Source organism: the organism of the source record quoted next, unplaced genomic scaffold, assembly GCF_019419815.1.
Source record: "Pyrus x bretschneideri cultivar Hongxiangsu unplaced genomic scaffold, Pyrus_bretschneideri_v1 Contig15, whole genome shotgun sequence".
Taxonomy (NCBI): Eukaryota; Viridiplantae; Streptophyta; class Magnoliopsida; order Rosales; family Rosaceae; genus Pyrus; species Pyrus x bretschneideri.
The window spans coordinates 6796920-6862780 of record NW_025999446.1 but is presented as its reverse complement, the minus strand read 5'-3'; the positions used below and the strand labels follow the sequence as shown (position 1 = coordinate 6862780).

Genomic DNA, 65861 nt, shown 5'->3' with positions numbered 1-65861 from the left:
ACACCTCCGCCCCCTTCATGGAAAATTGGGTGACGCCCTTTGACCTCCAACTACTCGATGAATTTCCTCTATAGGTATTGAGTAGAGTAGCTGCTAGCCTTATGCCTCCGTATATACTGTTATGGGCATCTTTTGATAGGCTCACTTGACATATGTTGGCAGCTGTCGGCATGCTCGTTCGAAATTTATTGACATTAGTCAACATGCTCACTCGTAAGCTATTGGCACATGTCGACAGATGTGCAGTATGACTTAGCAAATTACCTTATGTCTACCAAGGCTCGATGAAATACTAATTTGGATGTTTTCTGTCCAAAAAATTTTGCACGCTACTCTTATTCACCCCCTAATAATATTTTCTGGATCCGCCACTGCTTTTAAAGAAACAAATATTAAGTTCGCTGATAAAGTTATGGAAACACACTTCAGATCGTGAACAAGTAGGCATGCCAATTCAAGTCAGTAGTTAGTTATTGGGCTGATATGGGTATTAAAATTTTCTATGTTTGAGGTGGGCTAATGTAAATTTATATTTAAAAAAATAAACATCAGTTAAATCATTGGTACTTTATGTAACCTTCATTGGGCCGGTACTGGACGTAGCTTCCATTGGTCCGGTACAAGATGTAGCTTTTCAACTGGGCAAGATTTGTAATTAGTTATGTGGGCGCACTATACCTTAAGTTAGTCTACTGTTAGGCCTGTAACGATAAAAAATTGGCTCTGTTCTTGACACGGCTGGTTAGTTTTTCCATCTCTTTTGACGAGTATTTTTTTTTTATTGCAAGCAATATTCTACATTAGGAGAGGAGAGAATTTGAATTAAAATGTAGTGGATTGAAGAGAAAGGTCCTAACCACCAGGATAATCCACCACTTACATATGACGACTATTCTTTATTTTAGCTAAACTTAACATAATTGCATTGCTAAAACTTAGCAAATTTGTAATCTATTCTATATTTACTTTCCCTTGACAATTGAATTTTTTACTAAATGATGCTATTAGAGTAGCTCCACTATGGTATTTAGCCATGGGGATTGGTAACAAATCCAATCCAATTGTCCCCCAAACTAGCTACCTCAAGCCCATTTAGGCTATTGGGCTAAGGAGGGAGCCTATGGGAGAGGGTAGGCGAGAGTCCAAGGCTCGAGTGCCTAAGGGAAAGTGACATCAGGTTGACATCATCACGACGTCAGCCACGTTCTAAAAAAAATTGTGTCAGGTGTGTGGGCAACATGTAGGGGTGCATCCCGGGCATATTTTCAGACGATGGGGTCCGTGTCTAACCCCCACCTAGTCACTTTGAATATGGACCGTTTGATTTCCAGATTAATAGTCCAGTTTTTTCAACTTTAAAAAAAATTTAGAAAAAGAAAAAAAATCATAAATGTTTGTGTCGCATCCTGGTCCGAGCCCCCACTGCATCCCGAGCTGGATTTCGCCGTAACACGATATTATCCGCTTTGGGCCCTGATCATGCCTTCTAGGTTTAAATTCACTCACATTTTCCACATCACTACACTTTATGGCTTCGTCACCTTCCAGGTGTCAGCCAGCATAGATGAATTCGAAGTCCTAGTGGATATTTCGGGTCGGGGTGTGCCGGTTATTGTAACATCCCACTTCGCTCAGGGGTGAGGATCATGTAAGCCTTATATGTATATTCCCATCTTTACCTAGCACGAGGCCTTTTGGGAGCTCACTGGCTTCGGGTTTCATAGGAACTCCGAAGTTAAGCAAGAATGGGCCAAAGTATTCCCAGGATGGGTGACCTATTAGGAAGTTCTGCTCGCATGAGTTCCCAAAAACAAAACCGTGAGGGTGTGGTCAGGGCCCAAAGCTGACAATATCGTGCTATGGCGGAGTTGAGCCTGGGATGTGGTGAGGACCCAGGCTGGGATGTGACAATTTGGTATCAGAGCCAATCCCTGGCCGAAAGTGAGCCGATGAGGACGTTGGGCCCCTAAGGGGGGTGGATTGTACGCCCAAGGGTGAGGATCCTGTAAACCTTATATGTATATTCTCATCTCTACCTAGCATGAGGCTTTTTGGGAGCTCACTAACTTCGGGTTCCGTAGGAACTCCGAAGTTAAGCGAGATTGGGCTAGAGTATTCCCAGGATGGGTGACCCATTGGGAAGTTCTGCTCGCGTGAGTTCCCAACAACAAAATCATGAGGGCTTGGTCGGGGGCCAAAACGGACAATATTGTGCTATGGCGGAGTTGAGCCTAGGATGTGGTGGGGGCTCGAGCGGGGATATGACAGTTTGGGTGGGCCACATGTCTCATTCTGGACTGTTGGATTTCAATTTTTTTTTGTAATATGACAGTCTAGATTAATTAGTTAAAGTTTTGTTTTAAAACTAATTAAAAATCCGAAAAACTTAAAAAATAAATTATTATTATTATTATTTTATATAAATACCTTGCCATTTTCTCCCACCTCATACCACATGTCAATATTTTTAATGATTCTAAATAGACAAGGACATGTCATGCGATAGAATTGGTTAAAAATCTTATCGAAATCTATTCACAAATACTTTTGGATAATGACACATGACGTGACAAGATCGGTTAAAGATCTTATTCGAAATTTAAATTTAAATTATTTTTTATTACTTATTGTCATGACTATTCAGTTTAGGAGTGGAGATGTAAAAGACAATTACAGTTCATTAAGGGTAGTTACTATTTACTGAAGAGGATTCAATTGCCAATTGCCATGAGAAGCCCATACACACTGGAATTGCTCTCATAGTAGCTCAATTTCAAACCATTTGTATTTTTCAGGGCTAAAACCACCTATATATGTACATACTAAAAAAATAACACATGAACTTCTTTATTGGAATCAAATTCAACATTAGTTTAAGTAATTTGACACATATTACATAAGTTACAAATTAACAAATAATTAACCAACTAAGCTACTTGTATGTGTAAAAAAAAATCTTTTATTCTTGTATCCGTAATATACACTTGATGTTGCTTTAATAAAAAAATAAATGATGAAACAAAAAAAATAAGGAAAAAGAAACTAATAGAGTTCAAAACTGGCTTTTTGTGAGTCCAACCACAGTTTAACATTCACTAATATTTTATCTTCTTTTGAGGTAAAAATTTGACTCTTTCAACGTGTAAGTGCTAACACCTTTTACTTGTTTTGCCAATAAAAGGCTAAAAAGCTGCTCATACTTGGCCTGCATGTCAAGAATATGTCAATCTAAAAAAAGTTCATATTAGTGTGAATGCAACACAGTTGTGGCCCACGTGGACACTGTAACGGAAGGAAAAATTAAACTGGCTTGGCGCGTGAAGGCCCTCAATGTGGCTTTGTGTTTCGCCTACCACAAGGGTTTCCATGTCACTAATTAGGTTCAAATTAGTTGCAAATTGCAAATTATGCCACTAATTAAGAACTCCAGATCGTATTCATAAAACGCACGGCCAATTGTGTTACATGCATTACTCTCATTTATGTGAAAAGTTGTGTGGGAAAAAAGGACCAATCTTCTACATCTTGGCTGCATTTGACTTGTAGAAAAGGAGGAATGGAAACAAAAACCTTAAATGGAAAGGTAAATACTCTTTCTGAAAAAACAAAAAAAAAAAGAAAGGTAATTATTTCTTTTTAACAAACACAGAAAAAAAAAAAAAAAAAAAAAAAAAGGTAAATACTTTTCGATTATACACTTTTCTTTTGGATCTTTGTGTTTAATGCCACTTATCTATTTGGACACGATTTTTAATTACAATATCTAGCGTAATTAAATGCATCCCTGATGAACATTTCGAGAGCCTTTTCAATCATGTTCTCTATTCATAAGTTTAGAAGTACATGTTGAGTTGTTTGTGTTGTTTAGTCTCGCTTCAGGCGAATTTTGTGTTCTTGTTATAGGCGAGTTTAATTTACCAAGTGATTTGTCAGGTTATGTTGACTTGTGGCCGATCTTATTGATGGCCCTTGTCGTATTGGTTGTGTGTGTATCCCATAATAGGAAACTAAAAAAATGTTGCTGATACCTAAAAAAAAGTTAGGCCGCTTCCCAGTTACTAATCAGTTTTAAGCGAAACGTCAAAGACTTGTCAAATTAAACCCATTTGGTTTAAATGGGTAACAATGAGTTTAGTGTGATGATGGGTAGTGATAAATAGTGGTGATCTGAGTAGTGATGATAACAATGTAATACAACTATTATTTAATTTTTTTTAAGAAAAGATCGATAATGTATTATTGATCAAATTTAGAAATTTAGTACAAAGATAGAACAAGATGTAATTGAAAGAGACGAGGATTAGATGAGTGTAACACTAGAAGATCGGTCGATGTGTATTGCCTTTTAGAAATAATCATATAAGTGTCAAGAAAGATTTGCCTGAGTCCGAAGAAGAAGGTGATCGATCTCGAAGTGATTTGTTTGAACTAGTCTCGGACTACTCTTCTCAAGGTGGTTAGAAGAGATGACACTTGGTGGTGTCGTTGTTCCCCCTGCCCTCCACGACATAGATGAAGTTGTCGAGGTGGTCGTACAGGTCGGTAAGTCTTTCATAAATCTACATTTTAAGACCCGGGTGTCACCGCTCATTGATTCGTCGAGTAGGGCTTTAGAGAAAGTGAGAGGAACTTGCAACTCTGAGTAGTCGAGATTCTTGGGCTTAGAGGCATTCTCTATATCCCCTAATCTATCTCAAACGCTCTTCATATCCGTACCCATTACTTCCTTCAAAATAACCCGTAGCTCAGGTCGATTGTGAGGGTTCTCGTTTGGACCTTGGATTGCTGGCTCGACAGTTTATGTTTCTTTCTCTTGAGTGTTATCCTCTGATAGGATCTTTCATTGGTTTATGACTTTGAGGGCGCACCTCTGCTCAATGGGAGGTGGGGAGGATTCGCAAGTGTATGGCCATTCGGGTGGTCTGCCTCTTATCAAAAGGTGCTCTCTATCCTCTCGTTGGTCTGGCTGATCTACTCCAAGAGGTCAGTGTGCTTCTCCTAGAGGAGAGTGTTATGGGCATGGAGGAGGTTTCCCACCTCATTTGTTTCTCCAACTCTGCCAAAATGGCTTCCATCTTTTCCTCTAGATTGGCTAGCCTGGCCTTCTCTTATCTTCTCCTCCTCCCTCAAGGCCACAAGAGGAAGACCTTTTTCTCGTTCTCCTGCTCATCGTGATACTTAGGGGAGTGTGTATGATTGCCTGGCACGGGTCGTTTTTATGCTTGCTTGGTAGAAAAAACAACTAAATTGTATGTAGTTCCCACATACGGTGCAAAATTGTTATCCTAAAATATGGGAGGTTCACAAAGACCAAAATGATCAACCATTGGTGAGCTAGGGACAAAACTTTAATGACTGAACAATAAGGATTAAGTGGTTCCCTCTTAAAAATTGAGCTACATCCAATGAGGTGCTTAGATATACTGAATGAAGGTTAGAATGAAGGCATCTCTTTTTTTTCCTTGCGTCCAACCTTACATAAGAGATACTCACCCTTTACATACTATATAGGCCCTCAGTCAACCCCAAAATTCCTGGCCTCTAATACTCCACCGTATTCACATTTAAAGAACCAACTATGTAGACATGACTAGCTAGCTACTCCTTCATTCTATAGTCTACACATGGTAACAAATTAACATTCATTTAGGTCTAATTGCATGTTTTTCTGGGCCAACAAGTATCGAGTGCCTTGCTCGGTCTTGGGGATCAAGGAAAACCACGCCCGAGCGTGTGATCTGACAACCTTTATGTCCCCTTATAGGATTATGTTCTCTGATGGCGAACACGTGGCTTAGGTTGGTGTTGGTGTAGGCCTGCCCCTGGGACTTCGTGTTATAAAGTTGTCAATATGTTAACTTGCCACTAGTGGTCGGAATGTACTTTACTGGAAAGTGATTGACTTCTTTATTGGTGCTCGGAGTTGCCTTTTCTAGTTCTATTGGGGGCTTTGGTCTTCCCTTCCTTCTTTGGCCCTTGGTTTTCTTTCCCTTCTTGCCTTGATTTTCCTTTCATTCTTTGGGCCTTGGTCTTTCTTTCCTTCTTTGGATTGTTTTTTAGCCTTTACTGTGCCTTTCTTAGCATATACTATTTGAGGAGTAAAAAATGATGATGCATTAACATTTTATATATTTTTGAATGTCATAACACCAAGCGGTGATTTTTTTTTTTTTTTTTTTTTTTTTTACTTATTATGCCTACTCACCCTTTTCCCAATAAAATTCTATAAAAGAGAATTACCCCTTTTTTGTATTTAGTTACTATACATATTTGTGGTGAATATTTTACTTAATTATGTATTCAAAGAGTACCACATTTTTCATATTTCATTTGTATCATCTTTCTAATAGAGGTAGGGTCCACCAATATCCGTGAGTCCCTTTTTATTAGGGATGATACAAATATGATATGAAAAATACGGTAAAGGCAACAATTTTTATTTTGAATACCAGAAATACTACTCTTACCACATTTTTCATACTCGTACAACTTTTTAAAAATATATGAGACACACATGACACACCCCGACCGAGATCGGAGCGTGCTGGCCGTCACACGAAGGTGACGTAGCCATGTGCACGTGCGGAAGCTAATAAGGTAGTAATATAACAGTACGAATAAATTAAAACTAGCATACAAAGCAATAAAACAAGTGCTAGTAAGTGCGAGACAATTTCAGAGCAGGTCTACAGCAGTCCAAAAGAAGATGCGACAAAAGTACACCCGAAGGTGACCCTACGCTGGTGAGTATCTGTCAGGGATAGCCGGGCGAATCCTCCGGGAAACCACCGAAACTGCTAATCAACTAGAACCTGGAGGGGCGCAAAACAAAAGCGTGAGTGGGCAAAAACAAAGCTCTTTGAAAACCATTTACGAAATACATTCTAACCCCTCGCTGTAAAACCTGTATACTTCCCAGAAAATAGACATATATGCGTATATAAAGATATGCCATTCATGCTCAAGAATATACCATGTCAAAGCCTCATAATGAATGCAAGTGCTCAGGTATAAATCACATCAATAATATAATATCTGGCAGCCGGAGTCACCTAACGTGACCTGTACGGCTGTATATAGAGCTCCAATCTCAACTCAATAACTGAACCTGCCCACGAGTCGGAACCACCTAAAGTGGTCTGTACGACAAGCCTGGGTGTAATACATATGTACGCTCTAGTGCTACGATCACGTGAAGGCTGTGCGAATAATCGCGGGTCACCTACGAGTCGGAACCACCTATTGTGGTCTGTACGACAAGCCTATGCACCTAACTTGGATTCCAAGTTGAGCGTGTGGTGCGAGAGGTGAACGACACGTGAAGGACTGTGCCCTACTCTGGGCGGGAGCACTAACACCGGGGATCAGGTTATGAGCTCTCTAAGCATCTCAAACCACTACTGAAATATATAAACGTGAATACCACTTACCTGGCACTTACCTGTGCGTCCACAGCACCAAATATGCATATGTATATGTATGCCACAAGTAATGCATGCAATGATGCATAAACGATAATAATAAAGTGCATGGCATAACACAATTAACCCTTTTTAAACAATTTCTGGGAAAATACTGTATATAGGTATAAACGGAAATCAAAAGCCCACTCACTGGTATGTAGAAGGGTCGTAGCCCCCCTGCCTCGAATGTGCACGCTCGTCCTCGGGGTATGTGTCACCTATATGCGAGTTAACTATAAAAACGTCAACTTTAAAGCACATAACCAACTTCTCGTAATAACTTCTCATACATTGCTCAAAATGGACAAATGAATATACCAACGCGATCTACACAACCTCACGATCACAACCATAATTTTAAAATAATTTTTGGACTTGCCACGCGCCCCCACGCGCCTGCACAGACACGGACCTACGCGCCCCCCACGCGCGGCCATGTGCCCTGCACGCTGACGGCGTCAAGTGACGCCGTCAGGAATATTCCCTGGAAATGACGGAATATTCCGTTAACCCTGACTGACGCCGTCAACGTCCGTTAGGAATATTCCGTTAAACTCAACGGAATATTCCCCTTCTTCCCCGGCCAGTCCCCCTCACCGGCGCCGTCGCCGGAAACCTGCAACTCGCCCTAACTCTCTCGTTTTTCCACCTTTTTTCACGTTTCTTGCACCAAAATCAACCCTAAAGCTAATAGAACACAACCCTACAAGTTTTAAGGCCTAAAACTACGAGGAAATACCTGTCCACGAAAACAAAAACCGGCCAACTTCGTACAGGACGATCCCGACGTCCAAATTTGTCCAACGAAGTACTCCGAGGCTCCTCGTGACACCACCAAGCTACCTACGAGCTTAGAAATCCCAAAAACTCAATGAATAACCTTTGCATGAATAGTGCTCAATTCGGCCATTTTCAAAACGACGTGAAAACGAAGGATTTCTCACCTGAAAAGGGTATGGCTGTGCTCGCCTCGACCTCACGAGTTCAATGGTGTAGCTGGTTTCTACGATCTGTGAAGATTTGGTGGGTTGTGTGGTTTGTCCGTACGTTTACAGAAGGAGAAAGAGGAATGGAGCTCGGGGGAGGAGGAGACAGAGAAGAGACAGTGACAGAGGGTGAGTGATAGAGATAGGGTGTGTGTGTGTGTGGTCCAGCTTTGGTCAACACCACACAAAACAATCCACAACGTGACAAACACGAACTAGGGGCAAAGTAGTAAATTCACACGTGCGTTTCGGTATTTTCGGGACGGGATGTCACACACATGCGTTGTGAGTTGTAATTCATTAAAAAATAATATAAATATGGTATGAAGAATGTAAACCGTGTACCATTCCTCATCTAAAATAGGTTTCTAAAATAAAAAAAGGTAATATCTTATATAGAATTTTATCTGGAAATCTTAGCTTTTAAGACCATCTCCAATAGTTGGGCTAAAAGCCAAATATTTTAGCCCAAAAAATTTAGCTTTTAGCCTAGAAACAACTTTTCTACTTCAACCGTTCTGGCCTAAAATTTTAGCCCGAGATTATTAAAGAATGAACTTAGGCTATTTTTTTCTTAAATTAATTTTTTTAAAAAAAAATAAATATGTAGACTATCGTAAATTAATTTTATGAACATTTGAATCATAAAAAATTTAAATTCCGATAAATATTGAAAAATTACTAAATTTCCCATAAAGCAAGCCTTCAACTTTTACCAATCTTTCAACCCTGTGATAACTTTTAATTCACCAACCTTTCAACACCAAATTTTCAATTCACCAACTGTTCAACACCAAACTTTCAACTTCCACCAACCATTCAACACCAAACTTTCAGAAATCATCCTCTATATAAACATATGTCCAATATTTGTTGATCACACAACCTTTCAACCTTCAATCATCCTCTATATTCACCAATATTTCAACTTTCAAAGAGTTTTTGTTTCCTAAAAATCCTCAATATCTTATCAATGGGTGATAGAAGAAGGCGTAGTATGGACAATGCAGATGGCACAATACCAAGCAAGGATGGAGATTGAGGATGCAGAATTGTTCAACGCCGAAGTTGAACTTATCAACTCGTTTATGCAATCTGAGCACCATGGCGAATCTAGCCATCGTGGTTCTATCACGGGGCGTTCATATGTGCAGTGTGATAGAGAAGAGTGCCATGATCGAATGATGAAAGATTATTTCATCGAGCGTCCGAGATTTCCTACTCATGATTTTCGGAGGCGGTTTCGGATGAGGAGAGAGCTTTTTGAAAGCATCTTGAATGCAGTTATCAATCATGACCACTACTTTGAACGGAGGGTAGATGCCACAGGCCAACAAGGTCTATCACCTCATCAGAAGCTCACATCTAATTTTCCTATGCTAGCTAATGGATGCTCTGCAGACTCAACTGACAAGTATTGCCGACTTGCAGAAAGTACTGCTATTGAGAACCTGAAGCGCTTCTGTAAGGCAATTGAAGGCATATATGGAGCCACATACCTCCGCAACCCAAATCGTGCAGACTTAAAGAGGCTTCTACGCAAGGCAGAAAAAAGAGGCTTCCCTGGTATGATAGGAAGTCTAGATTGTATGCATTGGGAGTGGAAGAATTGTCCTACTGCTTGGGCTGGCCAATTCAAGGGCCGTCATGACAAGCCAACCATCGTGCTCGAGGCTGTGGCATCTTACGACTCATGGATTTGGACATGCTTTCTTCGGCGCTGCTGGATCAAACAACGATATCAACGTTCTTTGGTCTTCTCCTTTATTCGATAATGTTGTCAATGGATGGGCACCAGAATTTCGATACAAGGTAAATGGTAATAGGTATGAGCTAGGTTACTACCTAACTGATGGTATTTATCCTAGTTGGTCTACTTTTGTCAAAAGTTTTTCTTATCCCGATAGTGCAAAGAAGAATTCAAGCTCCTCAATGTCATGACACACTCCGTAAAGATTTGGTTGAGCATGTATGGCGCCGAGAAGGTGAACGTTGATGATGTTGGTTATGCATTTATGTATGCGCTCTGCGTGGGGCGCGTTGGCGAGTGAAAGGGCCGAGACTGGCCCAAAGGCCAGCGAGTGTCGCGCGGGGGTTGGGGGGGGGGGAATTCTGGGGGGTATTTGGCCTAACTTTAACATTTGGCATTTAGCCCAATGTTTTAGCATGGGTTGGAGATGGTTTTGGGGGAAAATTTAGTGGGTAATTTAACATTTAGCCCACCATTGGAGGTGGACTAAGTAAGAGAGAGAGAGTTTGAGAGAGAGAGTGTGTTTGACAGAGTGACAAACACTCTCAAAACTGGCGCAGAGGGGATATATGATAAGTACAGTAACGTATACCTCGGTCCGCCCAATTATATATAATATCTCTCTGCCCCTCCGCTTATTCCCATTACCATTTATCAGCAGCGTGAGGAACGAGCTCTCTTAGAGAGAGAGAGAGAGAGAGAGAGAGAGAGAGTTTTCAGTCCTCTGTTTCCATCACTGGCTCTGTTTCTTCTCTGTTTTGCAGGTAAATCTTTGTGTGTTTTTTGTTACCTTTACCTCTGAAAAGGGTTAATCTTTTGCTTCATTTATGCCTGCTTTTCATCCCCTTCACCTTCTTCTTTCTACCCTCTTGAATTTTACTGGGTTATGGCTACTTTACTGTTTTTGTTCTGTGAGAACCCTAATTTTGCCATATTTTGCATGTTCTTAAATCTGGATGAAAAATGATTTCCGAGCTGTCATAAAAAAACCCATATCTTTTAACCCGATTTTACTAGAGAAACGAGTCTTTTTTTTTTTTTTTTTTACCCGAAATATTGATGCTTTTATGTGATTTTGCTGCACCTAGAGTATATTTTTGTTGATGTAGAGCCTTGTATTTTTCAGAGAAATATCAAATTTTTGCAAGGATTGAACCATTTTTTTTTATAATCTAGCATGGACCATGACTGTTTTTCTAAATTGTTATATGTATAATTTTTGTTTCCTTGGCCTATTCGAAGGTTGAAGAGAAGAAGAAGCCGTTGCGATGACGTTTTCTCTCAGTAAGGACCTTATCTTATTGATCATGCAGTTACTTGATGAGGAAAATTTCCAAGAAGCTCGTCATAAGTAATTTACTGATCTGAATTACCGTGTCTTCATATTTGTAAATGTTTTTGCAGCTCATGCTTTTCTCTAAAATTAATTAATTTTTTTAATTTTAATTATAGGCTTGAGCAAGAATCTGGACTGTACTTCAATATGAAGTATTTTGAGGAATTGGTGCTCGATGGGAAGTGGGATGAGGTCGAGCGGTATCTCTTGGGGTTCACGAAAATAGATGACAACCGATACTCAATGAAGGTCTTCTTTGAAATTCGTAAGCAGAAGTACCTTGAGGCATTGGATAAGTAAGCATTTGAATCGTTAAGATTTACGCTTTGTTTATAAACAGCTGCACTGCCTTGTTTTTTTTCCTTCTTTTTCTTGAATTTGTTATGACATTGTATCTGGTTTAATCATTTGGAATTCATCAGGCAAGATAGAGCCACAGCAGTGGATATCCTAGTTAAGGATCTGAAGATGTTCGCGGGTTTTAATGAAGAATTGTTCAAGGAAATCACTCAACTCCTCACATTAAATAATTTTAGGTATGTGTTCTGCACAAATTTTGTGAGCCTCGAGTTGCTTGTAGTGTGATTCTCTCAACTGGCATTATGGAATTGATTGGGGTTATGCAGGGAAAACGCTCAACTCGCTAGTTACAGAGATGCAAAAACTGCGAGAACAATTATGGTCATGGAACTTAAGAAGCTCATTGAGGCCAATCCTCTTTTCCGTGATAAAACACAGTTTCCTCACTTAAGACATTCAAGGTTGTAGATTCTCATTAACCAAAGGTACAATAGTAGTACGCCATAAGAAAAATGAGAGAATTTGTGTTTCCTTCAAGTGGGCGGATTTTTTTTCCTGTGATTTGTTTTATGGAATTTGGTTTGTGTACGGCCAGAAAAAGAAAAAGGTTCTCATATATCCAGCTTCCAGTTTGATGTTTTCGATCATTTACCAGTTCTTTTTTTTTTATTTTTATATTTTTAAATTGTAATTGAACTGAATTCAGAATGAATATGGCAGCTTGAATTGGCAGCATTCCCTTTGTCCAAATCCTAGACAGAATCCTGATATAAGCACCCTATTTGTGGATCACTCCTGCAAGAATTCCAATGATTCACTCGCTCAATTAACCGCAAACAGTCAGCTGATGGGTTCTGTACCGAAAGTTGTTGGTATTCTTCCTGTGGATGCAAATGGGGTACTGCCCTTAGACTACTTCATTCATGATTTTGCTTCAGAGTACTGAATTTTTGAACTGAAAAATAGTTTTTATTTATCATTTGAATTTCTCCTGTCAGCCCTTCCAACAACAACCAGCACTGGTTCACCCACCTTTATCCACATGGATATCTATTCCCCCAAACTATCCAGCTGCTTCGAGAGGAGGTAATGGTTTTGGTGGCCTAACAAATCCAGGTAGTTTTTCTTTTTTATTTATAAGTTTTTTCTCTAAGGCTCGGAGTAATGGCCACTATTATATATGCTTTTTGGAGAAGGAAAAAGCTTGTACTGTCATTTCTGATGATATTCTATTTTCTGGTCTAGCTTCATCGGTGAGGGGTCCTGGGGATTCTGATGATTTGTTCAAAACGCGATTAAACAAGGTTCCAGAAACGGTAAGCTTAAAGTCCGTCTACATGATGAGCACAGAATTTGAATTTGGGCCATACTTGTTTATACACTCTGTAGGGTATGTTGCAAGGGATCAATCTAGGACAAAGTAGCACCTCATTCAGTGCAGCAGATTTCCCAAAGACTGTTGCTCGGACCTTGAATCTGGGGTCAGTTCCCACAAGCATGGACTTCCATCCTGTTCAGCATACACTATTTCTAGGTTGGTTTCTTTGAGCTTTCCTTTAATTGATGTTGTTGGAACACAAGACGATCAATTTTTCAATCCAAAGAGAAAAAAATATTACTTTTTAGATTTAAGCAGTAAGTTGACAAGTGTGTTTTTGTACCAGTCGGAACTAACGTGGGGGATATAAGTTTGTGGGAAGTTAGTTCTAGGGAGAAATTGCTGTCAAGAAGTTTTCAGGTATGGGATATCGGAGCGAGTTCAATGATGCTAAAGGTATGTTCCCTTATCAACCGAGTCATAATACAGACGACATTTGCATTTTGTCACTGGAATCATCTTAACCTATTTGTTTCTAATGAAACTCAGGCAACTCTGATCAAGGATCCATGTGTCTCAGTTAAGCGTATAATATGGAGTCCTGAGGGTGCTGTGTTTGGTAAGTTCACGATTGGTTAGTTTGAATACGAAAGATGGTAGCTTTTTCTAGAAAATTTAAATGCAATTGTTCTTTCAAACAGGAGTTGCATATTCTAAACACATTATCCAATTATACGATTATTTTGGCGGGAATGAGATTCACCAGCATTTGGAGGTAGGTTATGCATCTTCTACCTTTCAGTATATTTCATTTTGCGGTTCTCTTTTCTAATACTTCTATCGATTTCTAGATTGATGCTCATGCTGGCAGTGTTAATGATTTGGCGTTCAGCAACCCAGCTAAGCAACTTTGTGTCATAACTTGCGGTGATGATAAGGCCATTAAGGTTGGCTTTGAAGAAGTGGTGATGTAATAGGTCGTAGAAAACACGATAAACTTATACACCGATTTGTGATTTATAGGTGTGGAATGCAATTACTGGGTCAAAGTTGTACACTTTCGAAGGTCATGATGCTCCCGTGCATTCTGTGTGTCCTCATAACAAGCAAAATGTCCATGTAAGGCTTCGCTTTATCGTATTTTCTTTTCCTTGATTTGTCCCACTTCATTTGAATTCTATGAATGATTTACCTGTTTGTTTTGAAATTCAGCTTTTGCTTTCGTGTTTTAGTTTATCTTTTCAACATCAGTAAATGGAAAAATAAAAGCGTGGTTATACGACAATCTGGGATACCGGGTGGATTACGATGATCCTGGTCACTCATGCACAACAATGGCCTATAGTGCAGATGGTAAAAGGTTGGTATACCAGTCCATTCTAATAGTATTGCAGCCTTCACCTATATTTTGGGCAACAGGAAAATTCAATCTTTACTTTGAACTCAATGCAGGCTATTTTCTTGTGGGACAAGCAAAGATGGAGAGTCTAATGTTGTGGAATGGAATGAAAATGATGGTGTAATAAAGAGGAATTACATAGGATTTCAGAAACAATCTTCGGGTGTTGTTCAGTTTGATACAAGCAAGAATAAGTATTTGGCTGTTGGAGATGACTATGCAATCAAAGTTTGGGATATGGATAAGGCCAATATTTTGACTACTATTGATGCTGAAGGCGGTCTACCAGTAAGTTTCCTTTAAAATTTTCATCAATAATGCGTACTTATCTTCTAACGGACTTGTGGCTGTACTAAAACATTAATGTTTTCCTTTTGAAGGCTAGTCCTTGCATTCGCTTCAACAAGGAGGGCTCTTTATTGGCTGTTTCTGCAAACGACTGCAGAGTCAAAATTTTAGCTACGATGGATGGTCTTCGGCTGATGCTCACTATTGAAAGTCACTCGATTATTGCTTCAAGAAATGGACCTGAGACTGAAAAAAAGGTCAGCTTATCAAAATTTCTAAGCTGTGTATAAGGTGCAAACTTTCAAGGATTGCAACTGTATTTAATATGATGCTGGTTGCATCATGTTTTCCTTGTGCAATTTCGTACCACACAATCATGAACAATGTTTTGGCTTCATCCTTCTCAATTCTAAATTTTCAATTACAGTAATCTTAATATTTAGTTATAGTCTACAATAAATTGAGCATGTTTTGACAGAGTGGTAGCATCAGAAACCTCGAGGAGGTGAAACCAACCAGATTACCGGAAGAAGTGAACACAACAAGGATCTGGAATCTCACTCAGATCAGTGAAACTTCTCAGCTTCGGACATTGAGGCTCACGGCTTTAATGAAAACAGACAAGGTTGGATGTCTTTTCTGTATATATCTTTTGGCATTAGGGACACTCAATTATTACTCATCCATTTTGAAGATAAGTAGGCAGTAGTTCACTATGACATTCCGGTATCTCATTCACTATGCACTTGCAATTTGGCAACTATATTTTGTTTTTGTTTTCTTATTTAACCACTGATTTTGGAGTAAAGAAAAAGAAAGTTCCTCATTGGCTTCTTTGTTACCAACAGATCTCAAGGTTAACATACACATATTCAGGCAATGCCATTCTAGCATTGGGATCCAGTGCCATCCATCAACTGTGGAGGTGGTCGCAGGATGACCATAGTTCGAGGGCAAAGGTATTAACTCTATATTTTCTCTGATTCTGTTACATATAGTTCAAATTTGATGATTGTACCATTCTGAATTCTAAAGTGAGGATTGTGGCTATATGCAATTTAATATTGTCTAGGCAACAACCAACGTTACCCCGCAGTTAGTGCAACAAACTTCAGGCATTCTTATGACGAATGATCTTACTGGTGCTAAACCTGATTATACACTACCCTGCTTGGCTTTGTCTAAGAATGATTCATATGTCATGTCAACCTCCGGAGGGAAGATATCTTTGTTCAACATGATGACATTCAAGGCAAGTTTTCATATCCCAACGTAACTTGGTCGTGGTTGGTTCAGCTGCTTTTATACATGTTATCTCATGAAAACGAAATTTTTATTTCCAAAATTGGATGGGGCTCTTGATCGGTGACAAGTTATTTGTTTAACTACAGACGATGACAACTTTCATGTCTCCACCCCCTGTAGCAACAAGTCTTGCTTTCCACCCTGAAGACAATAATGTTATTGCTGTTGGCATGGATGATTCCACCATTCAAATCTACAATGTCCGCATAAATGAGGTATGTGGTTTCGTGAAGCACAGTGCACAGATAATTGCATTTGTGTTTACTATCTATATGTAAATATTTTCTGTGCTCACCTTTTTCCTGGTGTTAGGTTAAGATCAAGCTTAAGGGTCACTCAAAAAGAGTCACGGGTCTTGCCTTCTCCTATCTTCTTCACACACTTGTTTCTGTTGGAGCAGATGCTCAGGTTAGTATTTCATGAAAAGAGAGAATTGGAGCAGTTGTTTCTCAGTGGAAAAGAGAAAATTGGAAAATGTACACTTACCTACCGAGGCTTAGATATTGAAAGTGTCAAAATAAATATGGTCCTTATGAATAATTGTTTCGTGTTTTGGGTAAGTATACTTTTTGTATTTTCTTTCCCAGCTTATTGTGTGGAACTCTGAAAAGTGGGAAAGGGAGAATAGCTGTTTCTTGCGAATTCCTGCTGGGAGGATGCCTACAGCAATGGTTGAAACTCAGCTTCAGTATCACAAGGATCTGATGCACATCCTTGTAATACACGAGAGTCAACTTGCCATATATGAAACATCGAAACTTGAATGTGAAAAGCAGGTACTTCTATTTTGGCATGCACATTATCCAGTGGACCACTTAGCTCTAACTAATCGCAACAATGTAGAGACAGTCATGTACACCAGATTACATTTTTTATACCTCGATTATTACATGTTTTCTGTTTATGTTTCAGTGGATTGTAGAAGAATCTGCAGCACCAATCTCGCACGCGACATTTTCTTGTGACAGCCAGTTAGTGTATGCGAGCTTTATGGATGGAACTGTGCGCATATTTACATCAAATCTTCAACTGCAATGCCAGATTAACCCCAATGCTTATTTTCCAGCTGATGTCAGGTGATTATTAAATCTCCTGTGCTATATCTCAGATGATAAATGCTGCATTTTTCCATTCCCATATCTATTTAAACAAACTATTACCCCCGCGATTGAGTATAACTTCTTTCTCCATTTTTCCAGCAGCTGTTCTGCCTCACACCCGCTGGTTGTAGCTGCACATCCCCAAGAGCCAAACCAGTTTGCCATAGGACTAACAGATGGAGCAGTTATTATCTTTGAACCGCTCAAATCAGAAGACAAATGGGGTGTGCCACCACCTGTTGACAATGGCCTCCATACTACAAATGAAGGAAGCTTGGGTGTTGGAAGCAAACGTTGGGTACAGGAAGCAAACGTCTCCTTCTAAAAAGGCGTAGTTAGGAATTGGGAACTCTACAATTCAACAAGGCCTTGGTTTTTTTTTTTTTTCCTATGTTTTTATTTGTTTTTCCTTTTATGAATTTCTTTGGTATGCTGCAATGAATGATATTTTATAACTTTTTTCTTTCAGCATTTCTTCGAAAGGAGTTTTTCAGTCCCTTCCCTCGGAACAAATCTTCTTGATTCTGGAAAAACAAAATTCACAACACAATACCGGCGATATTAGTATGTCACGCGTTGGGATTAATAGGGTGATGTTATCTATACACATATTTTTACTAATTACGCACCCTTCTTAATTTTCGATCGTAGGATCGAATGAAGAAGATCAATAAACAAGAATTAACAAGGATGAGTAAAAGTTTAAAAGGGTGTGGGAATAGCACTACCCTTAGAAGTTTTAATTCGCAAGTTTCGAACTTGGTGAAATGGAGCTTCATGGGAGTTGGAATATGATCCAAAGGAAACAACATCAGTACACACACAAAAAAAAAAAAAAAAAAAAAAAAATTACTGTACGTTCAGTTCTTTTCTATCTACTCCTGGTTTAGATTACTTCAAATTATTATACTAGGAAAAATTTATTTGAACTCATATAGCTTATCTCTATGCCGAGCTTAAACTTTAAATATAAATTGAAATTTATCAAGTACAAGATAAAATTAGCAATAAAACTGAAATTTATCAATGAACTCAAAGTCTATAATCAGACTACTGCCACGTAATTTTTATCCTACATTCATTCTAGTTAGAACCCGAAAATGCTCTCATAGAGACAAACAAATTCTTTTTAATTGATGGATGGTGATTTTGTCTTAACCTTTGCCTCCATAAAGCACTCCCACCTCAAATATTTCTGCTTTACTAATTGTACCCACCAACTTTGATGATGTGTAAGCACCTTCCAACCAACTTAGCAAGACAGGCATTATTGAACAGTTCACTCTTTCTAATACCCAGCACCTCATTACTCTTAGGCTGACAAACCTTATCTCAGGCAATAGGATTCATTCTGCTATCCCTACCCCAGAGGAACTTCCTATGTTCTTTATCGAGCATCTTTGTAAACTTGTTTGGGTACTTAAAGCAAGTCATCATGTGATTCGGCATACCACTAAGGTTGATTTAAGAAGAGTTACTCTACCAGCTCTAGAGAGGGTATTGGCTTTCCAGCCCACTAGTTTATTTTCTATTCTCAACATGATATCCTTTGTATTCATAGGATATCTCCAACTTGTAATGTTATTCATTCCTAAGTATTTCTCAATTGTAGTTTGAGTTGGATTTGAATAATATTAACAATATCATTTCAAATCTGATTAGTAGTAGTCTCCAGAAAATAAAGGGACGATTTATTAAAGTTTATCTTCTGCCCAGAAGCCAAAGCAAAGCAATTTAGAACATTCAAAATATTTCTAGCTGCAACTTTCGTCACTTTAGCAAAGATGAGACAGTCATCCGCAAACATTAAGTTCGAGACTTTAAGGCCTCTAGGAGAAGTCAGAAGACCAATGTTAGTTCTTGAAGAAAGGAAGTGGACGTTAAAGTGTCTAATTAAACATTCCATGCACAAAATGAAAATATACGGGGATAATGGGCCGCCTTGCCTAATTCCTCTAGATGGGTAGAAATACCCATGGGCTTTACCATTAATAAGAATGGATAAGGAAGTGGACGTAATACACTCCATGATGAGGTTGATCCAATGATTGTTAAACCCGAATTGAGTAAGCACAATCCTAATATAATTCCAGCTAAGCATATCATAGACATTTTCCAGGTCTAACTTTATAGCCATTGCAACAGTTTTGCCTTTTTTACGTTTAAAAGTAGAGAGAATTTCATGGGCAATAACTATGTTGTCACATATAGATCTATTAGGGCAAATGCCCCTTGATTAGTGGATGTACAAGTATTCAAGATCGCTTATGTCTATTAGCCAACACTTTTGTAATGATTTTGTAAACAACATTGCACAAACTAATAAGTCTAAAGTTAGACACTGGCCGTTTCCGGATTTTCCACCTTAGGAATAAGAGCTATATTAGTATGATTAATTAATCTTAAACTCGAGCAATTCATAGAGATATCTTTAACCAAGCTTTTGACAGAAGGACCAACAACATCCCAACACTTTTGGGGAAAAAAAAAAAAAAAAAAAACATGAATACCATCAGGCCATGGGCCCTTCAGAGCACCAATGCCATGACTAGCATTCCAAAACTCATCATCACTAACTGGACGGGCCAGGTAGCAGAGTTGATTAGCAGTGATACATGGTTCAATTATGTCAGTGAAACTTGAAATTATGGTATCGTTAGAGCCCGGATGGCCAGTAAAGCGCAGTTTAAAGTCCCACACAGAAACCTATTTGCTGACAATTACACATAGTCTGCCTAGTAAGTTTGAAAGTTTAATAAATTTCCGTGGTTTTTTTATTTTTAAAGAAAAAATTATATATAGAGTATACTTTTAATACTAAATTATATATCAAGATAAAACTTTTTAAACATTTCATCAAGAGACAAACATTAATTCATGAGAAAGATGACATCATTAACTTTTTTTTCTCTAAGTGTAAGTTATGAAAATATCCTTTAGATAAGAGTTGAAAATGTGAGTTTTTAACTTGGCTTCCACCACTCTCCTCAAACCAGATCGAAAATGGCAGACCAAGATTCAAGAACCTCGAGAGGCTAACGAAGGTATATAATTGGCAATCAAATCTCCAAAGAAAAAGAGATGGATATTCTTAAATATAGTCCAAACTTGTCACTTGGTGGCTGACTTTATGAAGCAAATATAAACACAAAGTGAATAGGAAGCCACATTCACATTGTCGACTGCAACTTCTTTGCGTTGGTGGCTAAAATTGGTTAGAATCGAATCAGCCACCAAATTGTACTATCTCTCTTTCTACGATTCCAACATTTCAATCTCACTGCAACTCAATCCACGCCATCAATCTTCACTCACAAATTCACAGCCTAATTCTCGAAGGTACCTTCTCAAATTCCAATTCATTTATAGGGTTTTGATTCCAATTAATTTGAGGATCAAGATTCCCCATCCAATTTTTAAATTTTCTTTTAGACTTTGTGATTGGAGTTAAAATAAGAAGCTTATGGTGCGGATAAAGCCCCTGGCACTGTTAATTCAGAGCAAGAGGAAGAAGTGCCCGACTCAAATCAATACCACTACCATTCTTATGTGCAATTTAATCATTGCTCTAGTAGCCTTGTCGTTATTCGCTACTTATTGCTATAAAAAAACGGGTTGAATTGATTCTGCAAAAATAGTTGAAGATGGATTGAATTGATTCTGAAAAATGGTTGAGGATGGTTGAACTGATTCTGCAAAAATGGTCGATAACTGATTGAACTGATGTTGCAAAATTGGTCGAAGACAACTTGGACTAATTGTGCAAAAATAGTCAAAGACGAGTTGAACTGATTATGCAAAAATGATCGAGGACTAGTTGAACTGACTATGCAAAAATGGTCGAGGACAAATTGAACTCATTTTACAAATATGGTCGAGGACTAGTTGAACTAATTCTTCAAAAATGGTCAAAGACAGGTTAAACTGATTCTGCAAATATAGTCAAAGACGAGTTGGACTGATTTTGCAAAAATGGTCGAAGACGGGTTGAACTGATTTTGCAAAAATGGTCAAAGATGGTTTGAACTGATTCTGCAAAAAATGGTCGAAGACAAGTTGGATTGATTCTGCAAAAATGGTTAAAGACGGGTTGAACTAATTCTGCAAAAATGGTCGAGGACAGGTTAAACTAATTTTGCAAAAATAATCGAAGATGGGTTGAGTTTATAACACATATTAATTTTGTTGGAGTTGTGAGGGCTAGCTTCGATTAACAGCCTTATAGCCTTAGGGGTATGAGTGGTATTTTAAAACGTTTTCATGTTTTTGGGTTGCGTTTTAGTTGTTTTTATGTTTTTGTGTTTTCTTGATATGTTTAAAAATTAGTAGAGTTTCTTGAAATAGAATGAAAGTTTTTGTCTTTATATATAAAGATCCATTTTTTAAGGGAAGTGTTATTTGCACTCCAAAAATCTCATTCTACACTCCTCACAAGTGTATTTTTCTTTCCTAATATAGAAAGTTTGGTGTGTAGAATGAGATTTTTGGAGTGCTAATAACAATTCCCTTTTTAAATGGGTGTAAGAATAAATTTACATATTGAATTATGTTTGTGGGGATAGGTTTTTTTTTTTGGACAAACAAAGGACAAAGTTTGTGAGGATAGTTTAGGTAGTACATTTGGATTTAAAGAGATACTGATAGTTTAATTAAAAATAACTAGCATTTGCTTACACATTTTGTGTGTATGAACACATTTTTTTTAGAAAATGAGGAGAGAGAGAGAGAGAACGTGGGGGGGGGGAGGGAAGTGAGGGGTTTATTTTATTTTATTTTATTTTCAATTTTAAATATTAAAGATATTTTAACATCATCTGTAGGTGAGATTTCAATAAAAAACAGTAAAATTTGGACCTGTGAAATTACATTATTGCCCATCATTTTTTTTGTGTGATAGAAGACTAAGTTGTCTTTTCACCCTCTTTGGGTTGCTAAAGAGGGTTTTATTAATTAATAGAGATATGAGTATAAAAAGTAAACTGATGTAGAAAGAAGTTACGTGAGTTCAAATAAATTTCCCTTATTAATATATAACTTCTTTCAGTTTCTCAAGAACACGACCCGGTACACCAAGAATTATATAATACAAGAGGTTGAATGAAAATAAAAATTTCTTAACTACATAATAGTATAACACTTAATGTACCGTGTTTCTAGTAGACTTCTACCTGCGTGGACTAACGTGCATTTTTTTTCTTTTTCGAACATTGAGGGCCTAAGTGCCAAAATGCAACTATATCCTCACACTCTTCAGTTTTGAACTATCAATTGGATGGCATAAATCAACGAAAAATAAAGCGGCAGAAACGACATCAGAATCTTCCTAAAATTAAAGGTAAATTGCGGTTTAATCCTTAGAAGTATTACTCTAGTTGAAATTGACTCCTTAAACTATTTTTTTTTGGTAAATTAACCCCCTGACATATAAAATCAGTCAATTAACTCATTGCCATTAGATTGTGGAATCAATTCCATCAAATTCAATAGCAAATTAGTCATTTCATCATTAATTGTTACTTGTCAACCATAACCACCAATAAAATTTTAACATATGAACACAAAATAATTTAAAAATATAAAGCATAATGAGAAAACATAAACAATCAAATGTTTACATAACGGACCATTTCACATTGTCATTACACATTATTTTTTTTTCTCATGTCATAATTATATTGTTGGTTATAGTTGACAGTAATAATTGATGAAGGAAAGACTAATTTTCTTTTTAATTTGACGAAATAGTGGATGAAATCTACCGACAAGGGATCAACTGATTTATTTCAAATAGTTCAGGGTGTCAATTCAACTGGAGTAATAGTGTAAGGGGTCAAATTGCAGTTTACCCTAAAAGTAAGGGACTAAAACAGTACTTAATCCCAAATACATGCCCAAGTTAAAACCAGCAAGTTCATGAAGGTAATACTTAAACCGACAGCACCTTCATATCAACGAAACACTGCTAAACCACAGCCTTCAGATCCCATCTAACATCCTAGATCTTATCTTTGCTACATATCCTACGGCCAATAACTCTTCGTCGTTTTTATTGCTGTCAACCTATCTTTTGTGCCACTCTTTCCGGAACCAGGTCCTAGTGGCTACGGTAGCATCAAAAGTCTCTCCCCAGTTTACAATATCCTCAAAACCCTGGCTTAAGTCCGCAATTTCCCAAAACCCTAAATTCCCCTCTCCTCAAATTCTTTCTCAATTAGGGTTTTTCTCTCTCTAGAAACTCGTTGGTGGGCGTGGAGATGGACAACCTCTGCTCAAACGGCATCGTTTTGGACGGTTTTCTCTGCTCTGTGGTGCAGGCTGTGGTGGCTGAGGCAACCATTGCTGCCGCTGCCAAGTCTCTTGCTTTGTCCTGCTTGATGGTATATTTTCTCTTACTTCACAACTAATTTTGCCTCAATTTTGTGGTCTGAATTGTTTTTAATTAACAATTTTATGTTTTTTGCTTAGTTTAGTTGTGTTTGGTTTAGTGCATTAGGGTTTCTCTAAGTAATTTGGGGTTTTATTTTTTGTTGTGTTTTAGCTTCAAGAACTATGATGTTCTTCCATATTTTAGATTTTTTTTTGTTTTTTTTTTTTTCTTTGCTAATATGTTTGTGATGATTTTTTTTTGCCCCGTGGTTTTCATAGTTTTTACTCTACTTAGGACTATGTGAATTTGTTGAGATGCTTGTCGGTTTCCCCTTTTTTATTTTTTATTTATTATTGTTCGGAATCTTGTACTATACTTTTTTCTCATACATTTTTACAATTGTAAGATTTCTGATGTGCTGTTTTTTGAACTAGTGTTTTTGTCGTTTGTTGAGTATTTTCGTACGGATTCAAACTTGATGTGTGCGGCTATAAAGTATATACTTGAAAGATGAAAACAAAGAGAATGGAAGAGAGGATTTTTTGTTTAGTTATGTCTGATGTATAGAATTTGAATGCGTTTCCCTAGATCCTGACTTGGTCAGGGTTTAAATTGTTATTACCTGGAAGTAGTCTGAATATAATTAACTTGGGGTTCAATTATTTGATGGCCTGACCCATGTTTCGTTTGTCACTTTTACTTTACGACGTATACTTCCTGTGCCATAATGATGATGCGCGATGCTAGCCTTTTGTTCGAAATTATATTGAAAATTGCCTTGCGTTTCATGGTTTTTTGGTTGGCGCATGGTTCTTCTTGAACTAGAGTATATTTCTGCTTTAATATTGTTCTTATAAGGTGGAATATGTCGCAGGGACATAGAAAAATGTAGTCTACAACTCAATTTGTCCTCACTCTAGGGGAGGAAAAGGATTGTCATTTTTGCCTGTATGTTGGCTTACAATTATAGGACTAGTTTTTTTTTTTTTTCGAATTTTAACCAGATTGTTCTAGTGGAGGGGAACACTCAAATTTACCTTTCTAGGCCGTAGGTCATCGTCTTGAACAGATAGAGTTGTTGGGGTAGGTTTTAGTTTCCTTCGCTTTTCACGCTGGTGTAAATTGAAATATGAAAGCCTGTGTTATTGGCTTGAGGCATCGTTTATTTCTTCTCTTATCTGAAAATGAAAGTATCAATGATATTTCCATTAATGTATAAAAGTCGAACTCTTCAGACCGGGTAAAATAAGCTATCTTAGTGACCATTTAAGCTAAGTTGATTAGCATGACTTATCATGAAGCTGCACTGTCGTAATCTAATTTTGACTTATTGGCTTATTGCTCTTTTTGCCGCTGAGTTGAACCTGTTCAACTTGGTAAGGAAAAACTACTTATTTTAACTTGTATCTCCATTCACACTCTGGTATTTTCAGATGGGATCTATGCCAAACACAATCGATGTTTTTCCCAAAAAACCTGAGGCTGTCACAGAGTTAGTTTTCTGACTTAAAATGTCCACCATTTTATCTTTTATTCATTTGAAGGGGATTTCTGAGGCCAAAATTTCTCTATGCAGGTTTCCTATTACTGAGCTTTATGTAGTGGGAAAACCTGGTCCTGAGAACACAGATGCAAGTGAAACTGAGGACGAGGATGGTGATGATGATGATGATGCTGGTGATGACCAGGATGAAGATGGTGGCGATGAGGATGATGCCTCTGGGGAAGAGAAGGAGGGTAAAGAAAATCCAGAAGACGAGCCTGAGGCCAATGGTGATGGTGTAAGCGAAGAGGATGATGATGATGATAAAGAAGATGAGGAGGACGATGATGATGACGACGACAACGATGATGGTGGTGATGGGGAGGAAGAAACTGAAGACGAAGAAGAAGAGGACGAGGAAGACGAGGAGGAAGACTTTCCTCAGCCACCTGCTAAGAGGAGGAAATGAATTTTTTCTCACTTTTCTTTAAACTTGCCGCCTTTTTCTGGTTATCGGGAATATTTGGGGTTGTAGGAGTTGAGTAAAATTTAGGTGGCATGTCCACATATGGTAGAAATGTTCACAGTACTTGTTAAGCTATCAGATTTCTTAGTTCTACACCTTTAATAATTCTCTCTCTACCTCTCTCTCTCTCTCTCTCTCTCTCTCTCTCTCTCTCTCTATGGATAAGAATTACGACGGTGTTTTGTGAAGTGATTTGTGCGCACTCTTATCTCTTATGCTTGTTTGTTTATGACTTTGGGATTGAACTAATCGAAGGGCGAATTAGAGGACAATAGTAGAGAGATGGGCAGGAACCATTTTCCGACGTCCGTTTCATAGATGGATTATTTATTTTTACATGTATTTTATTTGAAACGAAAAGCATCTAAACCTCTAGGCCTCTCCCTCAATTAGTGCTCAACAACCACGACAAACAGTAAAAGATTAGGCAGCAGAAGCACGGGATCCCAAGATTATGCGGCTTCGAGCACATTTGCAGTTGTTCGTTACAACAATGTTCCATTCCGGCTTGCCATCTGCCTCTCGCCCGCTTCGGTAAGTGCCGATGTTGGGGTTGTCCAAAGAGCAATCACATAACCGTACAAATTGAATCAACCAAATAATTGAAAAAAAAAAAAAAAAAAAGAAAAGGAAAAACTAATGAAAAATCCTTAAAAACTTCCATTTAACCATTAGGACAAAAGTTTTCAAAAATACATATACTGTCCTTCAAGTATTCATACAGTTTGGTCCCTTATAAAGAAAGATATCTGGCATAAATAAATACAGAAGTGATTGCAGCAAGGAGACCAACATGTAGAACATTTCATGTGGTCTTCATTAAAGCAAATACAAAAGAAGAGAATAAGACAAAACAATGGCAGCCACAAAAGAAAGAAAACGGCAGATTCAGAAACAGTGACAAAAAGTTGAAGATATTTACACCATCCATCTGTAAAGTTTTTCTTTTGTAATCTAGCACTCCCATACATGTATAAAGAGGGAGTTTCATTCATTGTAATTAGCACACCACACCTACACACGACTGCCACACCAATAGATGAAGCCTATAGCTCTCTTAGCCTTCTTGCTCCCTTTGCTTACTTCTTTGTAAACATTTTACATATCAATAAAAGTTCAAGTGTACATATTCAAGCAATCTCAAGTCTTAAGTAAGTTTTCTTTCTTTCTTTTTGTGTGTTTGTTTAATTAGACTTTCAGTCTAAAACAGGAAAACACTATTATAGTTATATTATTAACCTACTAACCTAATGGTCATACTTTGTTCGAGCACTCTGTTCTAGTTGAATGCTTGCCATACAAATAATTGGACATTAACCAAGGTACCTTTGAGTTCTTCATACCTTTGAGTTTAGCCTTCAAGGCCTTATACCTGTATTGTGAGTGGTCGTCGTGCGGAAACATGTCAAGTTCTATGTGCAAGGTTTTATGTCTAGTTGTTATAATGGCCACTTGACTATTTAACTAGGCCTTTGCTTGGAATTTGGTATCAAATCCAAGTTTAGCATTTTAATAGTAATAGTAAAGTACCTTGAGGACGAAAGTCATTAGCACAACTGATATCACACACTTGTTCATTTTATATGAACACTAGATATTGTTGCCCTTGTAGATCCTATCAACCACAAACACCAAGTATATATTGTCCTAGACACCCAACTGTAACTAGCATAAAGATAAGATTAGCATATATATTTCCAAAAGAATTAGCAAAACTTTGAAAAAGCAGAAGTTTTATATTGATTATCTTAAACGCCCTTTATTTATTGGTAAATATAAAAACATTGAAGAACAACATAATGTATTAGAAGCAAAAAGTGCAACAGATCATACTTTAGAGACCTTGAGAGAAGAAAGAGAGTTTTTAAGAAATCAATTAGCCATAACCTTAGAAAAATATAGACGGTAGTTTATGATAGATTATCTTAATTTAGAAATTAGTGAACAAAAAAAAAAAAAAAATCACCCTAGACCAAAATAGCTTAGTTTGTTATTTTTCATTAAGAAAGCATAATCATATTTTATATAGCGAAGAAAATCCACAAAAAAATAGTATTGTAGATCTTATTATTAGTCAAGCAGAAAATATAAAACTAGAAAATAATAAGCATAATTATTTATTAGACTAGCTGTTAGAATATTTTAGAAAAATTCCATAAAAACTATTAAGCACAATTTAGATTATAGTACATCTCAGTTTAGAAGATAATAATAAAAATATTTCAAAGGTTTCTTAACAAAAGAGAAATAAAAGAACTTATTGATATTATAGATAGTAAGCCTAATCAAGTAGAACTTAGATCACTAAAAATTGTTGAACAATTAAAATTAGAAGTACAAAAAATTCAATTAGCGCAAAAAGATTTGAGTGAACAAGTAAATAAGTTACATAATAAAATAGATAGATTATTGGTTTAATGACCAATTCTAGAACTAATCGGAAATATATTCAAGCTTTGAAAGAAATTAATTAGTTAGATAAAGAACTAGTATGTTGAATAGACGTTTCAATGCAAGTAGCCAGTAGTAATATCCCTATCAGACAAAATAATTTAATTATCCAATTAGTTTTAAATTTAGTTGAAAAATTAAATCAAATTGAAGAACAAATAACAGAAGTTAATCATAACACATCTTTATCACTTCCACCATCTTTGTTACAAACGCTAGAAAATTTAATTTTAAGTACAAATAATCACATTAGAAGATCTAAGATAAACCCTTTTGATGATAGAAAATAAAACTCTTTAGAAGAAAAAGAAAAGAAATAGTTAGAACTAAAGATATTTATCTAAATGTAGAAGAAGCACATGAGTTTATTAGAAGAGGATTTGAGAGAACACAATAAAATAAATATAATTTGTATCAACTAGGTTTATTTGAAAATAAAAGTAGTATTGTAAGTAGCATCAGTCAACATGAAGTTAGTTGTATTGATAAAGAAGTTACACTAAATTTACTTAGTAAAGAAGCAATTCATCATTTTAGAAAATCAGACTTTAGCCAAATTCATATATGAACAATTTGAATAGGAATAGTAAGATTAACTAGAGCACAAGTAAGCACAAAAATTTTAGTAAACATACTATGATGATAGATGAGATAATCACCAGTAAGTTGCAATAACAATAGTTGAAGTAGACTTAAGTTCAAATTTAGAAGTAACAGATTGTATTCCTAATTATGTTATGACAATTAATGAATTTAGTAAATTTATTAAAGTAAGCATAGAACAAAAATTTATAATATGAACGGAGAATATAAGTATTTATGTATTAGTTTAATGTATATAGGAAAAATGTCTACTAAATATACTCATAAGTTTAATTTAGAATTTCAAAATTTAGTTTAAACATTTGGTAGTAAGCATGTAAATATGATAGAAGCAAAGCCTGTAGATAATAGTTTTTTAGAAGGAATTTAGTCGACATTACCTAATTTACAAGTAGCAAGAAATAGACAATCAGATAGTTTACAAATATATGAAACTAGTACAGGTGAATCAACAATTAAATTAGTAATTATAAGCAATTAGAAAATATAGAAAATGATGAGAGTGAAATTGAAAATGACAGTATTCATACGACTTTTGATAATTTAGATATTAATTTTGTTGAGCAAAATTTTGATCATATTATATAGATAAGCTCATAGACTGATAATTTAATGAAGAACAGTACTTAGAAAAATGTAAGACATATGATATGATTTAGAACTAAATAGAATTTCAAATGAAGAGATGAAAAAATTAAGGTTTTTATTATTAGCATCCCACATAATGTTGAATACACCTCACATTAAAATTTAATACCAAATAACTTGTATTAGGGGTGAAGTATGAGCCCCTGGCCCGGCCTGTTTCTAAAAGGGAATGAGTGGAATTTGTAATATGGATGGGATTTGTTTCTTTTCTCCAAGTGACCTAGCCGTCCTCTTTCTATTCCCACTCCTATCTCTCCTCCCAAACCACCACCGATTCACCACCATTGTCACCCATTATGACCGTCCCGACCATCACCACCCCATCACCGTCGCAGATGCTATTAATCTTTATTTTCACCCTTGGTTTCCTCTCTATCTGTCACTTGAGTCCTCGATCGATTCTCTTTCGCGTGCGTTGTCCCCTCCACAGTTCTTCGACCAACACTCCGCCACTCTCCGTCAGTCACCTTCTCCACCACCTCAACATCATAGCCGTCGCGAGTTTGAGCCTTGGCGACTACCACGATGGCCCAGCAACCTCGATTGTCCTCCTCGAATCCTCGAAGACATCCCAGATGATTGAGATCCCGAATGTCCTGCAAGAAATTAAACCTGAGAAGCTCCGGGATTTCACCCCGCAAAACGGAGCCGTCTGCTTTGGCGGGATTGGAGTTGGGGTCTTCGCCTCCAAAGGCAAGTAGAAATTTATGGAAGATACCCATAAGATTGTTTCTTGCTTATAAGGCCAGAAATCAAAGAGAAGTAAAAAAATTTGCTCTAATCATTTATAGGTTTTGCTGTGATTTTTTTTTTTTTGTATTACTTTATTTTTATGTTTTAATTGATTTTGTTTTTGGTGCAAATTTGTAGGCATTTTTTGGGGTGTATGATGGACATGGTGGGAAGAGGGATGCACATTTGATCGTAATCTACTTGGTTCTGCTGTGGACAGTGTGTCGGAAGAGTTGCGACGGTGGCGAGGAGGGGAGGAGGAGCAAAGGCGGGTTGTTAAGGGTACTGAGTTGACAACAGAGAGATGAGGAGGATAGGCCCACTAGCAAGGGAGGTAATAATGGTGGGAAACAGGGTGGGTTTTCGTGGGAAGGTGAAGGGTTGAGGAGTTTGGTGTTCTGTAGAGCAGGGGATCAACAGATGGGTTACAGTCTGGAGGATTTGCTCAAGACGTCGGCGGAGACACTAGGGAGGGGAACGAAGAGGATGACGAAGACCAGATAGGTGTGAGTGAAGATTTGGACCCATAGGAACCGGCCCGTTTCAACGGTCTGGGTAAATCCCGGTGTTCGGTTCCTTCAATTTTGGGCCAGGCACAATGTATACCCTAATATGCAATGACAATTTCGACCTCATGAGATTTAAAAAAAAAAAAAAAAAAAACATTCTAGATACACCTCAAATCACTTTTAACATAAACATCCAAGAGATAGTTGGATCAAACATTTATTATTATTATTATTATTTTTTCAATTGGATCAAACAATTTCGACCTCATGCTTGTATCTTTAGATGAGCAAAGAATACCAAGTTTGTAGAGGCTATACCATGTCAGTTGGACAACTATGTTGTTCGCTGCATTTTTTACTTGATGACTTTTTCACTATCTTGAATCTCCAAAGCTTTCATTAGACCTGGCATTTGTGTCATGTTTCTTGTGTTTGTGTCGTTTTCATGTCATACCCAATAGCTTAAAAGGTCATGTCGTGTAATACCCGTTAAAGTAAACGGGTAATATGACCCGACCCGTTACCCCGTTAAGAAAAATATATTTTAAATCAATAAAAATGAAAATGAAAAACATAATTTGACCCTAGAAAATGTAAAACATAATACTAAATTAGACATAATACTAAATTAGTATATACACACTAAATTTCGGAGTTGACCCCTTCACGAAAGTTGTAAAACTTTTCATTACGAGTGATTACATTTTTCACACTTCTACAATAATTATTATTAATTTTATTAATTTTGCACTCAAATAAAAAACACGTTCATGAGATTTGGAGGGTTTTAAAAATCTAAACTACTATGTAACCATCATCTAAGCGTTGATGATGTAATTATGAACGTTTATTATGCTTTCACATCTTTCAAACTTATACATTAATGATTATGAATTTGGTTTCTTTTGAACTCCCTTAAAAATACTATTCATGAGAGTTTGTATGGTTTTAAAAATTCAAACAATCATATACCCATCCTCAAAGCGTAGAGGATGTGACTACGAGCGTTTGCATATTTTTTTCATATTTTTCGCACATGTAAATTAATTATTATAATTTTTTTAATGTGTTTGGTATTTTTAATTACTTGATATTTTTATTTTTTTTGTGTTTTATGATTTTTAATCTCATTCTTTACCTATAATATACTATAAAAATAAATAAATAAAACTTAAATTTTAAAATTTATATAGAATAATAATAATAATTAATAAACAATATATACATATTCATTATATCTATTGTATTTTATAGTAACGTTGTTTTTAGTAGTTTAAAAAATTAAAATCATCAAAATAACTTTTTTCTTATCGTGTTGAAATAGGTTACTCATGTGTCATTTTTGTGTAAATCTGTTAAGAACCCGTTATAACAGGTTATTATCGTATGACCTGATAATGACACGATTAGTTATTGTGTTGACCTGAAACTCGTTATTTTTGTGTCGTGTTAACAAGTCGTGTAATAGATTTGTTCTTATAGCAACAAAAGCCCTTAAAGCAACACTTGTTCTACTACTTTGATAGAGATTAGAGATGCAAGTTCAAAAGTTAAGGCCGAAACGCAGTTCATTGGAAACTGCTCAAGTCACTATTTACAAATTAAATAACAAAAGGGAAGTGTTATACTCCAAAAATCTCATTCTACACTCCTCACAAGTGTATTTTTCTTTCCTAATATAGAAAGTTTGGAGTGTAAAATGAGATTTTGGAGTGCTAATAACAATTCCCTAACAAAATAGGAAATGTTAAATTAATCTGGAGCTAATTTCATGGAAGTATACAACAAATAATAGACTGATCTGTTCAACACTTTAACAATCAACAAATTTATTATTTCCTAGCAAAATGACTTCCATCTTTTCATTTGAAAAAGATAAGTGGTTTAAGAGAGAAAGAATGGAGATTGAGAGTGAAATGAAGCAGCAATCCAGGTTTAGGAGGATTTGTGTGTTTTGTGGGAGCAGCCAGGGAAGAAGAGTAGCTATCAAGATGCTGCCATTGAACTTGGCAAGGAATTGGTATAAAACACTGGCTTCTTCTTCTTTTCTTCTTTTGACAAACAATAGGATATCCATCTAAACTTCGGGGGAGGGGGTTTCGACTTGGCTTCAGAGCGAGAGCACATTTGGGTTCAAATATAGTTTTCTGGTGGTTTCTTGGAAAAATTTAAAATTTTTGTTGTCATTTGGATTTGAATGTGATTTTTTAGGATGTTATTGTTCTTGTTTCTTGTTTGTATGAGACGGGTTTTGCTAGGAATTAGTTGGAGTTGCTAAAACTTGATCATCTTTATGTTTTTTATATTTTTCATGTTCTGTGGCACTACATTAAGAATTTCACCAAAATGACTTCCACCTTTTTATTTCAAAGGAAATTTGGTACACTGTGAGTAGCATTGCAAAAATATAGTCTTGTTAGAATTTTATGAAGGCCATAGAAGCTAATATAACCTCATAGCATGTTTAGACTTTTTTCTTCTTCAATCTCGGGGTGTTACTTTTTCTTTGTGATAACATGTTCTAATGCATTTTGGTAATTCCCATAGTTGCCCATCTACCCTTGGTGCAAGTCGCAAGTCGCAAGTCTCAAGATTTCTTTGAAATGGTACCTACTAGAGAAAAGCATGTAAGGTCCCTTTTCCCTGAGAAAGTGATAAACATGATTGAAAACGATATTGGATACAATATATGTTTTGCGCTTGTTATGTGTGTGTGTGTGTGTGTGTGTGTGTGTAGCATTTTGCTTCAAGGTTAGTCACATACTCTCCAGCAAGTACTGTTGCTGCCACCTTCCCACTTAATATGGGCATGATGGGTGTACCTCCGGTCACGCCTATTGGCCCAACGGTGTCTACAGCTCCTGCGTCATTGACTTCTTCGGTGAGGTATCTTGTACTAAGTGCCCGGCAGGACTCAACGACATCCTTGGAGTTCTGAGGAGGCTGAGCAGTCTAGTGAGGCTTCCTTTGTCCATGGAGAAGGTCCTAGACAGGTAATGCATCTTTCTCATAGTATAATCGAAATTTTGAAAGTTTTTTTGGTTGTTGTGAAAATCGAACGGCATGTCATACTCTGGAAACTTGGAGGACTAAGTTGAAAGTGCATAATTCTATAAAACCCTTGAAGGGTTTTGGCTACAGGACAGTTGGGGAAGAGGGTTTTGGTTGGGACATTGGATTGATGGGGAGGTAGGAGTAAATTTTTGAGAAACTTACTATAACCTCTTAGGTCCTTCTTTTGGTCCAGTCATATCTGCATTACTCGACCCAATTGTTAAGGTGTGTTGTGCTGGACATTTCATTATGTAAATGGCAAGATTGATAAGCTTGCTTTTGGTTTCATGACGGTCAAAGCAACATTGACATTAGTCTTTAGGAATGCTTGAAGCTTCAAAACTGTCACATTCCCATTAATTAGAACAAACTTACTGAGAACTTCGCTTTGAGTGATTTGCGCATATTGTTGTGAGTTCGTGTAATCCCACAAACAGATGCTCTTTATATTAGGAGAACCACTACTGGCACACCTGGCCTTAGAAGCCAAAACTTGTTGTAGACTCGCAGTGTGAAGATATTAACAAGTTGTAAATTTTGTTTTAACGTCCCCAATTGGTATAAACTGTTTGAATTGTTAGGTGAATGTGTTGGTTTTGTTGTTATATTGTCTACAGGTTTTAGGAAATGTTATAGCATTAGGGGAGGTTCTGCCGAATTTTCGGTAGAAAATAGAATTCGTATAATGTTTACTTTGTTTATTTGGTAGTTCAAAAAAAAAAAAAAAAAAAAAAACCAAGAGCCCATGCAGACTTCTGAAGACATCACATACCACTCGCACCACAATCGAGAAGATCACCATTACGTGGGATCCTCAACATCGTGCGGCTGCAATAAAGGAGCAGCACAGTGCATTGGCCAGCAACATTAGCTCGGTTATCAGGAATCATTCCCCCTCCTGTGGGAGTCATGGAAAGTTGTCCCACATGAAGTCAAGGAAGCTGTTCTTCATGAATTATCTGTAAGTATTTTCAACTTCAAATACTAAATTTTTATTAAAGTATACAAATATTATAAATTGTAACTGCTATTTTTTTGTTGAGTTTTGCAGCATCACTATGAGCTCACGAGCCTCGATGGCAATCAAAAACAGTACATCAACGACCTTTGCATTGGTAGGTTCACTCAATGGAAGAGTGACCTCCACAAGCATTATGAGAAATATGACGGTTCGGAGGTCGCTCTAGTAGTTGGGTGCCTTATAGAGTTGGTGGACCACCGAGATGAATAGGAGAGTCTTTGCGGCCATTTTCAAGACGAGAAATACCTTATAAGTATAATACATATTTCAATATAATATATTAATCAAAATTTTTTTTATTTTAAATAAAATTTTCATTTTTTCATTAATTTTTAATAAATATCTAAACTAATATGTTTTTTAATTCAACAGAAAAAAGTGAAGGCAAACTCAATCAACCGATTGAAGAAGAAACTTCTTCACCGCTCCAGCTCACGATGCTTCTCTTATAGGTTGGAGGAGTGACGTAAGGTAACCGTATATTTATTTTAAGTTTTCATTCTTTTTACTCACTATTACACAAATGGTAATCTATGTTAACATTTTTTTTTTTTTTTTCAGGGGGGTCAAAGTTTCATGAGATTGACATGTTCAATGAGGTGTACATTCGGGACGAGCTGACGGAGCAGCTTCATGTAAGTTATTTCAATTTTTTAATATTCAATTAGTATTAATATTAATTACATTTATATTAAAATTAATTTGTTTATTTCTTTTTGCTAGTCCACCATGGTGGAGAAGGGCCAGACTATTATAGAGGAGGTGGCTTACCAGCTTCTCCTAGAGACCTCGATCAAGGAGGTGTTTCCCCCTAGGGATGCCGATTTTCAGATCATGATAGACATACTCAATCAGACCCTCGGTCATAGGAATGAGAATGTTCACTGAGGGCTTGGGAAAGCATGGCTTAAGGACCCTTCTGCCTCATCCTCCAGGCAGAGAACAGAAGAGGTTCAATCACTGACATCTAAAGTGGTAGACCTAAAGGAGCAGATAGCCGTCCAACAATTTTAGCTTGCGGCCGAAAGTAGTTTGATGAACCAAATTCGTCTCACCCTTCAAATCTCTGGAATTTGGTTGCCCGACGTTGAACCACCTTTAAGAACAACCTCCCAGCCCCCCGTGGCAACAACTACGACCTCCCAGCCCCCCAATGTAGTAGTAACACCACCAACAGGCGATTGTGACGCAGAAGACTACCTATTTTAGTTTTGTTTTAAATTGGTTTCAAATTTAAAAATATTTTTTTTCCTTTACATGTACATTTTCAATAATTTTTTAATTCCATATATATTCTTCTTTACATTTTCTGTTTTTAATTTCTATAAATTAATTTATACATAAAAAAAATGTTATCAACATTTAAAAGGAAAAACTAAATAATTAATTAATTAATTAATTTTATAATCTTATTGCGATTTTGTCGTGCGAAGTATCATGCGCAACGAACATTGCTTCGTCACTTTTTGTTTCACACAACGACCACCAATTCCGTTGTGCAACATTCATTCTACGTGACGAAGCATTTTCCTCCATCACGCAATGTCTGACGTCACGAGCTTTGCGTGACAATGTGTTTGCCTCCCAATGTTTCCGATGACCATATTTGCCTTTGCGCGATGGTTTTCCCTTTGTTTCCAAAGCAGTTATGCTTACTAGTCATGTTGACTTCTCCTACTGCAGCCTATTTATAGTTGCATTAGATTAGGGTTTTGGCTGCTGCTGCCGCTATCGATATTGTCCGCTTTGGGCTTACCATTCCCTCACGGTTTTGTTTTTGGGAACTCACGAGCAACTTCCCAGTGGGTCACCCATCATGGGATTGCTCTAGCCCCCTTCTCGCTTAACTTCGGAGTTCCTACGGAACCCGAAGCCAGTGAGCTCCCAAAAGGCCTCGTGCTAGGTAGAGATGGAATATACATATAAGGATCAGTCCCCTGGGCGATGTGGGATGTCACACGTTTAATATACAAATTCTGCTTTTCAATTGCGGTCATATACATGCACTGGTAAAAGAGATTTTTGCAGCCTCCTTATTATGTTAGTCGGCAGCCATGCATTAGGAAGAAAAAAAAATCATATTTTCTTCAATGTGTTTTTAGAGTATTGCTGCATGCGTTAGGTTTTTTACAAGTCATCATCATATCATAATTTTTGTTGCTGCATGTATTAGAACATGCTTTTGGGTTTTGGTTTTTGCTGCCGTAAGCATTGATATTTGTATTATACTCTGTATCGCTGCATGAAATATCATTGGAGATCAAAAATATGTTGGCAGCCCCAAGTGCACAAAGATCGATTATGAAAATGTGCCTTGTGATTTTTGTAATTGATTGTTTTTCAAAAATCATTTCATCATACACTCATTATGCATGATCATATTAGTATCCTACAAAGTTCAAGGAGAAGGTGATTAATGGCCGTGTTAGTATCGTGCTACTTCCACTCGAAGGCTAAAGAGAGATCGAGTAGCAAAGGCACGGAGACAAACCTACCTTCTAGTTGAGTGTCCAGCAAGATGAGTTTTGTAAGTCCCTTTTGTATTCACACTGGTACAAAAACATGTTTGCGCGACGGAAACTTGTGCGACGCAGCTAAATTTGTTGCGCAAAGGCCGTTTGCACGACGTTTTTTGCGTCTCGCAAGATTTTGGCGCTAAACCAAGAATGTTTTACCACTTTTTTTGTTGACTTTGCGCGACGCATGCACACTTATGTCGCTCAAAACAGCTTTGCATGATGCATGTGGTGTCGCGCAAAACAGCTTTGCGCAAAGTCAACGATTTTTTTTTGCTTCACTTAATCAGTTTAGGTGGTAGAAACTGCAAACTAGTTGCAGCAGCTACCTCCCTCCCCCATCTCTCTTCAAAACGTTCTCCAATTCTCTCCATTCCTTAATCTATTTGTATCCGGTAAGCAATTTGATTTTGTATATGTAACTTTGAATTGAGAATTCAAACTAAAACTACTAAATTTGTTTTGTACAAGACTTTTGTATACAATTATCATTGAAGAACGAATTTGAAGGTATTTTTTTCATATTGCATATGGGATTTTTGTATATGTACCTTTGCTTACTTGCTATGCCCTTTTTTGGTAATGGTGGAGTTTTGTGAGATTGAATTTTGAAGTAATCTTTATTAATTTTACCTATTAAAAGGAGTGAGACTGTAGATATATTGTTGAAGACTTGTTTGGGCTTCATTTGAATACTTTATCGAGGTTAACTTATATATTTACATAGAAGAAATTGTAAGAAATGTTGGTTTCCCCTTGAAATTTCCCTAATTTGTGCTATACGGTTAAATTGAGGGTAAATCCAATGCGCTGCAGGTAACTAAGAATTATATAGAAAACCTACAAAAGCCATGATCTTCAAAGCTAATCTTATCATCACTATTAAATTCTCAATGCTAAGACAATAGGTTTTAGTTCAATAATGAGCGGGTTGATTTTTGTGAGCATATGCCATACTTATGTAGATAAACAATGGCTATGATTATCTTATTAAATCCTTGTAGAAACTCAATATCATCTTCCAATTTTAATACAAGTAAGTAATTTAGGATTCATTTTTAGTCTCAATCCTTTGTAAACTTGAAGACAACCAAAACATCTTTCAATAAGATTTTTTAAAACCAATATCTAGCCAAAATACGCTTACACTTGTGTTCATATTCTAACAGTACATTTATCTCACCACCAAAATTACTCGAGTGTAACTAACTAGAATATGTATATTCTATGATATAATTAGTATAAACAAATAAAAACTAAGGCCATCAACATTATAGTTTACAAGTATTAATATGTTGTATCTATTTTATTTAGTTTCACTAATTATTGTAATTTAGTTTATTTGTATGCACATATTTTTGTACATCAATTACAAAATTGTTTGTGTTGTACGAAGTTAATACTACTTAACTTCGTAAATTTTTTTTCAAGAAAAGCTTAGTTTCCCATTTGAGAGTTAGTTGGATTTTGTGCATGGATGCAAAAGCATGCCTGCGGTCCAATTAATTCTTGAATTGTCCCATTTTTTGGACAGTTTGGGAATGCATAGTTATGTGTTGTAGTTTGCGGTTCACAGATTAGGTTTCGATAGTGGAAATTTTGGTAACATTTCCTGATGTTCTTCGAGTACACAATGGATATTACATATCTATTGCGTGCACTTGAAGAATTGTAAGGAGATGCTGTCGAAATTTGCCCTACGTCGAAATTTAATCCATTGGAATCGTAAATTACAGGCACATAACTGTGCATTTTTGAATGGGATAGGCCCTTAAGGTGACAAGACAATAGTTGAAGTTGTTGTACTTTTATTAGGATTGTAGGCAAAATGGACAAACAGTGGATACAGAATCATAATAGATGTGCTATCGAGTACTTGGATGGAATAGATGATTTCATTAAATTCGCAACTAGACATAACTAAGGTTCAACTCATATTCGATGTCCCTGTAGGAAGTGTAACAGCTCAATAAGGGAAACATTCGAAAATGTTTGATTTCATTTAGTAAGAAATGAGATGATGGAGACCTATACTACTTGGTATCATCATGGAGAATGATTAGACCAAGCTTTGTCTTCATACGTGACACAAGTGGAGACTGTTGAATGTAATGTGGATCCTAATGAACAAGTTATGGATATTCTAAATGATGTTTATCCATATGCTACAACCAACACCAATCAGGAAGCGGGAGATGACGGTCGTCCAACCATGGATAGTGAGGCATTCAAAAACTATGAAAAACTACTGAAAAATGCCAAGCAAGAATTATATCTGGGGTGTGAAAACTTTTCGATGCTCACAGCAATTGTGGAGTTGATGCATGGCAAGATCAAGTTTCGTTTGTCAAACAAGTGTTTTGATTACTTTTTAGGAGTTATCAAGAGGATGCTTCCAAAGGACAATTATTTACCTGAAGATCATAAAAGTGCCCAAAAAGTGTTGAAGGGTCTTGGATTGGGGTATGAAAAAATTAGTGCATGTGTAAATAATTGTATATTATTCTATAAGGAGAACATACAGTTGGATAAATGCCTTGTATGCAATGAGCCAAGGTTTAAAATGACATCACAAAATAGAAAGGCCAAGATTCCACAAAAAGTAATACGTTATCTTCCATTGAAGTCTAGGTTGCAGCGATTGTACATGTCGATGCACATCGCAACCGATATAAGATGGCATAAAGAAGAACAAGTAAATGACGATGTTATGAGGCATCCTGCAGATGGAGAAGTATGGAAAGAATTCGATCGAATGTACCCTGATTTTGCAGCTGACCCGCGAAACGTTAGATTGGGACTTGCCACCGACGGATTTAATCCGTTTGGGGTTCTAAACCAAATCCATAGCACTTGGCCGGTCGTCATGTTTCCTTATAATCTGCCGCCTTGGAAGTGCATGAAAAAAGAATACATGATGTTGACTCTATTAATTACCGAAGATCCAAGAAAGTCCATTGATATTTATTTGCGGCCATTGGTAGATGAGCTAAAAGATTTATGGGAAAACGGTGTTCGTACATATGATAAGTATACTGGGCAAATGTTCACCATGAGAGCAGCAGGTAGTCTTTTTTTCTAATTCTCACTACGTTGTATTTTTTTTTTCATTTTAAAACTATTATTTTTATGATTGTGAAAATTTGCTGTGGGTTATGAATTACTGTTATTTTACTTTTTTAAGGTTTTGGGAAATGATATACTATTAGGGGAGGTTTTGCAAAGTTTTCTATAGAAATTTAAGCTTAGGATTTTCACCATTTAAGTTTTTTTGGATAGCTAGAAAAAAAAAACCAGGGGGCCTAATCGAATGCTGAAGATGGCACAGAATGTACGTTTGTCCGCCTCCTTGATCAAGATTGCGTATGACTCACAACATCGCGGAACGGCTACCTCACAGCAACATAGCATCGTCGCTACTAGCTGTGGTTGTGTTATTCAGAATTGTTGTCCTACGCAGTGGGAGACTTGGGCAGAAATTCCTCAGGAGACGAAGATACTGGTGCGAGACAAGTTGTCGATTAGAATATTAATTTTTAGCCTTTTATCATTTTTTTAATTATGTTTACAAATATTATAAACCAAAGTATATTATCTTAATATTATTAAATTTCTTACTATTATTTTGTTGTTTTATTTGTAGGTCAATTTTGATTTTAAGGACATATCCCTTAAGGTCATCACCTACCTAGACGAGACCTTCGCAAATCGGTACAAAAATTGGAAAAGTGATCTTCATGCGCATTTTAAGAAATTTAATGATCCAAAGATTGCTCGCCTAGAGGGTTGCCCATCCGAGTTGGAGGATCGGCCAGAGGATTGGGAATGGCTCTACAACCATTTTACGGACCCAAAATTTGTGGTATGTACATAATATTTTAATAATAATTCATTAATGTTTTAGTTATTTTTTTAAGCTTTTTAAAATAATTTCTTTCAAATAGTCGCACTAACATCTATATTGTGTGTTTAACAGAAGAAATCTGTTGCTGGCAAGATAGCTCGGGAGTCTAAGACACTTCTCCACCATTCCAGTTCGAAGCCCTTTCCGTATAAGCTTGAGACACGATGTCAGGTAAAAGTATATTAATTTTGAAATTTTATACAATTTATTTTTTATTATTGATTAATAAAATTTTCCTAATGTTTTTTTTTTTTTTTTTTAGGAGGGTTCTAAGTTCCCAGAGATCGACGTGTTCAAGGACATTTACGTTCGACTTGGCAATGAGATCATTGAGCAGCTTCATGTAAGTAGATGTAATTGTTATTATTCTTATATTTATGAATCGTTCAAATATTTTTTATATTTTGTTATTAACCATTATATGTTTTTTTTCTTTATTATTACAGGCTACTATGGTGGAAAAGGGCGATGCTGTTCTCCAAGAAGCAACATCCCAGCTTCCCCCGGAGACCCCGATGGAGGACGTCACTTTACCCGAGGATGTAGGTTTTCAGATCATGACTGAGGTCCTGGATCAAAAGTACGGTCATCGTCATGGCAAGGTTGTTCGGGGTATGGGGAAGGTGCGGGTTCGTGAGATGGGTGCCTCCTCTTCCAAATCGACCATAGGAGAGGTCAATGCCCTGAAGGAGGAAGTGACAACCCTAAAAGGTCAACTTGTAGCCCAGGACGAGCAGATAAAGGCCCATAGTGAGTAGATGAGGGCCCAGAGCGAGCATATAAAGGCTCAGAACGAGCAGATAAGGGCTGAGAACAAGCAGATAAAGGCCCATGGCGAGCAAATGAGGGCCCAGATGAGTATGATTGTACAGGCCTTAGTGGTGTCCGGTCTCCAAATCCAGCTGCCAACACCTGATCTTACTCCACCTTCAACCTCCCAGCCACCTCACCTACTCGATACCCAGTAGTTTGATGTATCAAACCTAGAAGACTACTTGTTGTAGTTTTTTCTTTTTTTGTTCGGACATCTTGTATGCACATTTTCATATGGTTTATGATTAAATTTTTTCTTGGTTTATTATTTATTGTTTAGAATTGAATTACAATATTATTAAAAATTAAATCCAAAATATTTTTGTCAAAAAAATAAAAAAAATAAAAAAATAAAAAGTTTGCGCGACGAAAAAGTTCCATAGGTCACGCAAATCCACTTTGCGTGACGCACACCTACGTCACGCCAACGCACTTTGCGTGACGCAAGTCACTACGTCACGCAAAGACACTTGCGTGACTATTGCGTGACGCAAGTCACTACGTCACGCAAAGACACTTTGCGTGACAGATGGAACTTCTTCGTCGCGCAAACCCTTCTTTCATAGGCTTGGCGCGACGCTTGTCGCGCGACGAAGGTTCGTCACGCAAATTTTTGCGCGACGTTTTTTGACTTTGCACGACGAAGGACCTACGTCACCCAAAGTGTTTTTTGTACTAGTGTCATTTCTCTTAGTGTTTGTCTTGTCTTGGGAACCCGAGGATTTTCTTGTGTGCACATTTTATTTATTGTTTTAACTGCATATGAGTATGATAACTTGATATGTATTGTGGATGTGAAAATTAAATTGAAAATTGAATAGGATTTTTTAAGTTGGAACCTATTCACCCCCTCTAGGTTAAACTAGTACCCATCTTAGAACTTTCATGTCTTAACCAAATGACTTACTGGTCCAGCATTTATCAGGCATTGTTACAACCCCAAACTTGTGAATCCTAGTTGAGATTGAGGGGACGTTGGATATAACAGGGCCATCTCTGAGATTTTAGGGGCCCTGTCCGAAATTTATAAAGGGGCCCTCCTTAAGGTACATAATTTAAAGAAAAAAAAAAGAAAAAAGAAAAAGGTAGGACAATGTAATGATGTTAGAAAATAATCACTTAAATCAAAACAAACTTTAGTACTTACTAATTGTAAGTTTATAAATGTCATTAATTATAAGTAAAAAGAGCTACAAACATAAATTTCACTAAATAATAAAAAACAGTTCAATCTTAATCAATCAAACATGAAAAAAAAAAAATAACTTCAAAACTCTAATTTTAAAGTTTCACTTGAATGTATATAGCATTATTATATGATAAAATTGAAAAAAAAAATTATCCTTTTTTTGGGTGCTATTATTGACGCTCAAAATATATCAATGTACTCTAAATTTTATATTGAGTAAGGCTAGAGAAACTAAATTTGTAGACAAGATTTTGTAAACTAAATGACATGTAAGTTGATGGTTGGATTATTATTTAAGCGTTGATAAACGTGCTCATTTCCTATTAATGACACATCATTTAGTTTACAAATTTGGTCTTCCTAAAATTACCTTTTTATATTTAGAAAAGAAAAAAAACAGAAAAAAAAAAAAAAAAACTCTTATAAGGATTGTGCATTGAGATTTTTAAGTGCTAACAAATGTAATTTTTTAAATATAGAATATTATTACATAATATTAGATAGCAAAATTGGGGTCCCTTCAAATCTGGGGCCTTGTGCAATTGTACACATCAGCAGTGCCACATATGCTCAGTTAGGAATGCCACCTCTGTGACACCTCAGCAGAGTTTGTTAAGCTATTAAAAAGTCTGTTCGAGTTTGGTAGAGTTAGTTGAGTCTGTTAACTCTTAACCTCATGATTCGTATTGAGCTATACAGGTCTGGTTGTACTTCATTTGTAAGCACTGATTGAATAATCAAAGATTGAGTTCATATTCCTTTACTAAGTGTTCGTTTCTCACTGGTTCATTTCATATTTGCTGCTGCTGTTAGCAACACTCGCTACCAGATTTGCTTAAGATTGGAGGATCAATGTTTTCAGCACTCTGAAATCTATCGCAAGTTAGCTTTAGTATCCAGCCGAGCACAATATGATGCAGGAGCAACATACAACTTGGAAATTGCTCACCTGCATTGGATTTGGAATAATAATGGCTGTATACATTGAATTACATAGCAATTTGTTAAGTCAATTTAGATTATGATGAGAGTCGTTTTGGAAGTTTTAACATTTATGCTTTGCTTATCTTTAATTTCTTTAAATTATGATGTCATAGGTTTGATTCTCGCTAAAAAGTAAATTTAAACCACATTATTACTAGTTCATTGTGAGGTTAAGCCCACCCCCTATCCCTTAGTGAAATAATATCGTTTGTTTAAAAAAATAAAAAATTATGTTGTAATACAAGCATTTGGTAGACTTGATTAATGAAAAAATAGTTTATTTGCCTTTTGCATTTAAAGTGAGTGATTTCTCCTTCTCCAATCAAGCGTTTGGCTTGATCGTGTGAGCGAATCCACTATCAATGACGTCAAGCAACCTCCGTTGCCCTTAATTGAGTGATTCCTAGGTTCTATTCCCTGATTCTTCGAGACAAGAACAATCAGTCCTTAGGGATCTTTACTGTCCAGTTTCTTATTTTGGACAAATTTTCGAGCTGGAGACTGTAATTGAAAGGTACTTGTGCTCAGTGCCACGTTGGCTGTTAACTGCAATGCCATGGAACATACATATAAGCAACATGAAAGTAAAGTCAGAAATATACGAAGGGTAAATATGAGTTGTCTTTCGCTTTTGAACCCGAAAAGGCTGCTCTAATCAACTAAAGCTAATAGGGGTGAGAAAGATGTTACTAATGATTTTCTTCATCAGATTATTGGGGAAAAGGTCTAGCTGGGTTAGATTCCCTTCTCCCTCTTGTTGCTTAGGCAACTTAAAACCTCAACATAGTTGAGTAACATAAGAGATAAAATATTTTCTCATACTGTTTGCTAATTTATTATACTCAAATCTCATATATAAATTAATATTTTTCGATATGGCGATGTCTTATAAATATTTTCCCGTGGTGTGGGATTGAGGATGGTGCCTCTGTTGTTTCATAGCGTAACAACATTGCTTATGAAATTGTATGGAAGTATTGTTAAAAGGTTGGTTCGATGAGATTAAGATGATCTGAAACATTGTTACTTGTGGAGGCAAATTTTCACCTTTTTCTTCTTTGATAAAATTGCACCTACAAAACAATCAACATCTTTGGTCAAGGCCAAAAGCCTCACGTGCCCACGATAAATGGGGAGTCCAATTTATAGAGCATGACCGGCCCTCTTTGGGAGAGAGAGTGGCTGGCCTTTGGGTGTTTTTTGGGGTGTAATGGGTGAGTTATTTAGGCAAGTAATGGATTAATTAGGTAATAAATCCATTAATTGGCCAATTAACTCAATTTATATGGAATGTTTTGAAGGTTATGGAGTAAATACCTTGTAAGGAATATAAGATGAAGATAGACAAAATAATTTTGAATTTGTTACTTATTTTGGGTACTTTTGGCTTAGTTGAGGGATGCTTGCCCGCTGCTCGCGCGTAGGAAACTTGGTGTGCCTCGAGTGTAATTTTGTTCTTTTTACCCAAAAATCCACATATCACCTCTTGATTATTTTTGGCTTTACATTACTAATCGCTATTAGCTGAATTTGTAATCCCTGACTGCGATTATTGTAGTTGGTCTTCTTTTTAGTTTTATTGTTGAAAATTTTGAGATCTTATTTACAGTTTCCTGCCAAGATGTTTTACATCACCGTCGTCAGAGAGTTTTCAAAGTCGAATTTGAATCATATTATTGCTAGTTCATTGTGAGGTTCTATTCTCCCACCAACTTAGTGTAATAATATCGTTTGTTCAAAAAAATTATACCAGTGAAATTAATCTTTTGACTTTACCTGGTTAATGAATTCAAATAAAACCATTATCTATTTTACTCATCGAATCCGTCACACAATTTGATGATGATAAAGGTTAGACAAAATCATTCCTATTTTTAAAATGATTTACCAATTAATGGTTGGTCAAGATAATATAAGGAGACAATCTGATAACATAACGCAAAATAAGAAAAGATTAAAAGTTGATAAAAATAGACAGATTCTGAAACACATTCCACAAAACTGATCAGCTCTTTTATTTAAATCCAAATTAATCTTTCTCCAAGCATCTTTCGTTCAAGAACAAGCAACTTGGGAAGAGAGTGGCTTGAAAGGAAACTCAGTTTTCGAAGCATAGGCAAAATTGAAATTTTTATTTCCATAGATTGGTTGACCCTTATTGACCAAACACTCGCCACCAGATTTTAACAAAATTGAAGGATCAACTGCAGACTGATCAAATCCATCGCAACTAAGCTTCACTTCCAGTTGAGAACATGGACAGCCATTAGTAATTGTTACTTTCCACTTGTCATCGCTAATCTTTCCTTGTGCAATTTCAAGATTGTCGAACGTGCAGGGTTGGCAATTTCCTGCAATAATCGAATATGTAAAGTTGGTAAACTACTATATTGACAATAAAATACTATGCACTAATTCTTCTAAACTGGGGAGGAGGGATTTGAACTCATAACATATAGTGAGTTGAAGAGAAAAACTTAAAAAAGAATGTCAGGAAAAATTATATAAATTGTTACTACCACCAAGTATTTCATATAAAAAGTAAAAAATAATAAGCAAGGTGCATAAACTAAAAATTAACTAGATCATTCGTTAAGCAAGACTACAAGGAATAGTAACATTGGATAAAAAAAAGAGGGTAAAACTTTACCTCTTACAATGAGACTGCAAACGAAAACCAAGCAGAGAAAGTTCACGAATCTAGATGCCATTGGATTGGAGACAAAAACGAGAATTTTGTTTTGCTCTTGGCTGCCCTTGTTATTTGATGTAAAAGTTAGAGAAACCTAACCCAATTTATAAGGGCTTCTAGGGAAACAAAAAGTGTAAAGATATCCATGCATTAATACTTGAAATCTTTTGTGATCAATGAATATTTAAAATATTTGGACGAAAAGGTAAATGTAGAAGGGTGTATTCAATTGAGATTTTGAAGGAATTTAAGATTTATAAACTATAGATTTTGATGGAGTTTAATTGATTTATAGAGTTTTCACGTAAAATTTTGATTCAATTCCCTCAAAATATCAGGGTGAGAGATGAGATTTGTGAATGCTTAAAATACACTCAAAATTCTTCCAATTCCTCAAATTCATCAACTTTTCAAAATTCTTTAAAATAAATTCCTGATTGAATACACATTAAATGTTACATTCTTTTTTAAAATTCTAATTAAATGCACCCGATTTCTAAGGATTATCATAAATCATCTTAAAATCCTGATTAGATACAGGTTGAATTTTTGAGAATAAATTAAAATCCTAATTTAATACCCCTAGATTCATTAAAAGAATTAAAATCCTCTAAAATCTTAATTAAATTGGTAACAGAGAAAAATGAATCCTGCCAATTCACTCAACGGAAGGATAAAGTCAAGGCTCCACATTAAAATAATAATTAAGTGAGTTTGAATATGGAATTTATTTATGTAAAACGAAATTGAAGGAATGCATGAATTTAAATGATTATTTGCACTTTAAAAATTTAATTAACAGTGGTACTTTGTATAGTCTGTTTTCGAATACACTGTATTCATGTAGCCATGGTACCCAGTCCTTATGTTCGACCTACCTTCGAACCTCAGAACCCGGGTTGGGGATGTTCCTTGAATCCCAAGCCTTGGATCTCGAGCGTAGATCTTGGACTCGAGACCGAAACCCAGGACTTCGAAACCGAAGTGATCCAAACCCAAGCCCTAAATCCATCTTTTGAGGCATAAACCCCAAACCCTAGTGTTAGAGATAGAGTCATACTTTTTTTTTTTTTTTTTTTTACCAAACGATATTATCTATATTAAAGGGGTGGGAGAGTGTGCTAAGTTTCACAATAAGCTAGTAATAATGTGGTTCAAATTCGGTTTTGGCGAGAATCAAATTTAAAACCTCACACTTACAAGTAGGCCTAACAATCTCTAACACGACCCATTAAACCGACACAAAATTAACAGGTTATCGGGTCGACACGATGAAGAATCGGGTTATTATTGGGTAATTCGATAAGCACATATTTAGATAACAGGTTGGCTCAGGTATATATGTGGGTAACTTGATACATGATAAGTAAAATATTAATTTAATAATTTTATACCCCTAAAAAACTATAATAATTATATATATATATATATATATATATATTATTAAATTTACAAAATGAGGTAATATATTTTTATAGGTATAGTACTATTGTTTTATTTTTTTTCATAATTATTTTGGTAAACTTCTCATAATTTGAATGGTTTGTAATGTTTGTTTTTCTATACTTAGTTTATGCGGAAAATAGTTCTGAAGTGGAAAATCTTACTGAAAACATTATCAACATAACTCTCGAAGGACAATAGATCAAGCCACAGTTCCAATACAATTTCTCCATGATGATCGATGAAAATTGAAGAATTTTGTAAAATGACTAATATGCAAGCTTTGAGTTTCACTGGCAATGTTTTAACTTCTGAGAAAGACTTCACAACCTTGAAAAGAAAACACTCCTTCATTTTGCAAACCCTTGCACATTTGTTATTTTGTAGTAGACTATTAGTGTATTGGTATAAACGTAGTACTTAACAACAAATGTATTTTTCTGCTTTGAAGTAATATTTATGTGGTAATGTGGTATGTGCAAATTTAAGAAAAAAAATATTTGTCTTAACGAGTCGGGTCATTTTACTTTTTGCGTAAGGTGACCCAACCTGCTAAGGATCTGTTAAGATAATGGGTGTGACATAACACAACCCGTTAAAATAAAAAGTGTTATACGAAAATGACACAAAACATGGCAAACACAATCCGTTTGCCAGACCTACTTACAAATGAAAAGGAATACCATTAAACCATAATACTAATTGGCGAGATGGAGTCATATACTTAAAAATGCCTCTATACCCCAGGGTTAGGACTTAATTATTGCTTATCCTTATCACACTTGTTATCTTGGATATCAAGTTACTGTATCTTGTACGTCAATTAAAAAAACTTATTAAGTTCTATAATTTATACAATCTATGGTCTCGAGCGTCAAAGCCCACATAAGCCTGCACTCTAAATTTGAATGGAGAAATAGCTTTCACAAGCTACTCGATAAATCATTTAGAGTGAAGATTTAAAGTAGTATTTTGACAAGCACATAAAGAGTGCTTCCCCGAATGTCCCAGGTCACAAACCACTTCCAAACGGGTAACAAATCACTTCCCATCCCTCAACTTCTTTCTCAGTAATTGAAATCGAGTTTTTATCACAAATGACTCTTAAAATAGATCTACACCATCAAGATTATCCCTACAATTGAAATCAGGTTTTAAACTCTTCGACCAGAATTGAGATCACTTTTAGTTACAGCTTGGACTGGTAATGACTTCTGTGACATCAACGTCCACATTTGAGCATCGACAACCTCATAACCTTAATCTTGGAAAGCTTGTTAGGTGCTCCCTTAGTGATCTTTGTGGAGCCAAGAATAATCAAGAGGCGAAACGTGAATTTTTGGATAAAAGGACAAAATTACCCTCGAGGCACACTAAGATTTCTACGTGCGAGTAGCAAGCAATCATCCCTTGATCAAGTCAAAAGTGCCCAAAATAGGTATTAACTCAAAACTTATTTCATCCATCCTTATCAAATCTTCTCCACAGGGTAACCCCCAAATCATTCATTTTTAATTTTATTAATTACCTAATTAATTGATTTATTATTCAATTAATTTACTAATTAGCTACAAATCAAGAACCTAGCCCAAACAGCCATCCAAGTGGCCGGTCCCTATCCTCCAAAGGGGGCCGGCCACACCCCTATATAAACACTCTCATTCTCTCCAAAACTCAATTCCAATTCTCTTGCTAAATTCTCTAAATTCTCCAAATACTTTCCCCTCAAAATTCTAACTTTGGCATCGGAGGTTCTTCGGTCAAAGCCCCGCCCCCCCCCCCCCCCCCCCCCCCGAGGCCCCCATTTGTCGTGGGCACGTGAAGCTCTTGAGCTTGACCTAAGGTGTTATTTGTTTTGTAGGTGCAATTTTGTCCAAGAACGAGTAAGAAATTTGCATCCACAGATTGGTGTTTTCATTGAGAGTTAAGTCACACGCTCGTAGAAGACTCTTGCATCTAAGGTTTTTTGTTTCTTTCCTTATGTGTAGATTTTTCGTACGTTATCATTCTTGGAATTTTTATTTCTAAAAATTCTTTGATAAAATATAAAAGAAAAGTACAATGGCAAGAGATTTGGAAAGCTCGACAAATGGAAATTCCAACATTTAAGGATTAGGTCCACGGCGATGTACAAGGTTCAACATATCGGTGAGTGGAACGGCACCCCCACGAGGCACCACCACGACAGCCACCTTTGGCAAAAGCCACTGCTCCAAGGCCACGACCCAAGCCGTGCCACTTCAACCTTCAAGGGCCCAAGCCCTAGCCAAGCCGGCCATGCTGCCGACCAAACCCAATGTGAGCCCAATGCGTTGCCAAGCCGAGCCTAAGCCTTACACCTACGTGCACCACACGCCGATAAGCCCACTCCCGTGGCCCAGCCTACTCTCGTGGTTTCCCCAGCAGCCTAAGTCTGCCCAAAATTAGCTCAACCCTCCCGCTTCAAATGTCAAGACCTACGATTAAATCGGGGACATTTTTATCACATTTCTTTGCCAATTTGACATTTCCCAACTTAAATCTCGCCCCCGGAGTCTACCACCCTTCCATTGCTTAAAGAGGCGCATTCCTTCCAAGCTCTTCCAATCCGAATGGTGAACAACACTTGTCCCAACAAGTCATAGGTTGATGAGCGCCATTGCACAGCAGACGACCTTGGTGAATCAACTCTTGCAACGCACCAAGATCCAACGTGCCCCAGACGAGGTGTCCCGAAGTAGGACAAAGGCAAATGAAGAACCTCTCCAGAAGCATCCTAGCAAGCAGCCACTCGACCAGCCAAGAATCGAGCGTTCAGGCAGTGTACATTCCCGATTAGGCCCCTGAGATAGCGTATACTCTCGTCTTAACGCGCGGATGAGCATGCACTCTTGACTAGGCTCGCGGATGAGTATACACTCACAGTTGGGGCCACACTCCGATAATCAACATGAGCAGCCTTCCAGGCGAAGTGTTCATTCGCAACTAGGCGCGCAAGAAGCAACCTCTACATCATATCGGAGTAAGCAGCACGATGGACGGAGAGAAGCAGTTAATCAATCAGGCTCAAGTTCAACCTGCAGCTTACGAAGAATTCCTTCGTCTGCTAGGAATGGACCACATGCACCACCACTACGACACAGACTAACCGAGCACGTAGAAGAACAGCCTAGACTAACATATCAAGATTGGGGGCAGCCAAGAACTCCGTTACCCCCAACAAAGGAAAATTCAAGAAGAGGTAGAAAGACTTTTAAACAAATGATTGCATGATTTCTAACGTAACGAAGTGGCCGATGAAGCACTACGATGGGACATGATCAACATGAGCAGGTCACCATTCACGAACGAGATTGAGCAGAAAAAGCCTCAATATAAGTTTAGCATGCCGCATTTCACATCTTTCAAAGGAGATGGAGATCTGGAGAGGAAGCACTACCGAAGCACGAAGGTCTTTTATCGGAACAACGACGCCCTTATCTGCAAAATATTTACCACTACTTTACAAGGCGAGGCACAAGATTGGTTTTACACATTGCCACTACGATCCATTCGGAGCTTTGATGATATTTCCTTGGTTTTCACCAAAAAATACTCATCCTACCGCTCGATCAAGAAAAAGTCAAACCGCTTGTTCAACCCGAAGAAGAACCCAAAGAAGTCGCTCTGCGACTACGTGAAGAGGTTCAAATAAGAGAAGGCAAAGATAGTCAGATGTGACTACTTAATAACAACTGCAGCCTTCAAAAAGGACTCCTAGCAGACCACCCACTGTTCGGAGAATTGATCATGAAAGAAAATCTAACTTTAGCAGACTCATTTGCTCTAGCAGAGAAGCATGCACTTTGGGACGAGGCTTGACGAGCAAACAAGGTGCCCGAACAGCCTCAAAAAGAGTCGACAGTGGCTCAAAACAATGAGGATGGGAAACAGTCCAGCAAAAGTAGACAGGAGGCTAAACGTAGGGATTGACCCATGACCAAAGAAAGGCCGACGACCAAGAACTACTCTAAGTTCTCAATTCTGATCCACCAAATCCTTCACGACATTAAGAACGAGCTATGGTTCAAACTGTCGAAACAATCAAATGGAGATACTTATAAGTTAGATCACACCAAATACTACACATTTCACCGAGGTCGCGGTCACACAACCAACGATTGCTACACTTGGAAGAACTACCTAGAGAAGCTCGTGAAAGAAGGTAAGGTGATACTTGGACAATCCAGTTACGCAACCTAGAAGGAATACAGATGACGATGAAGACCCACCAACCAAAATGATTCAGATCAATGGCATCTTCGCCGAATCCGAGCACTTGGAGGCCACTTAGAACTCCAAACAGAGAAAGATCCAGCATGCTCTACTAGTCTCACATGTCCAACCAATCGATACCCAACCTGGACCCATCATTGGCTTTACCGAGCAGGATGCAGAAGGCATTGACTTTCCACATGAGTAGTATTTGTCCAATTAGCTCATGCTATAGTCGACAGAATGATGGTCGACAATGGAAGTGCAATCAATCTACTTCAGCTCTTAATTATTCAGAAGATAAGCCTAGAAAGCACAATCATATGCCGAGCAGAGGTACTCAACGGATTCAACGAACGCACCTTGACTGCTATCGGCCACATCACACTTGACATGAAACCACTACTAGTTGTATCAAAGCAGACGTTCACGATCATAAGCGACCCTTCACCCTTCAATAAGATTCTTAGGAGACCTTGGTTGATCAAGCTGGATTCCATCACTTCTGTCAAGTATCAAAAGATCCGATTCTGCATCCCAGATGAGAAGTAAGAGAGATCAAGTCTAATTAGGCCATATCTCGAAGATGCACTATGCAAGTATTGAATGAGTCAAGGAAGAAAACCTTTGCCCCTGTAGAGGTTGCCCAGGTCCAAAGAGACGAAAAAGCTACCAAATAGCAATTACAACTTTGGATCAAGAAGATGGCGTCCAAGCAGCAAGATAGGATGGAAACTCAAAGAAGACGCCGAAGACATCATTCTTGATCCCCAACAGCTGGAAAAAATGGCTAAAATCGGCTCACGTCTAAGCCCAGCCGAGAAGGAAGAACTCACAGTTTTCCTTATGGAAAACCGAGACATCTTTGCATGGTCACCTTCCAACATGCCCGGCATCAATCCCAAGATGGCTTGCCACAAGTTGTACATCGACCCTGCATGCCAAACTGATCCAAAAGAGAATACATTTCGCACCCAAGCGAGTAGCGATCATCGAAGCAAAAATTGAAAAGCTACTAAAGGCTGAGTTCATAGAAGAGGTAGCACAATCAGCATGGCTTGCCAACGTCATGCTAGTCGTGAAGAAAGAGAAGGGCAAATGGAGGGTTTTGCGTAGACTATACCAACCTCAACAAAGCATGCTCAAAAAATCCTTATATGTTTCCCTAAATCGATCTACTTGTAGATTCAACTTATGGGAACCAGCTACTCAGCGTCTTGGATACATACTCCAGCTACAACTAAATAGCCATGTACAAGCCCGATAAGGAGAAAACTGTGTTCGTGATCGAGCGAGGCACCTACTGCTACAAAGTCCTTTGGCCTCAAGAACGCAAGAGCCACTTACCAAAGGTTAGTAAACATGATGTTTAAAAAGCAAATTGGAGTAACCATGGAGGTCTATGTCGATGACATCATGGTAAAGGGCAAGCAACGGTCATACCACATTCGCAACATGGCGAAAACTTTCAACATCCTTAGAAAGTACAAGATAAAGCTCAACCCTAACAAATGCACATTCGAGGTAGATTCTTAGGGTACCTAGTAGCCCAACGAGGAATCGAAGCACATCCCAAGTAAATCCGAGTGATCCTAGAGATGAAATCTCCCACTACCTTGAAGGAGATCCAAAGCTTGATTGGATGAGCAATTACCCTCAACCGCTTTCTATTCAACAATCGATACAAGCCCTTTTTTAAGGCTATCAAGAGGGCACAACAAGATAAATGGGATGAAGTGTGGGGAAAAACTTTCCAAGACCTGAAAAAGTATCTCACATCACCTCCTGTACTATCTAAACTGAAAGCAATGGAGGACTTATACATCTACTTGGCAGTATCAGAAGTAGCAGTGTGTTCTACCCTCATACAAGAAGAGTTAGGAGCCCAACTGCAAGTATTTTACAATTCTAAAGTTCTTCTCGATGTGGAAACTAGATACCTGAAGATCGAAAAATTAATTTTAGCACTAGTTGTTATGGCTTGGAAGCTTAGACCATACCTTCAAGCTACTACAATCATCGTCATGACTCAATATCCACTATGATCAATCCTATATGGTCTGAATGCTTCTCAACGAGTGATGAAATGAACGTTAGAATTTGGCCAATACGGTTTAGTTTTCCGACCCCACACGACAATAAAGGCTAAGCCTTAGCAAAATTCATAGCAAAATTCCCGCCTAGCCTAGGCGACACAACAGAGTGGCCCAATGATGCCTCAGAAGCAGCTAAACACACCTTAGCCATGCCTGTTTCTACCAACGAAGACTTCTAGCATTTACATATCAACGGCGTATCCAATTACTAAGGCTTGGGAGCAAGCATGGTCCTTGTCACCCTAAACGATTTAATGCTTGAGCAGACGATCACTCTAGGCTTCAAAGCATCCAACAATGAAGCAGAGTACAAGGCTCTACTAGCAGGCCTTCGAATGGCAAAAAACTTGGCGGTGAAGAAGCTCGCAATTCATTCTGATTCCCAGCTAATCACCAACCAGACTACTGGGGAGCACACGGTAAAACATCTAATGATGGTGCAATATCTAAAGAAGGTACATAAGCAACTTGAGGCATTTCAGACTTACACTCTCACTCAAGTTCCGTGGGCAAACAACGCCTACGCAGATGTGCTAGCCAGTCTAGGCCCCGCCCTTGACCACCAACTTAAACATTCTATTTCGATAGAGTATCTAGACAAGCCAAGCATAGAGGCAGAGCCAGCAGCCGAGGTGTCACATGTTAGTATAACTCCCAACTGGCAAAGTTCTATTACAGATTACCTGGTCAACGGCAAAGCCCCCACAGAAAGGCTGAAGTATAGAAAGCTCCAAATAAAAGCAGCACGTTACTACATGTGGAACGACATTCTCATCCGAAGATCATACATTAAACCACATCTCCGCTGCCTAGCACCTCCCAATGACTTAAAGGTTCTAAGCTCAATCCACGAAGTCATTTGTGGAAACCATTCTGGAGGTCGATCCTTAGCAGAAAAGGTTTTTAACGCAGGCTACTACTAGCCTACCATGCACCAAGATGCTAAGGAGTTAGTACAAAAGTACAACCACTGCCAATGCTACAAGCCAGTACTAACACTGCCTGTCAGCGAACTATATTCGTAGACAAGTCCTTAGCCGTTCATGCAGTGGGCAATCAACCTTGTAAGACCTATGCCGCTTGCTACTGGGAGCAGGGGCATGATGATCGTGGCAACCGATTACTTCAGCAAATGGGTAGAAGCAGAACCACGACAACCACGATTCAAACGGACTATAGAGCGCTTTATATGGAGGAACATCATTTGTCGATTTGTCATCCCTTAGTCTATCGTCACCAACAATAGCCCACAATTCGTGGGCAAAGATTTGGCGAGATTCTTCCAAAAGTATGGCATCAAGCAGCACATGTCCACGCTGAGGTATCCTCAAGGCAATGGGCAGGCCAAAGCATCTAACAAGATGATCCTTGACTACCTTATGAAATCCTTATCGACAAAAAGGGAAAATGGCCAGACAAACTCCTCAGATGTCTATGGGCATATTGCACCACCGAAAGACGAGCAACCAGTGAGACTCCTTTCTCTTTGGCATTTGGTTTGGAGGCAATCATTCTTCCCAACATTATCGTGCCAAGCATCAACAGTCTACTGCCAAGCATTGAGCAGAATAGTAAGGAGATGGCCAAAAGTTTAGATTTAGCAAAGGAGAAATTCGAGCAGACCATCACCTGCATCGCAGCCTACCAGCATCAACTCCTCTCCAGCTACAATAAAAAGGCCAAGATCCGATAAGTTCCAACCTAGAGATTTAGTCCTAAGAAAAGCCTTCATCACTGCCCGTAAAAAAGGCTACTAAAAAGATGGATTCCATATGCGAAGGTCCATACAAGATCAGCAGAGTAGACAGCAAAGGTAATTACACTTTCGCCGCCATAAACAATAAAGAGATCGAGAAGCAATGGAATGCCTACAACCTAAGGAAATATCATATGTGACCTCCCATTATATCAAGACTCGAAGACTCAAACAGCTCAATAGGACACCACCTCACAAATCGAGGACTATCCAGTTGTCATTTAGTCTTTTATAGCTAAGTTATTTATTCATTTCACTCATTTTTCAATAAGGAATTCAGAAGTAATTTACAACTTGGCTTGACTACATGTCTACAACAACTTGTCACTTCAAAAGAAGATCGTGTTTTTCTTAGGGACTCACCACAGGAATTACAGCCATCGAGGGACCAACCATGCTCTCTAGTGCTCTCCTAAGCAGGAGGATAAACTCTACACTCTGAATATCCAGACGTGGATGAGCCAGGCTGCCCTAGTATAACTAGATGCATGATGGCTTATGTCGGGATTCCTCAAAGTAGCCACAATGGTCTTTTTCAAGGCTTAGCTAACTAAAGGATTTTGTGTCTCTTGGCTTAATCCATGGGGAACCGGGCCCCAAACACGGAGGGGGCACATTATGCAGTATACCCGATGAATGGCTACCCTGGAACCCTAAAGCTGCTACCGAGTGCACTATGGTAGCCTATGGTTTCCAGAAGACTCCCTATGGCTTGCCCTACGAGCAGTAAAGTCATGCTAGACTTATACAACCGCACATTCTTGTGAAAATCTGCTGCCGACAAGCTACGTGATCGATAAACTTCACCCCTGCCAAGTGCAGAATGATCTACACTAAGTCCTAAAGTGTTGTAATATTTGATACGCAACCTACGAAATTGGAGGATTTAGTGGTTACGCAGACTTCTCTGCTTCTGTAAGTAAGGTGTCTGACTGACAACCCTATGGCTAACAACCCTACAAAGTTCTGCACCAACACCTACGGCTACATAGGCTATGCGAGCTTGTCTGTTTTTAGAAATGTAGCACGCCTGCCACTGGCCTATAAATTCTTAGGGTTAAGCATGAACAAAATGAGCAAAGATGGAGAAAAGCAAAGGAAACAAGTTTATTAAATTTTCTAACAAAATTGATAAACAACTAGCAAAGATCGAAGAAGTTCAAGCAATAAAGGTTAACTAGAAGACTACTCTTCAGCAGCTTGGACATCCCACGGCTATTGAGTTATCATATATTCAGTAGCTGCGATGCTCTCAACTGCGGCACCATCCGGCGTTTCAACTAATAAGCTTCGACTACCACAGTTCTTGCCACCTCTTTGGTAGCCTTGGTATCCTCTTGATCAAAAAGCATAGACTTGGCTACTATAATCGCCATTTTTTGCATCATGGCCAGCAGAGAAGTCCTTCTATACTCGGTTTTATGCTTTCCAAAAGAACTTGAGCCAACAAGCATTTTGACACCATCAACAAACTTGGCACATACATCCATGTCCTCAAGCACATCTGGTTTCAAAAACTCACAAATCTCAGCAACTTCCCCAGAAATAGAGGGTGGATTTCTCATGACCACCCGCACGAGCAGTCTCCTTCTTCTCAGTAGACAAATCGGTCTCAGCAGCAGAGGGAATGGGTTTTGGCTCCACTTTAGCAAGCAGGGGCACCTCGTCACTCTTCATAGTAGCAAGCCTCTCCAAAAGCGAACTAGACATAGCCCCGGACAAACGTTTTGGCATGAATTTCGATACCGGAGGCACGTAGAAACTTATACGCTAGGCAATCCTATCAATAATCGAACTAGCAACCTTCGGAACGGTAGGCGCTATCAGCACAAATCTAGCAGCTTCATCTTTCTTGACAATGGAGGAAGTCAAGTAAATCACAAATTTAAAAGCAGCCGGTGAACCCTCACGAATAGTGGAAGAAGTCTTCTGCTTCTTCTCAACAGGCACCTTCATTTGCAGCAGGCTCCAGCATAGTGATAGGAGAAGCCAATGCCTTAACCTTCGTTTTATCTTCTCTCTCAGGGGGCAGCCCACCTTTCTTCCTATGAAAATGACTAAGCAGCCAACGCCACTTATAATCGCCATTTTTTGCATCATGGCCAGCAGACATGCACTTTCTTCATGTCTGGAGAAGTCTTAAGAGTAAAGACGAATTCCAAATCTACAAAAGTAGCAAGATACAATCATAAAAATTAAAGAGCAGCTTAGCACAAGTAAAAAACCAGTCGAGAGATCAAGCAGCTTACTTACCGAATATGAAGAACATTGGAACACGCAGCTCGAGGGAAGAATCAAACTCCTATTCTCCACTTATCTCCAAGGTTTCCTTGGCCCAGTCATGATCTCCCTTGCTTGAGTTATTAAAAAGCTTATGGGTAGATCACAGCTGCCCAACTCCCTAAATGTGACCTATCCCAAAGAAGTACCAAAATTTGTTGATGGTTCGATCTAAGTCAAAGAATTGGCTTAGATTGTGGAATCCCACCATCACACGGACCACATTTCGAGAACATTGGGAGGGGGCACAGCCCATAAAGCAGAGCACTTCTTGAAAAAAACAAAGCATAGGAAAAGTAAACCCCAACACAAAATGTAAACCCTATTACATGGTTCAAGGCTGCTACCATCCTTAACACACTTCACACGCACTATGCCTCAAGGAAGTCTCTAAACAAGTCATTGCAGCTAATCTTGAAGTGAGCAGCCTTGAAATAACCAACCTTGCTCAAATACCCGCCTTGATGGTACAATGGTGACACACCATCATCATTCTTGTGGTTCAACGAAGACATACTCGAAGAAATTCTACCAAGATGCAAGGAAGATTCGTTAGATGGCTGTTTAAAAAAAATAAATAAAATAAATATTAAAAAAAAAAAAAAAAAAACAAGGCAACCTTCAGCCTAGCCAGGCAAGCTAACCTAACGGCCCACAGCTCTCCCCATCCTCACACATGCACGGGCCCAAGCTCAGCATGCTAAAAAAAAAAATGAAGGCCCAATCCGTAGGAGCCCAGCACCCATGCAAACCCCACGGCCTGGCCTGTCCTCTCTCACCCCTAGGCCTCACGGCCCAACTTTCGCTTGGCCCACACCAAGCGCAGACCACCAGGCCACCCATGACAACCCTTGTGCCATGACATTTCTCAAGTTTTCTCAAGCCTCCTCGACCCCCATCAAGCCAAATTTCAAGCCCCAAGGCTCCCAAAAATTAAGAAGACAAGAAAATTAATTTTTTTTTCTTACCTAGAAGCAACAAGAAGACAAAGCAAACAACGAAAGACGATCCTTTGCACGGCCAAGATGTAGAAGATTGCTAGAAGAGGGGGAACACATATCCTCTAAGCTCTTTCTCTCTCTCTCTCTCTCTTGTAGAGTAGAATAAATCGCTCTTCAAAGTTGATTTAATAACCCACTTAAGGTGGACTTAAATAGGCTTTAAGAGAAATTTATTTCCCTTTCCTAGAAGGATCAATTGATTTGCAACACCTATTTTCAACACTACTTTCATTGACTTTCAATTTTAGAGACCATTTTTATGGTGTGGGTCCATTTTAGGGAACATTTGATACAAACCCTTAAATATTGTAGGACCTATTTATGTGCAACATCAACATATAGCATAATTTTTTATAGAATTATGATGGAAATACCACATTGATAACACCTATTTTTAGGGACTACATTGGTCGATTTTCAATTTCGTGGACTATTTCGAAGGTGTGAGCCAATTTCAAGGACCATTTGGTAGAAAAACCTGTTGAAATCTTATTTCTTTTTTCATTTTTGATCAAGATCAATTGACTGGTCTCCACATCATTGTTTGAATATTAAATGATTTACATGTCAGTATATTTCAATTTTAAAAGGGAAAACTTATTTAATCAGTTCTAAATATATTCCTTTTGTTGTATTCCTAATTTGGTTAGGAACGTGATTTTGTAAATCCCAGTAAATCCTTTTGGGATTTTATAATATATTTTTAGATTGTTTCCTAATTGTAATGTATTTCCTAAAAGCTAAGGATTTTTCATTCTCTACAACTATAAATAAAGGCACAGTGGGATAAGAAAATACACCACATAATTCACCTAATTCTCTCTGCTTGCTGCTCTTCTTCCTCTTTCCATAATTCTTCAATTAAATAGGCCTACGACATGTTATCAACACACTCTTGACATTGCGATAAAGAGAGGTCATCCATCTTTAATCAGGAGAGTATTATGCGTCAATCATTCTTATCATGACAAACGTTTTATTTTGAATTAATATACTTGTTATTAATTCAATTTCTTATGTTGAACGTGATTCAACGCATTAAAGATGGAACTCCGATATTGAAGATAGATCTTATACGAATAGCATTCAAAGGCTTTATTTCGTTTCCTGCAAATCAGTTTCTTCTAAAACACATAACTGATATTTTATCAGCCCCTAATGGCATGAATACACACACACACACACACACACTGAATATAATGGATATAGTTTGTTATAATGCCGAGCTGGCAAGAGGAGTCATGACTTGTATGAGCATCTTTAAGAAAGTCCCTAGTGCAGCTGGAGTTCATTTCCCTCCCACGCTTGGCTGCTGGACTCGCCAAACATCTCTAGATGCAGTTGTAGACATAGGTCCTAGTGTGCACATGGCCTCTTATTTTGTATTTTATTTTTTAAAATTTTAAGTCAATGGTTGGAATTTGAACTTGGCTTGGATTTAATGTTTGTCACTCGACCCAGCAGTTTCAAACACGACACCGTGACACGACATAAAAATAACGGGTTTTGGATCAACACAATAACTAATCGGATGATCCTGAACGAGTATGCACATGGGTAACATGTGGATAACCCATTTCGACCCGTTAAGAAAAGAGTTTTAGTTTTGTATACAATATATACAATAAATACAATATATTCTAGATTCTATATTGTATATATAGAATATAGATACAATATATTGTATAGCCATATTAATATATACAATATATTCTATATTAACTATATAGTTTTGTATTATTATTCTATATAAGTTATTACAAAAAAAAAAGATAAATAAATAAAATAATAAAAAAAAAGAGTTTTAGTCATTATTGATTTTTATTATGAGAGTTCCTTATTAACATTACTAGGATAAATTTTCCTTAACATGTTGTTGTCCAAAATTAAAATAAACTAGTATAGTATATGTATAGGTAAGAACTAAGAAGACATACATACAAGTATGAAAAATGTATGAAAAATGTGAAAAAATATATAAACACTCGTGATTCATCATTATTCCTCCACGAGTAGATAATGGTTACACATACATTATTGTTTAGATTTTTAAAATCCTCCAAACCCTCATGAATAATGTTTTTTATTTGAGGAAAAAATTAATAAAATTAATAATAATTATTGTAGAAGTGTAAAAAATGTACAAAAAATTAATATACAATCGCTCATAGTGACAAGCTTTACAACTTTCATGAAGGGGTCAGCTTCGAAATCCAACACTATAATCCATAAACCTTAAATTTATATTTAATCGTCGATTGTCATTTATACTTTATTCTTCTTACTGAATTTCATTTTTAAAATTTTCTTTTTTGAAAACATGATCATTTGGCGGATGTAAGAAGATGAACGGTTCAAATCTTTGATATCATGTTTCGATATTTACTGTTAACTAAAATATGAGTCAATGTCATATAGTTTGTAGAAACTTTATAAACATGAAGCAATATTTTCACTAACCATAAAACTCTGAATATAATATCAACGATCCAAACCGTTCATCTTCCTACATCCTCTAATAGATCATGTTTTCAAAAAAGAAAATTTGAAAAAAAAAAAATTGATGAGAACAATAAAGCGTAAATGTAAACAACAATCAACGGTTAAATTTTGATCTATGATTTATATGATTATAGTGGCGAAATTCGAAGTTAAGCTCTTCATGAAAGTTGTAAAGTTTGTCATTATGAGCGTTGATATATTTTTTACACTTCTACATTAATTAAAAAACTATTAAAGATGGTACTTAATTAATTTATACCCATTTTGTTTCAGAAGCAATGGATGCTAGAGATTCAGATTCAGTAAACCTTAGTGATGAGGAGTCCGTGGAGATTATAATGGGAACAGAACGAGATCTTGGAAGTGAAAGTATAGACAAAATATGGTATGTATATACTTATTTAGTATTATGTATTTCATTTGATTATTTATTGGTTTAAAATATATTTTCATTAAGGGGTAACGGATCGGGTCATATTACCCATTAATATGATTGGGTCGATTTAGGGTCGGCTCATTTTACCCGTTTATTTAACGGATGTTACACGACACAACCCGTTAAGATATCGGGTATGACACAAAAACGACACAAACACGGAAAATACGACACGAATGCCAGGTCTATTTGTCACCCTTGAAAATCAACAGTTCTATTTGTTACCATGGCTTTTGATGCTTTCTTTTTTTATATAAATTCTAAATCAAATGCAACGGTTGATATAATGCTATATAATGCTTTTAATGTTATTAATGCTCGTAATACCCAAAAAAGGAGATCAGAGAAAATGGGCAGCTCATACTATAAACTTTGATTATGACTACCATCTCGCACCATCGTCACACTCCCACCCATCTTAAAATATGTAGCAATGTCTTTCTTTTAAACTAAGTATTAAGTTAATGTTGTCATTTAGTACTACGGTCTAGTGGTATTCCTCTTCATTTGTAAGTGAGAGGTTTTAAGTTTAATTCTCACCAAAGGCGAATTTGAACCATATTATTGCTAGCCCATTGTGAGGCTTAACCCACTCTCCCACCCCTTAGTATAAATAATATCGTTTGTCATAAAAAAGTATTAAGTTAATGTTTTCTTCGTTACATACTGAATCAATATATTTCTTTTAGCTAATATTTCTTTTAAAAAATGTGGTGTTAGAATTTGAAAAAAAAATTTTGTCACAAAAATAGTTTACGACAGTGTAAAGTTAAATTAATTCAAAATAGTTTAACATAAAAAAATGGTGCCCCTAATCAAATTATCACATAAAATCATAAAGACGTCAAATTTAAGGATTCTACTGTAAGGACTCTTCCATTAGAGGCAATATTCCTTAGGGCCACATAGATTGATACACCCCAACCCAGAATATCCACCTAGACTCTGAATTGAGTTGTGCTAGCCAACATTAGAAAGGTGATGAAGCCATAAAGTGTAGTGATGTGGAAAATGTGAGTGAATTTAAACCTATAAGTGACTAAATGTAAGAGTGCGCATGTGAGCGAGATCGAACCCATTTCACACGTGATGTCAAAGCATAATCAAAGTGCAATAAAATTTGAATAAGAATTATACCATCCAAAGTGACCTCTTATAACAACGTTTGTCAGAAATCCTTGTCGACACAAGAGCTCTACCACTAAAATCTAGAGGGGTGGAAAACAAGGGTGAGTGGGCCTAAAAAATAAATCTTTGTAAAACCTTTTCGAAAACGTAATAACTCTTTGCCATAAAACAAGTACAATTTCCAAATATGAATACTATGTATAGTATAAAAATACTTAATGTAGACAGTAATATCTCGAAATGCAATAATTCACAACCACATATAAAAACATATAACATTCGTACTATCAGGTGCTCATCGACTTATGCTGACACATGAGTTCATGCAGAGGTATTCTGAGATGAACACGACTGGTGTAATATGATTTACGCTCCAGTAGTACAATCATGTGAAGACTATGTGTGTCACATACGAGTCCTAATTGCCTATAACAGCCTAGGATAGGACTGGCACTGACAATGAATCCAAAGTGAGCGTATCGGTGCGATGTGAACATACACATGAAGCCTAGCCCTAGCGTGGGTAAGTACTAACACCAGTGTAGCATGCATGATGACCAATAATATAAATATGATCATATTGTGGAAATTTCGTAATTCACAACAATAAAATAATAATATTCGTAACCGTAAATATATTTATGGCATCATGTCAAAATATGCATACACGTACATCCCGTAGAATTCATGAGAATTTCATAAATTTTGTCAATACGCTAATTCTTAAAACATTGTTCTAATCAATGTATAACGTAGCCAACTCTTCCTTAAGCATATATGGAAACTAAATAAATATATAATATTTAAAAGCAACGACCCACTCACAAATCATGTCGTCAAGTCAAACCCGCCTTGCGGGCACTGAAAATCTTTGCGATGCGTTTCACCTAGAAATGAAACCATTTACGTAAATATGTAATGTACTAATCTAAATTCGTGTATTCGTACAAAGTACAACTAATAAAGGAACTATTTTAAAATAATTGAGTTTTGAAAAATGGAGGGCAGATTCAGGTTCGGCACGTCGAGAAACCTAAGGAGGGACCTTGGGTTCCTCCACGTGCAGGCACACTTGTCGCCACAAGGTGGTTGCATAGGCAACTACATGCTGCATGCACTGAGGACAGGGCGCCACCCACGCACATCCACGCGCCGCAAGTACTAGTGTACTTGCCTTCTTCACGAAGTTCTGCATTTTTGCAAGTTGCAGAGCCATCTTACAGAGCTTTATTCTAGCTTATTTCTCAATCATTTTTTCAGAGTTTTACATATGGATTTAAACCTAGGAATGAGAGGGAAAGAAATATACCAATTTGAGGTCCAACGAAGGCCGGAGACGGTCGAAAAATGGCCTGATGGCCACGTTCGATTTTCAAAAATTTGGGGAAATTCTTCCCCAAGTTCATTTCGTGCTAAACCTTCACCAAAACATGTATTAACTGTCAAAATCAAATCCAACAACGAAAAAGGGAAGTGTGGTTTACAAAACCCCAAGGCTTACCTTAGTTAGCTCAAGAAACTCGCCGGGAAACATGGCACCAACAACGACGTTCATGTTTCATTTCTGCATAAATGGTGAAAAGAGAAAAAAACAGGCGAGGGAGAGAGAGACATGGCGGTGTGGTGGCCTGATAACTCATTAGGGTGGTGATGGTGATGATGGATTGATATTGCTGCAGGCCTGCACCTTCTGTGCAGAGAGCACAGAGCTGAGTGAGAAAACAAGATGAGGGCTCAGCTGGTTTTTATGTAGAAGAAAAAGTTAGGAAGAGATTGAGATGTGGGAAATGAAAGTTAAAAGAAAGAGGTCTAAAAGATTGGGAGACACACTAGCTCACAAAACAAGGCCACAAAAGACAAAACAAAAAAAATATCCCCGCAACATGAAATTACTGAAATGCCCTTCACGTTCGTAGTGCGGTAAAATTTTAACTGGAACTCCAAATTCGATTCGACTTGCATTTACACATTTTATACCGTCGAATACTTCAAGAATACAGTAGAATAATAGCTCATACGCATCACGAAATAACAATCAACAAAAGTCAACAATCTCGCCTCTAAGGGCATTCTCATCAAATCACACATTTAAAATTAATAAAGCTGTAAAATTAGGGACAAGTTGTTACATAGATTTTCTTTAAGACTTTAAACTCAAAGGTGGCAATAAAAGAGAATCCCTAGTAAGGGGCTCTATATGGGCTAGAAAAGTGGTGGATACAGCCTATTTAGAGCTCCAAGGAATCTTT

The 65861-nt window shown here is 37.3% G+C and overlaps 5 protein-coding genes across 5 annotated transcripts; 4 read left to right on the top strand and 1 right to left on the bottom strand.

The window, feature by feature from the left end:
- Window positions 1-9453: 9453 nt before the first annotated feature.
- Window positions 9454-10500, top strand: LOC103952490. The gene is made up of 2 exons (XM_048580565.1): window positions 9454-10128; window positions 10357-10500. Exons 1-2 carry the CDS (start codon window positions 9454-9456, stop codon window positions 10498-10500), a joined length of 819 nt encoding a protein of 272 aa, XP_048436522.1.
- A 333-nt stretch (window positions 10501-10833) lies between these two features.
- LOC103952457 (topless-related protein 1) lies at window positions 10834-17743 on the top strand. Its single transcript, XM_009364039.3, is given in 25 exon segments — window positions 10834-10963; window positions 11442-11550; window positions 11652-11831; window positions 11958-12071; window positions 12162-12320; window positions 12556-12733; window positions 12834-12951; window positions 13081-13151; window positions 13225-13369; window positions 13500-13609; window positions 13703-13772; window positions 13855-13928; window positions 14005-14100; window positions 14177-14272; window positions 14386-14513; window positions 14606-14840; window positions 14933-15097; window positions 15319-15465; window positions 15689-15799; window positions 15913-16092; window positions 16232-16360; window positions 16458-16553; window positions 16733-16921; window positions 17058-17221; window positions 17348-17743. Coding segments are annotated over 24 exon segments (3261 nt in total). The 5' UTR covers window positions 10834-10963; window positions 11442-11467; the 3' UTR covers window positions 17571-17743.
- A 5508-nt stretch (window positions 17744-23251) lies between these two features.
- LOC103952456 (prostatic spermine-binding protein) lies at window positions 23252-25741 on the top strand. The gene is made up of 3 exons (XM_009364038.3): window positions 23252-23622; window positions 25046-25104; window positions 25189-25741. The coding sequence occupies exons 1-3, from the start codon at window positions 23500-23502 to the stop codon at window positions 25562-25564; spliced, it is 558 nt and encodes a 185-aa protein (XP_009362313.2). The 5' UTR covers window positions 23252-23499; the 3' UTR covers window positions 25565-25741.
- Window positions 25742-46100: 20359 nt separating this feature from the next.
- On the bottom strand, window positions 46101-47749 carry LOC125475593 (uncharacterized protein At1g05835-like). The gene is made up of 3 exons (XM_048580564.1): window positions 47616-47749; window positions 46696-46709; window positions 46101-46396 (listed from the first exon to the last, which is right to left on the bottom strand). Exons 1-3 carry the CDS (start codon window positions 47747-47749, stop codon window positions 46101-46103), a joined length of 444 nt encoding a protein of 147 aa, XP_048436521.1.
- Window positions 47750-52659: 4910 nt separating this feature from the next.
- On the top strand, window positions 52660-52965 carry LOC125475592. The gene has a single exon (XM_048580563.1). The coding sequence runs from the start codon at window positions 52660-52662 to the stop codon at window positions 52963-52965; it is 306 nt and encodes a 101-aa protein (XP_048436520.1).
- Window positions 52966-65861: the final 12896 nt, after the last annotated feature.

What these genes read in the sequence shown, in the direction of transcription:
- LOC103952490 (XM_048580565.1), top strand. Translation starts at nt 9,454, where the DNA reads ATGCAGATGGCACAATACCAAGCAAGGATGGAGATTGAGGATGCAGAA. An exon ending in CCATCGTGCTCGAGGCTGTG is followed by an intron (nt 10,129 to 10,356) that starts GCATCTTACGAC and finishes TTATCCCGATAG; the next exon opens with TGCAAAGAAGAATTCAAGCT.
- LOC103952456 (XM_009364038.3), top strand. Translation starts at nt 23,500, where the DNA reads ATGGACAACCTCTGCTCAAACGGCATCGTTTTGGACGGTTTTCTCTGC. An exon ending in TTGCTTTGTCCTGCTTGATG is followed by an intron (nt 23,623 to 25,045) that starts GTATATTTTCTC and finishes TGGTATTTTCAG; the next exon opens with ATGGGATCTATGCCAAACAC. An exon ending in AAACCTGAGGCTGTCACAGA is followed by an intron (nt 25,105 to 25,188) that starts GTTAGTTTTCTG and finishes TTCTCTATGCAG; the next exon opens with GTTTCCTATTACTGAGCTTT.
- LOC125475593 (XM_048580564.1), bottom strand. Translation starts at nt 47,749, where the DNA reads ATGGATTTAGGGCTTGGGTTTGGATCACTTCGGTTTCGAAGTCCTGGG.
- LOC125475592 (XM_048580563.1), top strand. Translation starts at nt 52,660, where the DNA reads ATGGTCGACAATGGAAGTGCAATCAATCTACTTCAGCTCTTAATTATT.